General features: G+C 37.3%; 12 non-coding genes and 2 pseudogenes across 12 annotated transcripts; all 14 read left to right on the top strand.

Moving 5' to 3' along the window:
* Window positions 1-4,698: 4,698 nt before the first annotated feature.
* LOC121467451 lies at window positions 4,699-4,877 on the top strand. Its single transcript, XR_005977509.1, has one exon. It is a non-coding gene; the product is annotated as a 5.8S ribosomal RNA (ribosomal RNA).
* Window positions 4,878-5,232: 355 nt separating this feature from the next.
* Window positions 5,233-9,206, top strand: LOC121467466. The gene has a single exon (XR_005977524.1). It is a non-coding gene; the product is annotated as a large subunit ribosomal RNA (ribosomal RNA).
* Window positions 9,207-12,977: 3,771 nt separating this feature from the next.
* On the top strand, window positions 12,978-14,970 carry LOC121467462. The gene has a single exon (XR_005977520.1). It is a non-coding gene; the product is annotated as a small subunit ribosomal RNA (ribosomal RNA).
* Window positions 14,971-15,707: 737 nt separating this feature from the next.
* LOC121467473 lies at window positions 15,708-15,886 on the top strand. Its single transcript, XR_005977528.1, has one exon. It is a non-coding gene; the product is annotated as a 5.8S ribosomal RNA (ribosomal RNA).
* A 355-nt stretch (window positions 15,887-16,241) lies between these two features.
* LOC121467465 lies at window positions 16,242-20,215 on the top strand. Its single transcript, XR_005977523.1, has one exon. It is a non-coding gene; the product is annotated as a large subunit ribosomal RNA (ribosomal RNA).
* Window positions 20,216-23,716: 3,501 nt separating this feature from the next.
* LOC121467455 lies at window positions 23,717-25,711 on the top strand. Its single transcript, XR_005977513.1, has one exon. It is a non-coding gene; the product is annotated as a small subunit ribosomal RNA (ribosomal RNA).
* Window positions 25,712-26,449: 738 nt separating this feature from the next.
* Window positions 26,450-26,628, top strand: LOC121467472. The gene has a single exon (XR_005977527.1). It is a non-coding gene; the product is annotated as a 5.8S ribosomal RNA (ribosomal RNA).
* Window positions 26,629-26,983: 355 nt separating this feature from the next.
* Window positions 26,984-30,957, top strand: LOC121467464. Its single transcript, XR_005977522.1, has one exon. It is a non-coding gene; the product is annotated as a large subunit ribosomal RNA (ribosomal RNA).
* Window positions 30,958-34,180: 3,223 nt separating this feature from the next.
* LOC121467460 lies at window positions 34,181-36,173 on the top strand. The gene has a single exon (XR_005977518.1). It is a non-coding gene; the product is annotated as a small subunit ribosomal RNA (ribosomal RNA).
* Window positions 36,174-36,911: 738 nt separating this feature from the next.
* LOC121467470 lies at window positions 36,912-37,090 on the top strand. Its single transcript, XR_005977526.1, has one exon. It is a non-coding gene; the product is annotated as a 5.8S ribosomal RNA (ribosomal RNA).
* Window positions 37,091-37,445: 355 nt separating this feature from the next.
* Window positions 37,446-44,977, top strand: LOC121467468 (annotated as a pseudogene).
* A 3,496-nt stretch (window positions 44,978-48,473) lies between these two features.
* LOC121467459 lies at window positions 48,474-50,467 on the top strand. Its single transcript, XR_005977517.1, has one exon. It is a non-coding gene; the product is annotated as a small subunit ribosomal RNA (ribosomal RNA).
* A 738-nt stretch (window positions 50,468-51,205) lies between these two features.
* On the top strand, window positions 51,206-51,384 carry LOC121467461. Its single transcript, XR_005977519.1, has one exon. It is a non-coding gene; the product is annotated as a 5.8S ribosomal RNA (ribosomal RNA).
* Window positions 51,385-51,739: 355 nt separating this feature from the next.
* LOC121467471 lies at window positions 51,740-59,770 on the top strand (annotated as a pseudogene).
* Window positions 59,771-62,845: the final 3,075 nt, after the last annotated feature.

Genomic DNA, 62,845 nt, shown 5'->3' with positions numbered 1-62,845 from the left:
CTCGCCAATGAGGTCTCTCCAGCGTTTAAGCTTAGCGTTATGGTTATTTACGCTATTCGAAAAACTCAAGGGTTGGTGATCCGTGTATATTACCACTTTTGAATACCCGTAAAGATAATGTCTTAAACTTTGGAGCGCCCAAACGATCGCGAGCATCTCTCTTTCGTTAGTTGCGTAGTTCTCTTCAGTCTTTGACAGGGTGCGTGAAATGAACGTTATTGGCCTATGATTTTGTTCCAATACTGCGCCTATTGCGTAACTTGAAGCGTCAGTAGTCAATTGAAATTCTTTTCCGAAATCTGGATAGGCAAGGGTAACCTCCCTGGAGACGAGAGTATTTTTAAGTTTCTCGAATGCTGTAATCGCATCTTTGCTCAAGTTGATAGCAGTTCTGCTTGACTTGGTCTTAGATATCCGGCCTTCTTCGCCTCTTAGAAGAATGGTTAGTGGTTTTGCTATTTTGGCGTAATCTTTTATGAACCGCCTATAATAACCTGTCATGCCCAAAAAGGAACGGAGATCTTTTAATGTTTTTGGGACTGGAAATTTTGTAATCGCTTTTATTTTATCTATGTTGGTTTTTACTCCATTTTCTGATATTGTGTACCCCAAGAAGTCTACTTCGTTTTTAAAAAAATGGCATTTCTCTATTTGAACCCTCATATTTGCGTTTTGTAGCGTTGAAAATACTCTTTCCAAGTTTTTGCCGTGCTCCACTTCGTTTTTGCTAAAGACTATAATATCATCAACGTATACATAGCAAATTTTCCCTATGTATTCTCTCAATATGTCGTCTAACGCTCTTTGAAAAATGGAAGGGGAATTTTTCAAACCGAATGGGAGTCTCGTAAATTCATATTTTCCGCCATTTACCGCGAATGCTGTTTTTTCTATGTCTGTATCTTTCAGTGGTATTTGATGAAAACCGCTCTTGAGATCTAATACCGAAAAATATTTGTTGTCCCCGAGCTGCGCAATAATTTCTCCAATTTCGGGTATGGGATACCGATCTGAGATAGTAACTTCATTAAGTTTCCTATAATCAATTACTAATCTGTACTTTTTTTCTTCGGACTGGCCGGACTTTTTCGGCACTACCCAGACTGGTGCATTATATGGTGATCTTGAAGGTCTTATAATACCATCTCTTAGCATCTCAGTTATTTGTTTTTCTACCTCTTGTTTGAGTGATATTGGGTATGGGTAATGTTTTCCGTAAACTGGAGAATCTGATGAAGTTCTGATCTCACCTACTACTTTAGTTGTGTATGCTAACTTTGAATCGGGATCTGCGAAGAGGATTTTGTGGCTTTGTACGAGGAGTTTTATTATTGATTTTTGTGACTCGGTCATATGGCTGACTTGCGGTCCAATTGTATTTACTGCTTGTGTCGCTAGTTGATGGATTTTAATTTTGCGTTTATTTCCGAGAATTAATATATCATTTTTTACATCTATTATTGCTCCTAGTCTTTTCATTGTGTCATTGCCCAAGATACCATGAAAGGTTTTCAGGGTGTCTAGTAAAAAGAATTTCATGGGGGTATCCGAAATATTAGCGAGCTTAAGTATTGCGTGTTGTGTTATTTTATTGTTACCACCGACTGAACTAACTGAAAAAGTGTTCTCATTTGGCTTTGGATTTGGTACTAATTGATTTTGAATATAATTTTGATTAGAGCCCGTGTCGATTAAGAATTTTAGAATTTTTCCGTTCCCCGTGGTTACTTTAAAGTAAGGTAGTGAGGAACGATTTATTCTAAAAAATAAAGTTCTGACATATCTATGTATTCTTGTTGTTCGTTATCGCTTTGCCATACATATTCCTCCTGAAGTTCGTTAACGTTATTTTCTTCTGCCAACTGATAATACTCTTGTTCTGAACTTGATGAAGCTTCATCTGAATTTTGCTGCGCGTTACTTCCTGTCTCTGGTTGAATATGGAACTGTCTTGGCATCTTATTATTATTTGGGGCATTGGCGGTGCTGAGAGGTCTTTTCCCTGCATAATCATTATTTGCTGGTTTGTTCATATAATTTATATGACGTGATCGAACTGACTGATCTACATCCATAGGTACCGGTTTCGGTTGTGGTCGTGGCGGAGGTTTTGGTATGTTATAGGACGCTACTACACCGGATTGGTTTGTATAAGGTTGACTATAAGATTTGAATTGGTTAGTTTGAGTAATTAGGGGTTTTCCGGATTGGTTTGGGTTATGGTAGAGATGCGGATGGAAATTTTGTTTGACGGCTACCATCCGATATGGTTGTTGAGGTTTAGGTGGTAGCATGGGTGCCCTCCCTAAATACGGAGTTTTTGGTGTCTGGTTATTCCTAGCATTTTGATTCTCTAGCAGACTGCATAAATGTAGAGCGTGTCCTAAGTCATGTGGTTCTTTAATGGCCAGCAATTGTGCCAGGTTTCCATTAAGTCCTCTGACAAAAGTGTCTAAGGCTTTTTCCCTATACATGGCTGTCAGAGATTGTATAGTTTCTTGTGAGGCATCTAAGCTGCCAATTTGGTTCAGAATTAGTGATAATTGTTGATAAACTGCCTGATAATATTCATCTATAGTATTGTTACCTTGGTTAAGAGCATATAGTTGATATTCTAAGGTCTTTAAGTCGCGCTTGTCGGCGAAATGCGCTGTTAGGCATTTTGAAATAGCTGTCCAATCTAAGGGGGTATTATATGATTCTAATACTGCGTCCGCTTGACCAGTAATTTTGTTACGGATTGCTAAAAGAATTCCATAATATTTTGGTGAACCTATTCTGTTTTCATAGATTTTTAACACCCTCTCGACACTTTTCCTCCATGATGAATATTCACTTTTGTTTCCTGAAAAGTCTCTAAGTGTCCGAACAATGTCTGGTAATTTATCTAACTCACTAAGATTGTGCGTTAATTCTCTTTTAATTGTTTGGTCTGTATATTTGGAAAAATCTTTATTTGGATTAAGTATTTCCTTTACTAGTCTACTGAGATTTGTCTCTAAGATTGTTTTTATTTTTTCCTCAATGTCCCTCTCGGTCATGATTCGTGTGTTTATTTGTGTGGAACTGGCTGATGAGGGTCCGGTAAGATTCGCGAGTCTGTCTGCCAAATCTTGTTCGGTCATTTTGGGTATGGATATATGAGCAGCGAAAAGTTTAATTTAATTTTTTTAATTTTAGTTATTCAGAATTCGGAAGCTGTCTTCTAAGAATTAGGGTGTGCGATTTTTTATTACCTTTGTAATTATTGTGTGGAAATTTTTATTTTCCCTATATTTTGGATTTTTTTCTTTTTAACTCACTAAAATATGTCTTCTACACTTTATATTTGGGTAAAACTTTTTCTTCTTTGAATATTTTTCGATTAAATATTTTTTATGTTTTTGTTAATAAATTGCTTAAAACTATTCTTACAGTAGTAACATATCTCGGCGTGCTCTCGTGATGACAGGCTCGGCAGATTCCGTTTTATCTCACTCTGCAACGATCTCTCCTGAGTGTGGGTTTACTAAGGGGCCTTCTCTGTACCTTAATTCACGTTCCCTTCGAACGGATACTAAAGGGATCACGGCGATAAAATTTGGCCTGATTATTCCACCGGGTACAAGTCCTGTTTTTTTTCAGGAGTGACAATTTGCGGCGTTTTTTAAACGGCACTTTTGCACTTCCGAATCTCGGTATTTTTGGTTTTTTACTTCTCACTGATTAGGCGGAAGTTTGAAACGAAACGTCAGAATTTTTACTTTCTGAACTTCGCGAGACGCGGAACTTGTTATCCTTTCGCGGTTTTAATCAGGTCCCTGTTCGGGCGCCAGTTAAAAGATTGGTTATGATTTTTATATAAAAAAATCAAACTTTCCTTTATTGAGTTGGATTAAGAACTAACTTACTTAGATTAAACAATTGTTTTTATAGCTACGCGTCGCTCCATCGCTGCCGCCGTCTCTGCCGCTGTTGATGTTTCTGCTGACGTTCTTTCATATTATTGGTTGCTGCTCTTGGTCGCCGTCGCCGTTGGCCAAACTTAATTGTAATTGGCCAGTGCATTTTAATTATAGTTTTTGTTGTATGCACTAAGTTGAGTTCGATCAACTTTGGAAATTGGCTATTCTGCATTCCCACGATCGCTGACCAAAAGGTGCAAGCTAAGTTCGTTAGAACTTTATTGAGAGCATTGCTTTGCTGTTAGTTGTGCAATTAATGCTTTCTTCTTCGGTTTGGGAAACTCTATTATTGAGGGCATTGCTTTGCTGTTTGTTGTGCAATCAATGCTTACTCATTTCCTCTGTCTGAGAAATTGTATTATTTTGGGTGTTAACTTATATAATAGAATATAATATAATTACTTTGTGTGTATATGGACCATAATATACACGCGTTGCGCATATGTATTGTTCATCTAAGTTATGGGCATACTTTGGTTAATGCAACAACCTAAAATATATAATGTTGTACCCGGTTAATAATCAGGTTAATGTTTTATATAAAATGCAATATATATCAAACTTAAATAGAAATAAAATGAAAAATGAAAATTGGTATTATATTGTTTATATGAAACTAAGACATTTCGCAACATTTATTTTAGGTATAAAAATACATTTATTGAAGGAATTGATATATGCCAGTAAAATGGTGTATTTTTAATTTCTTTCAATAAAAACACAATTGACAAAATTAAAAAAACAAATATTATAAAACTCTAAGCGGTGGATCACTCGGCTCATGGGTCGATGAAGAACGCAGCAAACTGTGCGTCATCGTGTGAACTGCAGGACACATGAACATCGACATTTTGAACGCATATCGCAGTCCATGCTGTTATGTACTTTAATTAATTTTATAGTGCTGCTTGGACTACATATGGTTGAGGGTTGTAAGACTATGCTAATTAAGTTGTTTATAAAATTTTTAAATAAAATTTATAAGCACATGGTATATTATTGGATAATTATTTATTATTCATAATATTAAAAAATATATGAAAAACATTAACTCACAATGGATGTGATAAACGAAGAAAAATATTTTCGTTTTCAATCAAATGATACTGAGAAATGTCTAGCATAAAAAATGTTGAAATATTTTTCATCTAGAATTGTCTCTTATTAATGATTAGAAATTCGAAAGCTATTGGAAATGTTATTGCTCTTCGTTGGTTCTTTATAATTATCGAATTTATAAAATGTTTTCTCATTATATTTAAAGAATTAATTAATAAAAAGTTATATACAACCTCAACTCATATGGGACTACCCCCTGAATTTAAGCATATTAATTAGGGGAGGAAAAGAAACTAACAAGGATTTTCTTAGTAGCGGCGAGCGAAAAGAAATCAGTTCAGCACTAAGTCACTTTGTCTATATGGCAAATGTGAGATGCAGTGTATGGAGCGTCAATATTCTAGTATGAGAAATTAACGATTTAAGTCCTTCTTAAATGAGGCCATTTACCCATAGAGGGTGCCAGGCCCGTATAACGTTAATGATTACTAGATGATGTTTCCAAAGAGTCGTGTTGCTTGATAGTGCAGCACTAAGTGGGTGGTAAACTCCATCTAAAACTAAATATAACCATGAGACCGATAGTAAACAAGTACCGTGAGGGAAAGTTGAAAAGAACTCTGAATAGAGAGTTAAACAGTACGTGAAACTGCTTAGAGGTTAAGCCCGATGAACCTGAATATCCATTATGGAAAATTCATCATTAAAATTGTAATATTTAAACAATATTATGATAATAGTGTGCATTTTTTCCATATAAGGACATTGTAATCTATTAACATACAAAATTTATCATAAAATATGGCTTATAGTTTAATCCAATTAAAATGCTTGCGTTTTAACACAGATTAAATGTCATTAATTTGATAAAGTGTTGATAGATTTATATGAATACAGTGCGTTAATTTTTCGGAATTATATAATGGCATAATTATCATTGATTTTTGTGTTTATTATAAGCACTTGTATGATTAACAATGCGAAAGATTCAGGATACCTTCGGGACCCGTCTTGAAACACGGACCAAGGAGTCTAACATATGTGCAAGTTATTGGGATATAAACCTAATAGCGTAATTAACTTGACTAATAATGGGATTAGTTTTTTAACTATTTATAGCTAATTAACACAATCCCGGGGCGTTCTATATAGTTATGTATAATGATATTTATATTATTTATGCCTCTAACTGGAACGTACCTTGAGCATATATGCTGTGACCCGAAAGATGGTGAACTATACTTGATCAGGTTGAAGTCAGGGGAAACCCTGATGGAAGACCGAAACAGTTCTGACGTGCAAATCGATTGTCAGAATTGAGTATAGGGGCGAAAGACCAATCGAACCATCTAGTAGCTGGTTCCTTCCGAAGTTTCCCTCAGGATAGCTGGTGCATTTTAATGTTATATAAAATAATCTTATCTGGTAAAGCGAATGATTAGAGGCCTTAGGGTCGAAACGATCTTAACCTATTCTCAAACTTTAAATGGGTAAGAACCTTAACTTTCTTGATATGAAGTTTAAGGTTATGATATAATGTGCCCAGTGGGCCACTTTTGGTAAGCAGAACTGGCGCTGTGGGATGAACCAAACGTAATGTTACGGTGCCCAAATTAACAACTCATGCAGATACCATGAAAGGCGTTGGTTGCTTAAAACAGCAGGACGGTGATCATGGAAGTCGAAATCCGCTAAGGAGTGTGTAACAACTCACCTGCCGAAGCAACTAGCCCTTAAAATGGATGGCGCTTAAGTTGTATACCTATACATTACCGCTAAAGTAGATGATTTATATTACTTGTAATATAAATTTTGAAACTTTAGTGAGTAGGAAGGTACAATGGTATGCGTAGAAGTGTTTGGCGTAAGCCTGCATGGAGCTGCCATTGGTACAGATCTTGGTGGTAGTAGCAAATAATCGAATGAGACCTTGGAGGACTGAAGTGGAGAAGGGTTTCGTGTGAACAGTGGTTGATCACGAGTTAGTCGGTCCTAAGTTCAAGGCGAAAGCCGAAAATTTTCAAGTAAAACAAAAAGCAAACTATTAAGAAACACAAATAATAATAAAAGGCAAAAATAATATACTTGAATAATTTTGAACGAAAGGGAATACGGTTCCAATTCCGTAACCTGTTGAGTATCCGTTTGTTATTAAATATGGGCCTCGTGCTCATCCTGGCAACAGGAACGACCATAAAGAAGCCGTCGAGAGATATCGGAAGAGTTTTCTTTTCTGTTTTATAGCCGTACTACCATGGAAGTCTTTCGCAGAGAGATATGGTAGATGGGCTAGAAGAGCATGACATATACTGTTGTGTCGATATTTTCTCCTCGGACCTTGAAAATTTATGGTGGGGACACGCAAACTTCTCAACAGGCCGTACCAATATCCGCAGCTGGTCTCCAAGGTGAAGAGTCTCTAGTCGATAGAATAATGTAGGTAAGGGAAGTCGGCAAATTAGATCCGTAACTTCGGGATAAGGATTGGCTCTGAAGATTGAGATAGTCGGGCTTGATTGGGAAACAATAACATGGTTTATGTGCTCGTTCTGGGTAAATAGAGTTTCTTTCATTTATGGAAGTTACTTGTTCCCCGGATAGTTTAGTTACGTAGCCAATTGTGGAACTTTCTTGCTAAAATTTTTAAGAATACTAATTGGGTCAAACCAATTAGTTCTTATTAATTATAACGATTATCAATTAACAATCAATTCAGAACTGGCACGGACTTGGGGAATCCGACTGTCTAATTAAAACAAAGCATTGTGATGGCCCTAGCGGGTGTTGACACAATGTGATTTCTGCCCAGTGCTCTGAATGTCAAAGTGAAGAAATTCAAGTAAGCGCGGGTCAACGGCGGGAGTAACTATGACTCTCTTAAGGTAGCCAAATGCCTCGTCATCTAATTAGTGACGCGCATGAATGGATTAACGAGATTCCTACTGTCCCTATCTACTATCTAGCGAAACCACAGCCAAGGGAACGGGCTTGGAATAATTAGCGGGGAAAGAAGACCCTTTTGAGCTTGACTCTAATCTGGCAGTGTAAGGAGACATAAGAGGTGTAGAATAAGTGGGAGATATTAGACCTCGGTTTGGTATCGCCAATGAAATACCACTACTCTTATTGTTTCCTTACTTACTTGATTAAATGGAACGTGTATCATTTCCTAGCCATTATACGGATATATTTATTATATCTTATGGTATTGGGTTTTGATGCAAGCTTCTTGATCAAAGTATCACGAGTTTGTTATATAATCGCAAACAAATTCTTTAATAAAAGGAGTGCATTTATGTATTTTTGATTTGAAAATTTGGTATAACTCCAATTACTCAGGTATGATCCAATTCAAGGACATTGCCAGGTAGGGAGTTTGACTGGGGCGGTACATCTCTCAAATAATAACGGAGGTGTCCCAAGGCCAGCTCAGTGCGGACAGAAACCACACATAGAGCAAAAGGGCAAATGCTGACTTGATCTCGGTGTTCAGTACACACAGGGACAGCAAAAGCTCGGCCTATCGATCCTTTTGGTTTAAAGAGTTTTTAACAAGAGGTGTCAGAAAAGTTACCATAGGGATAACTGGCTTGTGGCGGCCAAGCGTTCATAGCGACGTCGCTTTTTGATCCTTCGATGTCGGCTCTTCCTATCATTGTGAAGCAAAATTCACCAAGCGTTGGATTGTTCACCCATGCAAGGGAACGTGAGCTGGGTTTAGACCGTCGTGAGACAGGTTAGTTTTACCCTACTAATGACAAAACGTTGTTGCGACAGCATTCCTGCGTAGTACGAGAGGAACCGCAGGTACGGACCAATGGCACAATACTTGTTCGAGCGAACAGTGGTATGACGCTACGTCCGTTGGATTATGCCTGAACGCCTCTAAGGTCGTATCCGTGCTGGACTGCAATGATAAATAAGGGGCAATTTGCATTGTATGGCTTTCTAAACCATTTAAAGTTTATAATTTATTTTATGAACGACAATGGATGTGATGCCAATGTAATTTGTAACATAGTAAATTGGGAGGATCTTCGATCACCTGATGCCGCGCTAGTTACATATAAAAACATTATTTAATACAATGACAAAGCCTAGAATCAATTGTAAACGACTTTTGTAACAGGCAAGGTGTTGTAAGTGGTTGAGCAGCTGCCATACTGCGATCCACTGAAGCTTATCCTTTGCTTGATGATTCGATAATAAATATATATATATATAATATATAACATAATCAATTTAAATTATCATCATATATGTTTGATAGTTTTTGTTGTTATATATTATTTATATATTTTATTAGGAGGAGGAGGTTAAATATGATATGGATTAGATATAACCTAATTAAACAGGTAGCCAAATGCATCGTCATCTTAATAGTGACGCGAATGTGTGATATTATATATCTTAAGAGTATAAGTCACATACAGTAGCCTAATGTTCTATCGTCATCTATTTAGTGACGCAGATATAAATTGTCAAAATATAATAAGTCTTGCTTGATAGCAAAACTTATGTCTCTTATTAAAGGCAAATGAAATGATATCTATGCATATTAAAGAAGAAAGAATTATAAAGCCATATAAATAAACATATTTTAATATGAAAAATATGAATCTAAAAACTACACAAGTCTTTTTTGGTAGCCAAATGAATCGTCATCTACTTAGTGACGCATATAATAAAATGTCAAATTAAAAGAGTCTTACTACAAGTCTTTTTTGGTAGCCAAATGAATCGTCATTTACTTAGTGACGCATATAATAAAATGTCAAATTAAAAGAGTCTTACTACAAGTCCCTTTATTAAAGGCGGCAAATTAAACGGTATATATATTTATTTTAAATATATATATACAATTTGAAAAAAAACTAAAACGAAAAATTGCATACATATTAAAAAGACTTTTAATATGAAAAATACGAGCCTAAAAACTACAAGTCACTTATGGTAGCCAAATGCATCGTCATCTTAATAGTGACGCGAATGTGAAAACAAATGCCGAGTGCTGAAGTTCCAGGTAAGAGCTTAGATATTATATATCTTAGGACTATAAGTCACATACAGTAGCCAAATGAATCGTCATCTATTTAGTGACGCAGATATAAATTGTCAAAATATAATAAGTCTTGCTTGATAGCAAAACTAATGTCTCTTATTAAAGGCAAATGAAATGATATCTATGCATATTAAATAAGAAGAAAGAATTATTAATACAAGTCATTTTTGGTAGCCAAATGAATCGTCATCTTACTTAGTGACGCATATAAACAAATCTCAAATTAAAAGAGTCTTATTTATATTATAAATATATACAAATATACAAAAAAAAATGTTCCATATGAAAAATTTGAGTCTAAAAACTACAAGTCCCTTATGGTTGCCAAATGGAATCGTCATCTACTTAGTGACGCTGATAAAAAATTGTCAAAGTAACAAGATTTACTAAAAGTTTCGAATTAATAAATGAAATGAATATGAAATGAAATGAAATGGAATGGAATGGAATGGAATGAAATGAAATGAAATGAAATTTAATATATTTAATATTAAAAAAATATATCTATATTCATTTGGGTAAATTGAGAATATCCATACAATGGATTGCTTATAGTAAAGCAACAAAATATATGGGTATTTCTCAGAACATATAATATTAATATGATTTTGTGAATTCCTATAATAAATAACATTCATATATATGAAAATGTTATCATATATCAATATTATTGATATATTATATATGGAATGTATGGAAAATATAAAATATTCCTTCAATTTCCTCAAGCATATGGAGGAAATTCATATGAAGGCAGACAGACTTTTAGTACTGTAAACACGCAGTTTAAAGACGGGGTGTCCAAAAACATATATAGGGTAGTGCCTGTTGGCTGGCAACCAAATATATGGGTATTTCTCAGAACATATAAAATTAAAATTATATTGTGAATACCTATAATAAATAACATTCATATATATGAAAATGTTGTGATATATCAATATTATTGATATATTATAAATGAAATGTATGGAAAATATAAAATATTCCTTCAATTTCCTCAAGTATATGGAGGAAATTCATATGAAGGCAGACTTTTAGTACTGTAAACATGCAGTTTAAAGACGGCGTGTCCAAAAACATATATAGGGTAGTGCCTGTTGGCTGGCAACCAAATATATGGGTATTTCTCAGAACATATAAAATTAATATTATATTGTGAATACCTATAATAAATAACATTCATATATATGAAAATGTTGTAATATATCAATATTATTGATATATTATATATGAAATGTATGGAAAATATAAAATATTCCTTCAATTTCCTCAAGTATATGGAGGAAATTCATATGAAGGGAGACTTTTAGTACTGTAAACATGCAGTTTAAAGACGGCGTGTCCAAAAACATATATAGGGTAGTGCCTGTTGGCTGGCAACCAAATATATGGGTATTTCTCAGAACATATAAAATTAATATTATATTGTGAATACCTATAATAAATAACATTCATATATATGAAAATGTTGTAATATATCAATATTATTGATATATTATATATGAAATGTATGGAAAATATAAAATATTCCTTCAATTTCCTCAAGTATATGGAGGAAATTCATATGAAGGAGACTTTTAGTACTGTAAACATGCAGTTTAAAGACGGCGTGTCCAAAAACATATATAGGGTAGTGCCTGTTGGCTGGCAACCAAATATATGGGTATTTCTCAGAACATATAAAATTAATATTATATTGTGAATACCTATAATAAATAACATTCATATATATGAAAATGTTGTAATATATCAATATTATTGATATATTATATATGAAATGTATGGAAAATATAAAATATTCCTTCAATTTCCTCAAGTATATGGAGGAAATTCATATGAAGGGAGACTTTTAGTACTGTAAACATGCAGTTTAAAGACGGCGTGTCCAAAAACATATATAGGGTAGTGCCTGTTGGCTGGCAACCAAATATATGGGTATTTCTCAGAACATATATAATTAATATTATATTGTGAATACCTATAATAAATAACATTCATATATATGAAAATGTTGTAATAAATCAATATTATTGATATAATATATATGAAATGTATGGAAAATGTGAAACATATCGATATTGATCAATATTAGTTGAGATATCCCATATGTTGGGTGGCAAATAGAATTGAAAATACCCGATTTCAAGACAACGTGTCGAAAAACACATATAGGATGGTCAGTGGTTGTCCATCTATAGTTGAACAAAATTTATGATATCCATATAATTTTGTCAATTTAATAGCAAAATTAAATATTTTCCGTATGTTTTGTATCTTGATTCTTGCGAATACGAGACTTGGCTTGATACGGTTAATATTAAGTGTCATCACTTTTTAGATAATAATGTTGAAAACGAAAGCCAAGGTTGTATATATTATTATATGGCAACAATTGTTTTCCGACCTTTATCGTTAATCTAATTCAGGCTAATGTTATTATTAGTGCTGTTGTTATATATATTATATATATATTATAAATGTTTCATATGCGCTCGGTTTTATGTGATATATTACCAGAGAGTTATATGGAAATGATAGATTTTAAATTTATCATAAAAATACAAATGATTTAACTCAATATTTATATTGGTTAATCAAAAATAATTGGTACATGTGTGAAATATATATGTATGGCGAAATAAAATGATATTTTAAAATGAAATATGTAAATATGAATTATATTATAGAATTATATATGAAAAAATTCTAGTTACTGTGGGCAAACGTGGCGTGTAACAAATATAAAGAATTTTAAAACGATTATGAAGCTAAACAAAGATAGCCATATTCGTATCAAGATTATTTTCCTCCCTCCTAAATGCAATTTAAAGAAAAATACTCTATAATAAATTTTGTATTACTAATTTCTATTTTAAAAAAATATGAAAGTAATATGAATTAAAAACATTATTCTGGTTGATCCTGCCAGTAGTTATATGCTTGTCTCAAAGATTAAGCCATGCATGTCTAAGTACACACGAATTAAAAGTGAAACCGCAAAAGGCTCATTATATCAGTTATGGTTCCTTAGATCGTTAACAGTTACTTGGATAACTGTGGTAATTCTAGAGCTAATACATGCAATTAAAACATGAACCTTATGGGACATGTGCTTTTATTAGGCTAAAACCAAGCGATCGCAAGATCGTTATACTGGTTGAACTCTAGATAACATGCAGATCGTATGGTCTTGTACCGACGACAGATCTTTCAAATGTCTGCCCTATCAACTTTTGATGGTAGTATCTAGGACTACCATGGTTGCAACGGGTAACGGGGAATCAGGGTTCGATTCCGGAGAGGGAGCCTGAGAAACGGCTACCACATCTAAGGAAGGCAGCAGGCGCGTAAATTACCCACTCCCAGCTCGGGGAGGTAGTGACGAAAAATAACAATACAGGACTCATATCCGAGGCCCTGTAATTGGAATGAGTACACTTTAAATCCTTTAACAAGGACCAATTGGAGGGCAAGTCTGGTGCCAGCAGCCGCGGTAATTCCAGCTCCAATAGCGTATATTAAAGTTGTTGCGGTTAAAACGTTCGTAGTTGAACTTGTGCTTCATACGGGTAGTACAACTTACAATTGTGGTTAGTACTATACCTTTATGTATGTAAGCGTATTACCGGTGGAGTTCTTATATATGTTTAAATACTTGTATTTTTTCATATGTTCCTCCTATTTAAAAACCTGCATTAGTGCTCTTAAACGAGTGTTATTGTGGGCCGGTACAATTACTTTGAACAAATTAGAGTGCTTAAAGCAGGCTTCAAATGCCTGAATATTCTGTGCATGGGATAATGAAATAAGACCTCTGTTCTGCTTTCATTGGTTTTCAGATCAAGAGGTAATGATTAATAGAAGCAGTTTGGGGGCATTAGTATTACGACGCGAGAGGTGAAATTCTTGGACCGTCGTAAGACTAACTTAAGCGAAAGCATTTGCCAAAGATGTTTTCATTAATCAAGAACGAAAGTTAGAGGTTCGAAGGCGATCAGATACCGCCCTAGTTCTAACCATAAACGATGCCAGCTAGCAATTGGGTGTAGCTACTTTTATGGCTCTCTCAGTCGCTTCCCGGGAAACCAAAGCTTTTGGGCTCCGGGGGAAGTATGGTTGCAAAGCTGAAACTTAAAGGAATTGACGGAAGGGCACCACCAGGAGTGGAGCCTGCGGCTTAATTTGACTCAACACGGGAAAACTTACCAGGTCCGAACATAAGTGTGTAAGACAGATTGATAGCTCTTTCTCGAATCTATGGGTGGTGGTGCATGGCCGTTCTTAGTTCGTGGAGTGATTTGTCTGGTTAATTCCGATAACGAACGAGACTCAAATATATTAAATAGATATCTTCAGGATTATGGTGTTGAAGCTTATATAGCCTTCATTCATGGTGGCAGTAAAATGTTTATTGTGTTTGAATGTGTTTATATAAGTGGAGCCGTACCTGTTGGTTTGTCCCATTATAAGGACACTAGCTTCTTAAATGGACAAATTGCGTCTAGCAATAATGAGATTGAGCAATAACAGGTCTGTGATGCCCTTAGATGTCCTGGGCTGCACGCGCTACAATGAAAGTATCAACGTGTATTTCCTAGACCGAGAGGTCCGGGTAAACCGCTGAACCACTTTCATGCTTGGGATTGTGAACTGAAACTGTTCACATGAACTTGGAATTCCCAGTAAGTGTGAGTCATTAACTCGCATTGATTACGTCCCTGCCCTTTGTACACACCGCCCGTCGCTACTACCGATTGAATTATTTAGTGAGGTCTCCGGACGTGATCACTGTGACGCCTTGCGTGTTACGGTTGTTTCGCAAAAGTTGACCGAACTTGATTATTTAGAGGAAGTAAAAGTCGTAACAAGGTTTCCGTAGGTGAACCTGCGGAAGGATCATTATTGTATAATATCTTTACCGTTAACACAAAATTTTGTATTATTTAATAATACAAAAAAAAATAAATTTGCCAAAAAATATATTATATTATATAATCTATATATATATATATATATAAATATGTCAAAAAATATATCAAAAATATCTTATCTAATTTAAAGCGTTTTAATGAAAGAAAAGTATAGTCCTATGGACTTAAATAGCTCGAGCAAATGGTGTCCAATGCCGAGTAATTATTATGAGATATCAATTACGAGTCGTGGGCGGAGGCTCTGATGTCCATAAAATAAAAATCGACCTGGCCAATCGATTAGAGATACAGATAGATAGAAGATATATATACGATATGTTAAATATATAATATATAATAGAATATAATATAATTACTTTGTGTGTATATGGACCATAATATACACGCGTTGCGCATATGTATTGTTCATCTAAGTTATGGGCATACATTGGTTAATGCAACAACCTAAAATATATAATGTTGTACCCGGTTAATAATCAGGTTAATGTTTTATATAAAATGCAATATATATCAAACTTAAATAGAAATAAAATGAAAAATGAAAATTGGTATTATATTGTTTATATGAAACTAAGACATTTCGCAACATTTATTTTAGGTATAAAAATACATTTATTGAAGGAATTGATATATGCCAGTAAAATGGTGTATTTTTAATTTCTTTCAATAAAAACACAATTGACGAAATTAAAAAAACAAATATTATAAAACTCTAAGCGGTGGATCACTCGGCTCATGGGTCGATGAAGAACGCAGCAAACTGTGCGTCATCGTGTGAACTGCAGGACACATGAACATCGACATTTTGAACGCATATCGCAGTCCATGCTGTTATGTACTTTAATTAATTTTATAGTGCTGCTTGGACTACATATGGTTGAGGGTTGTAAGACTATGCTAATTAAGTTGTTTATAAAATTTTTAAATAAAATTTATAAGCACATGGTATATTATTGGATAATTATTTATTATTCATAATATTAAAAAATATATGAAAAACATTAACTCACAATGGATGTGATAAACGAAGAAAAATATTTTCGTTTTCAATCAAATGATACTGAGAAATGTCTAGCATAAAAAATGTTGAAATATTTTTCATCTAGAATTGTCTCTTATTAATGATTAGAAATTCGAAAGCTATTGGAAATGTTATTGCTCTTCGTTGGTTCTTTATAATTATCGAATTTATAAAATGTTTTCTCATTATATTTAAAGAATTAATTAATAAAAAGTTATATACAACCTCAACTCATATGGGACTACCCCCTGAATTTAAGCATATTAATTAGGGGAGGAAAAGAAACTAACAAGGATTTTCTTAGTAGCGGCGAGCGAAAAGAAATCAGTTCAGCACTAAGTCACTTTGTCTATATGGCAAATGTGAGATGCAGTGTATGGAGCGTCAATATTCTAGTATGAGAAATTAACGATTTAAGTCCTTCTTAAATGAGGCCATTTACCCATAGAGGGTGCCAGGCCCGTATAACGTTAATGATTACTAGATGATGTTTCCAAAGAGTCGTGTTGCTTGATAGTGCAGCACTAAGTGGGTGGTAAACTCCATCTAAAACTAAATATAACCATGAGACCGATAGTAAACAAGTACCGTGAGGGAAAGTTGAAAAGAACTCTGAATAGAGAGTTAAACAGTACGTGAAACTGCTTAGAGGTTAAGCCCGATGAACCTGAATATCCATTATGGAAAATTCATCATTAAAATTGTAATATTTAAACAATATTATGATAATAGTGTGCATTTTTTCCATATAAGGACATTGTAATCTATTAACATACAAAATTTATCATAAAATATGGCTTATAGTTTAATCCAATTAAAATGCTTGCGTTTTAACACAGATTAAATGTCATTAATTTGATAAAGTGTTGATAGATTTATATGAATACAGTGCGTTAATTTTTCGGAATTATATAATGGCATAATTATCATTGATTTTTGTGTTTATTATAAGCACTTGTATGATTAACAATGCGAAAGATTCAGGATACCTTCGGGACCCGTCTTGAAACACGGACCAAGGAGTCTAACATATGTGCAAGTTATTGGGATATAAACCTAATAGCGTAATTAACTTGACTAATAATGGGATTAGTTTTTTAACTATTTATAGCTAATTAACACAATCCCGGGGCGTTCTATATAGTTATGTATAATGATATTTATATTATTTATGCCTCTAACTGGAACGTACCTTGAGCATATATGCTGTGACCCGAAAGATGGTGAACTATACTTGATCAGGTTGAAGTCAGGGGAAACCCTGATGGAAGACCGAAACAGTTCTGACGTGCAAATCGATTGTCAGAATTGAGTATAGGGGCGAAAGACCAATCGAACCATCTAGTAGCTGGTTCCTTCCGAAGTTTCCCTCAGGATAGCTGGTGCATTTTAATGTTATATAAAATAATCTTATCTGGTAAAGCGAATGATTAGAGGCCTTAGGGTCGAAACGATCTTAACCTATTCTCAAACTTTAAATGGGTAAGAACCTTAACTTTCTTGATATGAAGTTTAAGGTTATGATATAATGTGCCCAGTGGGCCACTTTTGGTAAGCAGAACTGGCGCTGTGGGATGAACCAAACGTAATGTTACGGTGCCCAAATTAACAACTCATGCAGATACCATGAAAGGCGTTGGTTGCTTAAAACAGCAGGACGGTGATCATGGAAGTCGAAATCCGCTAAGGAGTGTGTAACAACTCACCTGCCGAAGCAACTAGCCCTTAAAATGGATGGCGCTTAAGTTGTATACCTATACATTACCGCTAAAGTAGATGATTTATATTACTTGTAATATAAATTTTGAAACTTTAGTGAGTAGGAAGGTACAATGGTATGCGTAGAAGTGTTTGGCGTAAGCCTGCATGGAGCTGCCATTGGTACAGATCTTGGTGGTAGTAGCAAATAATCGAATGAGACCTTGGAGGACTGAAGTGGAGAAGGGTTTCGTGTGAACAGTGGTTGATCACGAGTTAGTCGGTCCTAAGTTCAAGGCGAAAGCCGAAAATTTTCAAGTAAAACAAAAAGCAAACTATTAAGAAACACAAATAATAATAAAAGGCAAAAATAATATACTTGAATAATTTTGAACGAAAGGGAATACGGTTCCAATTCCGTAACCTGTTGAGTATCCGTTTGTTATTAAATATGGGCCTCGTGCTCATCCTGGCAACAGGAACGACCATAAAGAAGCCGTCGAGAGATATCGGAAGAGTTTTCTTTTCTGTTTTATAGCCGTACTACCATGGAAGTCTTTCGCAGAGAGATATGGTAGATGGGCTAGAAGAGCATGACATATACTGTTGTGTCGATATTTTCTCCTCGGACCTTGAAAATTTATGGTGGGGACACGCAAACTTCTCAACAGGCCGTACCAATATCCGCAGCTGGTCTCCAAGGTGAAGAGTCTCTAGTCGATAGAATAATGTAGGTAAGGGAAGTCGGCAAATTAGATCCGTAACTTCGGGATAAGGATTGGCTCTGAAGATTGAGATAGTCGGGCTTGATTGGGAAACAATAACATGGTTTATGTGCTCGTTCTGGGTAAATAGAGTTTCTTTCATTTATGGAAGTTACTTGTTCCCCGGATAGTTTAGTTACGTAGCCAATTGTGGAACTTTCTTGCTAAAATTTTTAAGAATACTAATTGGGTCAAACCAATTAGTTCTTATTAATTATAACGATTATCAATTAACAATCAATTCAGAACTGGCACGGACTTGGGGAATCCGACTGTCTAATTAAAACAAAGCATTGTGATGGCCCTAGCGGGTGTTGACACAATGTGATTTCTGCCCAGTGCTCTGAATGTCAAAGTGAAGAAATTCAAGTAAGCGCGGGTCAACGGCGGGAGTAACTATGACTCTCTTAAGGTAGCCAAATGCCTCGTCATCTAATTAGTGACGCGCATGAATGGATTAACGAGATTCCTACTGTCCCTATCTACTATCTAGCGAAACCACAGCCAAGGGAACGGGCTTGGAATAATTAGCGGGGAAAGAAGACCCTTTTGAGCTTGACTCTAATCTGGCAGTGTAAGGAGACATAAGAGGTGTAGAATAAGTGGGAGATATTAGACCTCGGTTTGGTATCGCCAATGAAATACCACTACTCTTATTGTTTCCTTACTTACTTGATTAAATGGAACGTGTATCATTTCCTAGCCATTATACGGATATATTTATTATATCTTATGGTATTGGGTTTTGATGCAAGCTTCTTGATCAAAGTATCACGAGTTTGTTATATAATCGCAAACAAATTCTTTAATAAAAGGAGTGCATTTATGTATTTTTGATTTGAAAATTTGGTATAACTCCAATTACTCAGGTATGATCCAATTCAAGGACATTGCCAGGTAGGGAGTTTGACTGGGGCGGTACATCTCTCAAATAATAACGGAGGTGTCCCAAGGCCAGCTCAGTGCGGACAGAAACCACACATAGAGCAAAAGGGCAAATGCTGACTTGATCTCGGTGTTCAGTACACACAGGGACAGCAAAAGCTCGGCCTATCGATCCTTTTGGTTTAAAGAGTTTTTAACAAGAGGTGTCAGAAAAGTTACCATAGGGATAACTGGCTTGTGGCGGCCAAGCGTTCATAGCGACGTCGCTTTTTGATCCTTCGATGTCGGCTCTTCCTATCATTGTGAAGCAAAATTCACCAAGCGTTGGATTGTTCACCCATGCAAGGGAACGTGAGCTGGGTTTAGACCGTCGTGAGACAGGTTAGTTTTACCCTACTAATGACAAAACGTTGTTGCGACAGCATTCCTGCGTAGTACGAGAGGAACCGCAGGTACGGACCAATGGCACAATACTTGTTCGAGCGAACAGTGGTATGACGCTACGTCCGTTGGATTATGCCTGAACGCCTCTAAGGTCGTATCCGTGCTGGACTGCAATGATAAATAAGGGGCAATTTGCATTGTATGGCTTTCTAAACCATTTAAAGTTTATAATTTATTTTATGAACGACAATGGATGTGATGCCAATGTAATTTGTAACATAGTAAATTGGGAGGATCTTCGATCACCTGATGCCGCGCTAGTTACATATAAAAACATTATTTAATACAATGACAAAGCCTAGAATCAATTGTAAACGACTTTTGTAACAGGCAAGGTGTTGTAAGTGGTTGAGCAGCTGCCATACTGCGATCCACTGAAGCTTATCCTTTGCTTGATGATTCGATAATAAATATATATATATATAATATATAACATAATCAATTTAAATTATCATCATATATGTTTGATAGTTTTTGTTGTTATATATTATTTATATATTTTATTAGGAGGAGGAGGTTAAATATGATATGGATTAGATATAACCTAATTAAACAGGTAGCCAAATGCATCGTCATCTTAATAGTGACGCGAATGTGTGATATTATATATCTTAAGAGTATAAGTCACATACAGTAGCCTAATGTTCTATCGTCATCTATTTAGTGACGCAGATATAAATTGTCAAAATATAATAAGTCTTGCTTGATAGCAAAACTTATGTCTCTTATTAAAGGCAAATGAAATGATATCTATGCATATTAAAGAAGAAAGAATTATAAAGCCATATAAATAAACATATTTTAATATGAAAAATATGAATCTAAAAACTACACAAGTCTTTTTTGGTAGCCAAATGAATCGTCATCTACTTAGTGACGCATATAATAAAATGTCAAATTAAAAGAGTCTTACTACAAGTCTTTTTTGGTAGCCAAATGAATCGTCATTTACTTAGTGACGCATATAATAAAATGTCAAATTAAAAGAGTCTTACTACAAGTCCCTTTATTAAAGGCGGCAAATTAAACGGTATATATATTTATTTTAAATATATATATACAATTTGAAAAAAAACTAAAACGAAAAATTGCATACATATTAAAAAGACTTTTAATATGAAAAATACGAGCCTAAAAACTACAAGTCACTTATGGTAGCCAAATGCATCGTCATCTTAATAGTGACGCGAATGTGAAAACAAATGCCGAGTGCTGAAGTTCCAGGTAAGAGCTTAGATATTATATATCTTAGGACTATAAGTCACATACAGTAGCCAAATGAATCGTCATCTATTTAGTGACGCAGATATAAATTGTCAAAATATAATAAGTCTTGCTTGATAGCAAAACTAATGTCTCTTATTAAAGGCAAATGAAATGATATCTATGCATATTAAATAAGAAGAAAGAATTATTAATACAAGTCATTTTTGGTAGCCAAATGAATCGTCATCTTACTTAGTGACGCATATAAACAAATCTCAAATTAAAAGAGTCTTATTTATATTATAAATATATACAAATATACAAAAAAAAATGTTCCATATGAAAAATTTGAGTCTAAAAACTACAAGTCCCTTATGGTTGCCAAATGGAATCGTCATCTACTTAGTGACGCTGATAAAAAATTGTCAAAGTAACAAGATTTACTAAAAGTTTCGAATTAATAAATGAAATGAATATGAAATGAAATGAAATGAAATGGAATGGAATGGAATGGAATGAAATGAAATGAAATGAAATTTAATATATTTAATATTAAAAAAATATATCTATATTCATTTGGGTAAATTGAGAATATCCATACAATGGATTGCTTATAGTAAAGCAACAAAATATATGGGTATTTCTCAGAACATATAATATTAATATGATTTTGTGAATTCCTATAATAAATAACATTCATATATATGAAAATGTTATCATATATCAATATTATTGATATATTATATATGGAATGTATGGAAAATATAAAATATTCCTTCAATTTCCTCAAGCATATGGAGGAAATTCATATGAAGGCAGACTTTTAGTACTGTAAACACGCAGTTTAAAGACGGGGTGTCCAAAAACATATATAGGGTAGTGCCTGTTGGCTGGCAACCAAATATATGGGTATTTCTCAGAACATATAAAATTAAAATTATATTGTGAATACCTATAATAAATAACATTCATATATATGAAAATGTTGTGATATATCAATATTATTGATATATTATAAATGAAATGTATGGAAAATATAAAATATTCCTTCAATTTCCTCAAGTATATGGAGGAAATTCATATGAAGGCAGACTTTTAGTACTGTAAACATGCAGTTTAAAGACGGCGTGTCCAAAAACATATATAGGGTAGTGCCTGTTGGCTGGCAACCAAATATATGGGTATTTCTCAGAACATATAAAATTAATATTATATTGTGAATACCTATAATAAATAACATTCATATATATGAAAATGTTGTAATATATCAATATTATTGATATATTATATATGAAATGTATGGAAAATATAAAATATTCCTTCAATTTCCTCAAGTATATGGAGGAAATTCATATGAAGGGAGACTTTTAGTACTGTAAACATGCAGTTTAAAGACGGCGTGTCCAAAAACATATATAGGGTAGTGCCTGTTGGCTGGCAACCAAATATATGGGTATTTCTCAGAACATATAAAATTAATATTATATTGTGAATACCTATAATAAATAACATTCATATATATGAAAATGTTGTAATATATCAATATTATTGATATATTATATATGAAATGTATGGAAAATATAAAATATTCCTTCAATTTCCTCAAGTATATGGAGGAAATTCATATGAAGGGAGACTTTTAGTACTGTAAACATGCAGTTTAAAGACGGCGTGTCCAAAAACATATATAGGGTAGTGCCTGTTGGCTGGCAACCAAATATATGGGTATTTCTCAGAACATATATAATTAATATTATATTGTGAATACCTATAATAAATAACATTCATATATATGAAAATGTTGTAATAAATCAATATTATTGATATAATATATATGAAATGTATGGAAAATGTGAAACATATCGATATTGATCAATATTAGTTGAGATATCCCATATGTTGGGTGGCAAATAGAATTGAAAATACCCGATTTCAAGACAACGTGTCGAAAAACACATATAGGATGGTCAGTGGTTGTCCATCTATAGTTGAACAAAATTTATGATATCCATATAATTTTGTCAATTTAATAGCAAAATTAAATATTTTCCGTATGTTTTGTATCTTGATTCTTGCGAATACGAGACTTGGCTTGATACGGTTAATATTAAGTGTCATCACTTTTTAGATAATAATGTTGAAAACGAAAGCCAAGGTTGTATATATTATTATATGGCAACAATTGTTTTCCGACCTTTATCGTTAATCTAATTCAGGCTAATGTTATTATTAGTGCTGTTGTTATATATATTATATATATATTATAAATGTTTCATATGCGCTCGGTTTTATGTGATATATTACCAGAGAGTTATATGGAAATGATAGATTTTAAATTTATCATAAAAATACAAATGATTTAACTCAATATTTATATTGGTTAATCAAAAATAATTGGTACATGTGTGAAATATATATGTATGGCGAAATAAAATGATATTTTAAAATGAAATATGTAAATATGAATTATATTATAGAATTATATATGAAAAAATTCTAGTTACTGTGGGCAAACGTGGCGTGTAACAAATATAAAGAATTTTAAAACGATTATGAAGCTAAACAAAGATAGCCATATTCGTATCAAGATTATTTTCCTCCCTCCTAAATGCAATTTAAAGAAAAATACTCTATAATAAATTTTGTATTACTAATTTCTATTTTAAAAAAATATGAAAGTAATATGAATTAAAAACATTATTCTGGTTGATCCTGCCAGTAGTTATATGCTTGTCTCAAAGATTAAGCCATGCATGTCTAAGTACACACGAATTAAAAGTGAAACCGCAAAAGGCTCATTATATCAGTTATGGTTCCTTAGATCGTTAACAGTTACTTGGATAACTGTGGTAATTCTAGAGCTAATACATGCAATTAAAACATGAACCTTATGGGACATGTGCTTTTATTAGGCTAAAACCAAGCGATCGCAAGATCGTTATACTGGTTGAACTCTAGATAACATGCAGATCGTATGGTCTTGTACCGACGACAGATCTTTCAAATGTCTGCCCTATCAACTTTTGATGGTAGTATCTAGGACTACCATGGTTGCAACGGGTAACGGGGAATCAGGGTTCGATTCCGGAGAGGGAGCCTGAGAAACGGCTACCACATCTAAGGAAGGCAGCAGGCGCGTAAATTACCCACTCCCAGCTCGGGGAGGTAGTGACGAAAAATAACAATACAGGACTCATATCCGAGGCCCTGTAATTGGAATGAGTACACTTTAAATCCTTTAACAAGGACCAATTGGAGGGCAAGTCTGGTGCCAGCAGCCGCGGTAATTCCAGCTCCAATAGCGTATATTAAAGTTGTTGCGGTTAAAACGTTCGTAGTTGAACTTGTGCTTCATACGGGTAGTACAACTTACAATTGTGGTTAGTACTATACCTTTATGTATGTAAGCGTATTACCGGTGGAGTTCTTATATATGTTTAAATACTTGTATTTTTTCATATGTTCCTCCTATTTAAAAACCTGCATTAGTGCTCTTAAACGAGTGTTATTGTGGGCCGGTACAATTACTTTGAACAAATTAGAGTGCTTAAAGCAGGCTTCAAATGCCTGAATATTCTGTGCATGGGATAATGAAATAAGACCTCTGTTCTGCTTTCATTGGTTTTCAGATCAAGAGGTAATGATTAATAGAAGCAGTTTGGGGGCATTAGTATTACGACGCGAGAGGTGAAATTCTTGGACCGTCGTAAGACTAACTTAAGCGAAAGCATTTGCCAAAGATGTTTTCATTAATCAAGAACGAAAGTTAGAGGTTCGAAGGCGATCAGATACCGCCCTAGTTCTAACCATAAACGATGCCAGCTAGCAATTGGGTGTAGCTACTTTTATGGCTCTCTCAGTCGCTTCCCGGGAAACCAAAGCTTTTGGGCTCCGGGGGAAGTATGGTTGCAAAGCTGAAACTTAAAGGAATTGACGGAAGGGCACCACCAGGAGTGGAGCCTGCGGCTTAATTTGACTCAACACGGGAAAACTTACCAGGTCCGAACATAAGTGTGTAAGACAGATTGATAGCTCTTTCTCGAATCTATGGGTGGTGGTGCATGGCCGTTCTTAGTTCGTGGAGTGATTTGTCTGGTTAATTCCGATAACGAACGAGACTCAAATATATTAAATAGATATCTTCAGGATTATGGTGTTGAAGCTTATATAGCCTTCATTCATGGTGGCAGTAAAATGTTTATTGTGTTTGAATGTGTTTATATAAGTGGAGCCGTACCTGTTGGTTTGTCCCATTATAAGGACACTAGCTTCTTAAATGGACAAATTGCGTCTAGCAATAATGAGATTGAGCAATAACAGGTCTGTGATGCCCTTAGATGTCCTGGGCTGCACGCGCGCTACAATGAAAGTATCAACGTGTATTTCCTAGACCGAGAGGTCCGGGTAAACCGCTGAACCACTTTCATGCTTGGGATTGTGAACTGAAACTGTTCACATGAACTTGGAATTCCCAGTAAGTGTGAGTCATTAACTCGCATTGATTACGTCCCTGCCCTTTGTACACACCGCCCGTCGCTACTACCGATTGAATTATTTAGTGAGGTCTCCGGACGTGATCACTGTGACGCCTTGCGTGTTACGGTTGTTTCGCAAAAGTTGACCGAACTTGATTATTTAGAGGAAGTAAAAGTCGTAACAAGGTTTCCGTAGGTGAACCTGCGGAAGGATCATTATTGTATAATATCTTTACCGTTAACACAAAATTTTGTATTATTTAATAATACAAAAAAAAATAAATTTGCCAAAAAATATATTATATTATATAATCTATATATATATATATATATAAATATGTCAAAAAATATATCAAAAATATCTTATCTAATTTAAAGCGTTTTAATGAAAGAAAAAGTATAGTCCTATGGACTTAAATAGCTCGAGCAAATGGTGTCCAATGCCGAGTAATTATTATGAGATATCAATTACGAGTCGTGGGCGGAGGCTCTGATGTCCATAAAATAAAAATCGACCTGGCCAATCGATTAGAGATACAGATAGATAGAAGATATATATACGATATGTTAAATATATAATATATAATAGAATATAATATAATTACTTTGTGTGTATATGGACCATAATATACACGCGTTGCGCATATGTATTGTTCATCTAAGTTATGGGCATACATTGGTTAATGCAACAACCTAAAATATATAATGTTGTACCCGGTTAATAATCAGGTTAATGTTTTATATAAAATGCAATATATATCAAACTTAAATAGAAATAAAATGAAAAATGAAAATTGGTATTATATTGTTTATATGAAACTAAGACATTTCGCAACATTTATTTTAGGTATAAAAATACATTTATTGAAGGAATTGATATATGCCAGTAAAATGGTGTATTTTTAATTTCTTTCAATAAAAACACAATTGACGAAATTAAAAAAACAAATATTATAAAACTCTAAGCGGTGGATCACTCGGCTCATGGGTCGATGAAGAACGCAGCAAACTGTGCGTCATCGTGTGAACTGCAGGACACATGAACATCGACATTTTGAACGCATATCGCAGTCCATGCTGTTATGTACTTTAATTAATTTTATAGTGCTGCTTGGACTACATATGGTTGAGGGTTGTAAGACTATGCTAATTAAGTTGTTTATAAAATTTTTAAATAAAATTTATAAGCACATGGTATATTATTGGATAATTATTTATTATTCATAATATTAAAAAATATATGAAAAACATTAACTCACAATGGATGTGATAAACGAAGAAAAATATTTTCGTTTTCAATCAAATGATACTGAGAAATGTCTAGCATAAAAAATGTTGAAATATTTTTCATCTAGAATTGTCTCTTATTAATGATTAGAAATTCGAAAGCTATTGGAAATGTTATTGCTCTTCGTTGGTTCTTTATAATTATCGAATTTATAAAATGTTTTCTCATTATATTTAAAGAATTAATTAATAAAAAGTTATATACAACCTCAACTCATATGGGACTACCCCCTGAATTTAAGCATATTAATTAGGGGAGGAAAAGAAACTAACAAGGATTTTCTTAGTAGCGGCGAGCGAAAAGAAATCAGTTCAGCACTAAGTCACTTTGTCTATATGGCAAATGTGAGATGCAGTGTATGGAGCGTCAATATTCTAGTATGAGAAATTAACGATTTAAGTCCTTCTTAAATGAGGCCATTTACCCATAGAGGGTGCCAGGCCCGTATAACGTTAATGATTACTAGATGATGTTTCCAAAGAGTCGTGTTGCTTGATAGTGCAGCACTAAGTGGGTGGTAAACTCCATCTAAAACTAAATATAACCATGAGACCGATAGTAAACAAGTACCGTGAGGGAAAGTTGAAAAGAACTCTGAATAGAGAGTTAAACAGTACGTGAAACTGCTTAGAGGTTAAGCCCGATGAACCTGAATATCCATTATGGAAAATTCATCATTAAAATTGTAATATTTAAACAATATTATGATAATAGTGTGCATTTTTTCCATATAAGGACATTGTAATCTATTAACATACAAAATTTATCATAAAATATGGCTTATAGTTTAATCCAATTAAAATGCTTGCGTTTTAACACAGATTAAATGTCATTAATTTGATAAAGTGTTGATAGATTTATATGAATACAGTGCGTTAATTTTTCGGAATTATATAATGGCATAATTATCATTGATTTTTGTGTTTATTATAAGCACTTGTATGATTAACAATGCGAAAGATTCAGGATACCTTCGGGACCCGTCTTGAAACACGGACCAAGGAGTCTAACATATGTGCAAGTTATTGGGATATAAACCTAATAGCGTAATTAACTTGACTAATAATGGGATTAGTTTTTTAACTATTTATAGCTAATTAACACAATCCCGGGGCGTTCTATATAGTTATGTATAATGATATTTATATTATTTATGCCTCTAACTGGAACGTACCTTGAGCATATATGCTGTGACCCGAAAGATGGTGAACTATACTTGATCAGGTTGAAGTCAGGGGAAACCCTGATGGAAGACCGAAACAGTTCTGACGTGCAAATCGATTGTCAGAATTGAGTATAGGGGCGAAAGACCAATCGAACCATCTAGTAGCTGGTTCCTTCCGAAGTTTCCCTCAGGATAGCTGGTGCATTTTAATGTTATATAAAATAATCTTATCTGGTAAAGCGAATGATTAGAGGCCTTAGGGTCGAAACGATCTTAACCTATTCTCAAACTTTAAATGGGTAAGAACCTTAACTTTCTTGATATGAAGTTTAAGGTTATGATATAATGTGCCCAGTGGGCCACTTTTGGTAAGCAGAACTGGCGCTGTGGGATGAACCAAACGTAATGTTACGGTGCCCAAATTAACAACTCATGCAGATACCATGAAAGGCGTTGGTTGCTTAAAACAGCAGGACGGTGATCATGGAAGTCGAAATCCGCTAAGGAGTGTGTAACAACTCACCTGCCGAAGCAACTAGCCCTTAAAATGGATGGCGCTTAAGTTGTATACCTATACATTACCGCTAAAGTAGATGATTTATATTACTTGTAATATAAATTTTGAAACTTTAGTGAGTAGGAAGGTACAATGGTATGCGTAGAAGTGTTTGGCGTAAGCCTGCATGGAGCTGCCATTGGTACAGATCTTGGTGGTAGTAGCAAATAATCGAATGAGACCTTGGAGGACTGAAGTGGAGAAGGGTTTCGTGTGAACAGTGGTTGATCACGAGTTAGTCGGTCCTAAGTTCAAGGCGAAAGCCGAAAATTTTCAAGTAAAACAAAAAGCAAACTATTAAGAAACACAAATAATAATAAAAGGCAAAAATAATATACTTGAATAATTTTGAACGAAAGGGAATACGGTTCCAATTCCGTAACCTGTTGAGTATCCGTTTGTTATTAAATATGGGCCTCGTGCTCATCCTGGCAACAGGAACGACCATAAAGAAGCCGTCGAGAGATATCGGAAGAGTTTTCTTTTCTGTTTTATAGCCGTACTACCATGGAAGTCTTTCGCAGAGAGATATGGTAGATGGGCTAGAAGAGCATGACATATACTGTTGTGTCGATATTTTCTCCTCGGACCTTGAAAATTTATGGTGGGGACACGCAAACTTCTCAACAGGCCGTACCAATATCCGCAGCTGGTCTCCAAGGTGAAGAGTCTCTAGTCGATAGAATAATGTAGGTAAGGGAAGTCGGCAAATTAGATCCGTAACTTCGGGATAAGGATTGGCTCTGAAGATTGAGATAGTCGGGCTTGATTGGGAAACAATAACATGGTTTATGTGCTCGTTCTGGGTAAATAGAGTTTCTTTCATTTATGGAAGTTACTTGTTCCCCGGATAGTTTAGTTACGTAGCCAATTGTGGAACTTTCTTGCTAAAATTTTTAAGAATACTAATTGGGTCAAACCAATTAGTTCTTATTAATTATAACGATTATCAATTAACAATCAATTCAGAACTGGCACGGACTTGGGGAATCCGACTGTCTAATTAAAACAAAGCATTGTGATGGCCCTAGCGGGTGTTGACACAATGTGATTTCTGCCCAGTGCTCTGAATGTCAAAGTGAAGAAATTCAAGTAAGCGCGGGTCAACGGCGGGAGTAACTATGACTCTCTTAAGGTAGCCAAATGCCTCGTCATCTAATTAGTGACGCGCATGAATGGATTAACGAGATTCCTACTGTCCCTATCTACTATCTAGCGAAACCACAGCCAAGGGAACGGGCTTGGAATAATTAGCGGGGAAAGAAGACCCTTTTGAGCTTGACTCTAATCTGGCAGTGTAAGGAGACATAAGAGGTGTAGAATAAGTGGGAGATATTAGACCTCGGTTTGGTATCGCCAATGAAATACCACTACTCTTATTGTTTCCTTACTTACTTGATTAAATGGAACGTGTATCATTTCCTAGCCATTATACGGATATATTTATTATATCTTATGGTATTGGGTTTTGATGCAAGCTTCTTGATCAAAGTATCACGAGTTTGTTATATAATCGCAAACAAATTCTTTAATAAAAGGAGTGCATTTATGTATTTTTGATTTGAAAATTTGGTATAACTCCAATTACTCAGGTATGATCCAATTCAAGGACATTGCCAGGTAGGGAGTTTGACTGGGGCGGTACATCTCTCAAATAATAACGGAGGTGTCCCAAGGCCAGCTCAGTGCGGACAGAAACCACACATAGAGCAAAAGGGCAAATGCTGACTTGATCTCGGTGTTCAGTACACACAGGGACAGCAAAAGCTCGGCCTATCGATCCTTTTGGTTTAAAGAGTTTTTAACAAGAGGTGTCAGAAAAGTTACCATAGGGATAACTGGCTTGTGGCGGCCAAGCGTTCATAGCGACGTCGCTTTTTGATCCTTCGATGTCGGCTCTTCCTATCATTGTGAAGCAAAATTCACCAAGCGTTGGATTGTTCACCCATGCAAGGGAACGTGAGCTGGGTTTAGACCGTCGTGAGACAGGTTAGTTTTACCCTACTAATGACAAAACGTTGTTGCGACAGCATTCCTGCGTAGTACGAGAGGAACCGCAGGTACGGACCAATGGCACAATACTTGTTCGAGCGAACAGTGGTATGACGCTACGTCCGTTGGATTATGCCTGAACGCCTCTAAGGTCGTATCCGTGCTGGACTGCAATGATAAATAAGGGGCAATTTGCATTGTATGGCTTTCTAAACCATTTAAAGTTTATAATTTATTTTATGAACGACAATGGATGTGATGCCAATGTAATTTGTAACATAGTAAATTGGGAGGATCTTCGATCACCTGATGCCGCGCTAGTTACATATAAAAACATTATTTAATACAATGACAAAGCCTAGAATCAATTGTAAACGACTTTTGTAACAGGCAAGGTGTTGTAAGTGGTTGAGCAGCTGCCATACTGCGATCCACTGAAGCTTATCCTTTGCTTGATGATTCGATAATAAATATATATATATATAATATATAACATAATCAATTTAAATTATCATCATATATGTTTGATAGTTTTTGTTGTTATATATTATTTATATATTTTATTAGGAGGAGGAGGTTAAATATGATATGGATTAGATATAACCTAATTAAACAGGTAGCCAAATGCATCGTCATCTTAATAGTGACGCGAATGTGTGATATTATATATCTTAAGAGTATAAGTCACATACAGTAGCCTAATGTTCTATCGTCATCTATTTAGTGACGCAGATATAAATTGTCAAAATATAATAAGTCTTGCTTGATAGCAAAACTTATGTCTCTTATTAAAGGCAAATGAAATGATATCTATGCATATTAAAGAAGAAAGAATTATAAAGCCATATAAATAAACATATTTTAATATGAAAAATATGAATCTAAAAACTACACAAGTCTTTTTTGGTAGCCAAATGAATCGTCATCTACTTAGTGACGCATATAATAAAATGTCAAATTAAAAGAGTCTTACTACAAGTCTTTTTTGGTAGCCAAATGAATCGTCATTTACTTAGTGACGCATATAATAAAATGTCAAATTAAAAGAGTCTTACTACAAGTCCCTTTATTAAAGGCGGCAAATTAAACGGTATATATATTTATTTTAAATATATATATACAATTTGAAAAAAAACTAAAACGAAAAATTGCATACATATTAAAAAGACTTTTAATATGAAAAATACGAGCCTAAAAACTACAAGTCACTTATGGTAGCCAAATGCATCGTCATCTTAATAGTGACGCGAATGTGAAAACAAATGCCGAGTGCTGAAGTTCCAGGTAAGAGCTTAGATATTATATATCTTAGGACTATAAGTCACATACAGTAGCCAAATGAATCGTCATCTATTTAGTGACGCAGATATAAATTGTCAAAATATAATAAGTCTTGCTTGATAGCAAAACTAATGTCTCTTATTAAAGGCAAATGAAATGATATCTATGCATATTAAATAAGAAGAAAGAATTATTAATACAAGTCATTTTTGGTAGCCAAATGAATCGTCATCTTACTTAGTGACGCATATAAACAAATCTCAAATTAAAAGAGTCTTATTTATATTATAAATATATACAAATATACAAAAAAAAATGTTCCATATGAAAAATTTGAGTCTAAAAACTACAAGTCCCTTATGGTTGCCAAATGGAATCGTCATCTACTTAGTGACGCTGATAAAAAATTGTCAAAGTAACAAGATTTACTAAAAGTTTCGAATTAATAAATGAAATGAATATGAAATGAAATGAAATGAAATGGAATGGAATGGAATGAAATGAAATGAAATGAAATTTAATATATTTAATATTAAAAAAATATATCTATATTCATTTGGGTAAATTGAGAATATCCATACAATGGATTGCTTATAGTAAAGCAACAAAATATATGGGTATTTCTCAGAACATATAATATTAATATGATTTTGTGAATTCCTATAATAAATAACATTCATATATATGAAAATGTTATCATATATCAATATTATTGATATATTATATATGGAATGTATGGAAAATATAAAATATTCCTTCAATTTCCTCAAGCATATGGAGGAAATTCATATGAAGGCAGACTTTTAGTACTGTAAACACGCAGTTTAAAGACGGCGTGTCCAAAAACATATATAGGGTAGTGCCTGTTGGCTGGCAACCAAATATATGGGTATTTCTCAGAACATATAAAATTAATATTATATTGTGAATACCTATAATAAATAACATTCATATATATGAAAATGTTATCATATATCAATATTATTGATATATTATATATGGAATGTATGGAAAATATAAAATATTCCTTCAATTTCCTCAAGCATATGGAGGAAATTCATATGAAGGCAGACTTTTAGTACTGTAAACACGCAGTTTAAAGACGGCGTGTCCAAAAACATATATAGGGTAGTGCCTGTTGGCTGGCAACCAAATATATGGGTATTTCTCAGAACATATAAAATTAATATTATATTGTGAATACCTATAATAAATAACATTCATATATATGAAAATGTTGTAATATATCAATATTATTGATATATTATATATGAAATGTATGGAAAATATAAAATATTCCTTCAATTTCCTCAAGTATATGGAGGAAATTCATATGAAGGAGACTTTTAGTACTGTAAACATGCAGTTTAAAGACGGCGTGTCCAAAAACATATATAGGGTAGTGCCTGTTGGCTGGCAACCAAATATATGGGTATTTCTCAGAACATATATAATTAATATTATATTGTGAATACCTATAATAAATAACATTCATATATATGAAAATGTTGTAATAAATCAATATTATTGATATAATATATATGAAATGTATGGAAAATGTGAAACATATCGATATTGATCAATATTAGTTGAGATATCCCATATGTTGGGTGGCAAATAGAATTGAAAATACCCGATTTCAAGACAACGTGTCGAAAAACACATATAGGATGGTCAGTGGTTGTCCATCTATAGTTGAACAAAATTTATGATATCCATATAATTTTGTCAATTTAATAGCAAAATTAAATATTTTCCGTATGTTTTGTATCTTGATTCTTGCGAATACGAGACTTGGCTTGATACGGTTAATATTAAGTGTCATCACTTTTTAGATAATAATGTTGAAAACGAAAGCCAAGGTTGTATATATTATTATATGGCAACAATTGTTTTCCGACCTTTATCGTTAATCTAATTCAGGCTAATGTTATTATTAGTGCTGTTGTTATATATATTATATATATATTATAAATGTTTCATATGCGCTCGGTTTTATGTGATATATTACCAGAGAGTTATATGGAAATGATAGATTTTAAATTTATCATAAAAATACAAATGATTTAACTCAATATTTATATTGGTTAATCAAAAATAATTGGTACATGTGTGAAATATATATGTATGGCGAAATAAAATGATATTTTAAAATGAAATATGTAAATATGAATTATATTATAGAATTATATATGAAAAAATTCTAGTTACTGTGGGCAAACGTGGCGTGTAACAAATATAAAGAATTTTAAAACGATTATGAAGCTAAACAAAGATAGCCATATTCGTATCAAGATTATTTTCCTCCCTCCTAAATGCAATTTAAAGAAAAATACTCTATAATAAATTTTGTATTACTAATTTCTATTTTAAAAAAATATGAAAGTAATATGAATTAAAAACATTATTCTGGTTGATCCTGCCAGTAGTTATATGCTTGTCTCAAAGATTAAGCCATGCATGTCTAAGTACACACGAATTAAAAGTGAAACCGCAAAAGGCTCATTATATCAGTTATGGTTCCTTAGATCGTTAACAGTTACTTGGATAACTGTGGTAATTCTAGAGCTAATACATGCAATTAAAACATGAACCTTATGGGACATGTGCTTTTATTAGGCTAAAACCAAGCGATCGCAAGATCGTTATACTGGTTGAACTCTAGATAACATGCAGATCGTATGGTCTTGTACCGACGACAGATCTTTCAAATGTCTGCCCTATCAACTTTTGATGGTAGTATCTAGGACTACCATGGTTGCAACGGGTAACGGGGAATCAGGGTTCGATTCCGGAGAGGGAGCCTGAGAAACGGCTACCACATCTAAGGAAGGCAGCAGGCGCGTAAATTACCCACTCCCAGCTCGGGGAGGTAGTGACGAAAAATAACAATACAGGACTCATATCCGAGGCCCTGTAATTGGAATGAGTACACTTTAAATCCTTTAACAAGGACCAATTGGAGGGCAAGTCTGGTGCCAGCAGCCGCGGTAATTCCAGCTCCAATAGCGTATATTAAAGTTGTTGCGGTTAAAACGTTCGTAGTTGAACTTGTGCTTCATACGGGTAGTACAACTTACAATTGTGGTTAGTACTATACCTTTATGTATGTAAGCGTATTACCGGTGGAGTTCTTATATATGTTTAAATACTTGTATTTTTTCATATGTTCCTCCTATTTAAAAACCTGCATTAGTGCTCTTAAACGAGTGTTATTGTGGGCCGGTACAATTACTTTGAACAAATTAGAGTGCTTAAAGCAGGCTTCAAATGCCTGAATATTCTGTGCATGGGATAATGAAATAAGACCTCTGTTCTGCTTTCATTGGTTTTCAGATCAAGAGGTAATGATTAATAGAAGCAGTTTGGGGGCATTAGTATTACGACGCGAGAGGTGAAATTCTTGGACCGTCGTAAGACTAACTTAAGCGAAAGCATTTGCCAAAGATGTTTTCATTAATCAAGAACGAAAGTTAGAGGTTCGAAGGCGATCAGATACCGCCCTAGTTCTAACCATAAACGATGCCAGCTAGCAATTGGGTGTAGCTACTTTTATGGCTCTCTCAGTCGCTTCCCGGGAAACCAAAGCTTTTGGGCTCCGGGGGAAGTATGGTTGCAAAGCTGAAACTTAAAGGAATTGACGGAAGGGCACCACCAGGAGTGGAGCCTGCGGCTTAATTTGACTCAACACGGGAAAACTTACCAGGTCCGAACATAAGTGTGTAAGACAGATTGATAGCTCTTTCTCGAATCTATGGGTGGTGGTGCATGGCCGTTCTTAGTTCGTGGAGTGATTTGTCTGGTTAATTCCGATAACGAACGAGACTCAAATATATTAAATAGATATCTTCAGGATTATGGTGTTGAAGCTTATATAGCCTTCATTCATGGTGGCAGTAAAATGTTTATTGTGTTTGAATGTGTTTATATAAGTGGAGCCGTACCTGTTGGTTTGTCCCATTATAAGGACACTAGCTTCTTAAATGGACAAATTGCGTCTAGCAATAATGAGATTGAGCAATAACAGGTCTGTGATGCCCTTAGATGTCCTGGGCTGCACGCGCTACAATGAAAGTATCAACGTGTATTTCCTAGACCGAGAGGTCCGGGTAAACCGCTGAACCACTTTCATGCTTGGGATTGTGAACTGAAACTGTTCACATGAACTTGGAATTCCCAGTAAGTGTGAGTCATTAACTCGCATTGATTACGTCCCTGCCCTTTGTACACACCGCCCGTCGCTACTACCGATTGAATTATTTAGTGAGGTCTCCGGACGTGATCACTGTGACGCCTTGCGTGTTACGGTTGTTTCGCAAAAGTTGACCGAACTTGATTATTTAGAGGAAGTAAAAGTCGTAACAAGGTTTCCGTAGGTGAACCTGCGGAAGGATCATTATTGTATAATATCTTTACCGTTAACACAAAATTTTGTATTATTTAATAATACAAAAAAAAATAAATTTGCCAAAAAATATATTATATTATATAATCTATATATATATATATATATAAATATGTCAAAAAATATATCAAAAATATCTTATCTAATTTAAAGCGTTTTAATGAAAGAAAAAGTATAGTCCTATGGACTTAAATAGCTCGAGCAAATGGTGTCCAATGCCGAGTAATTATTATGAGATATCAATTACGAGTCGTGGGCGGAGGCTCTGATGTCCATAAAATAAAAATCGACCTGGCCAATCGATTAGAGATACAGATAGATAGAAGATATATATACGATATGTTAAATATATAATATATAATAGAATATAATATAATTACTTTGTGTGTATATGGACCATAATATACACGCGTTGCGCATATGTATTGTTCATCTAAGTTATGGGCATACATTGGTTAATGCAACAACCTAAAATATATAATGTTGTACCCGGTTAATAATCAGGTTAATGTTTTATATAAAATGCAATATATATCAAACTTAAATAGAAATAAAATGAAAAATGAAAATTGGTATTATATTGTTTATATGAAACTAAGACATTTCGCAACATTTATTTTAGGTATAAAAATACATTTATTGAAGGAATTGATATATGCCAGTAAAATGGTGTATTTTTAATTTCTTTCAATAAAAACACAATTGACGAAATTAAAAAAACAAATATTATAAAACTCTAAGCGGTGGATCACTCGGCTCATGGGTCGATGAAGAACGCAGCAAACTGTGCGTCATCGTGTGAACTGCAGGACACATGAACATCGACATTTTGAACGCATATCGCAGTCCATGCTGTTATGTACTTTAATTAATTTTATAGTGCTGCTTGGACTACATATGGTTGAGGGTTGTAAGACTATGCTAATTAAGTTGTTTATAAAATTTTTAAATAAAATTTATAAGCACATGGTATATTATTGGATAATTATTTATTATTCATAATATTAAAAAATATATGAAAAACATTAACTCACAATGGATGTGATAAACGAAGAAAAATATTTTCGTTTTCAATCAAATGATACTGAGAAATGTCTAGCATAAAAAATGTTGAAATATTTTTCATCTAGAATTGTCTCTTATTAATGATTAGAAATTCGAAAGCTATTGGAAATGTTATTGCTCTTCGTTGGTTCTTTATAATTATCGAATTTATAAAATGTTTTCTCATTATATTTAAAGAATTAATTAATAAAAAGTTATATACAACCTCAACTCATATGGGACTACCCCCTGAATTTAAGCATATTAATTAGGGGAGGAAAAGAAACTAACAAGGATTTTCTTAGTAGCGGCGAGCGAAAAGAAATCAGTTCAGCACTAAGTCACTTTGTCTATATGGCAAATGTGAGATGCAGTGTATGGAGCGTCAATATTCTAGTATGAGAAATTAACGATTTAAGTCCTTCTTAAATGAGGCCATTTACCCATAGAGGGTGCCAGGCCCGTATAACGTTAATGATTACTAGATGATGTTTCCAAAGAGTCGTGTTGCTTGATAGTGCAGCACTAAGTGGGTGGTAAACTCCATCTAAAACTAAATATAACCATGAGACCGATAGTAAACAAGTACCGTGAGGGAAAGTTGAAAAGAACTCTGAATAGAGAGTTAAACAGTACGTGAAACTGCTTAGAGGTTAAGCCCGATGAACCTGAATATCCATTATGGAAAATTCATCATTAAAATTGTAATATTTAAACAATATTATGATAATAGTGTGCATTTTTTCCATATAAGGACATTGTAATCTATTAACATACAAAATTTATCATAAAATATGGCTTATAGTTTAATCCAATTAAAATGCTTGCGTTTTAACACAGATTAAATGTCATTAATTTGATAAAGTGTTGATAGATTTATATGAATACAGTGCGTTAATTTTTCGGAATTATATAATGGCATAATTATCATTGATTTTTGTGTTTATTATAAGCACTTGTATGATTAACAATGCGAAAGATTCAGGATACCTTCGGGACCCGTCTTGAAACACGGACCAAGGAGTCTAACATATGTGCAAGTTATTGGGATATAAACCTAATAGCGTAATTAACTTGACTAATAATGGGATTAGTTTTTTAACTATTTATAGCTAATTAACACAATCCCGGGGCGTTCTATATAGTTATGTATAATGATATTTATATTATTTATGCCTCTAACTGGAACGTACCTTGAGCATATATGCTGTGACCCGAAAGATGGTGAACTATACTTGATCAGGTTGAAGTCAGGGGAAACCCTGATGGAAGACCGAAACAGTTCTGACGTGCAAATCGATTGTCAGAATTGAGTATAGGGGCGAAAGACCAATCGAACCATCTAGTAGCTGGTTCCTTCCGAAGTTTCCCTCAGGATAGCTGGTGCATTTTAATGTTATATAAAATAATCTTATCTGGTAAAGCGAATGATTAGAGGCCTTAGGGTCGAAACGATCTTAACCTATTCTCAAACTTTAAATGGGTAAGAACCTTAACTTTCTTGATATGAAGTTTAAGGTTATGATATAATGTGCCCAGTGGGCCACTTTTGGTAAGCAGAACTGGCGCTGTGGGATGAACCAAACGTAATGTTACGGTGCCCAAATTAACAACTCATGCAGATACCATGAAAGGCGTTGGTTGCTTAAAACAGCAGGACGGTGATCATGGAAGTCGAAATCCGCTAAGGAGTGTGTAACAACTCACCTGCCGAAGCAACTAGCCCTTAAAATGGATGGCGCTTAAGTTGTATACCTATACATTACCGCTAAAGTAGATGATTTATATTACTTGTAATATAAATTTTGAAACTTTAGTGAGTAGGAAGGTACAATGGTATGCGTAGAAGTGTTTGGCGTAAGCCTGCATGGAGCTGCCATTGGTACAGATCTTGGTGGTAGTAGCAAATAATCGAATGAGACCTTGGAGGACTGAAGTGGAGAAGGGTTTCGTGTGAACAGTGGTTGATCACGAGTTAGTCGGTCCTAAGTTCAAGGCGAAAGCCGAAAATTTTCAAGTAAAACAAAAAGCAAACTATTAAGAAACACAAATAATAATAAAAGGCAAAAATAATATACTTGAATAATTTTGAACGAAAGGGAATACGGTTCCAATTCCGTAACCTGTTGAGTATCCGTTTGTTATTAAATATGGGCCTCGTGCTCATCCTGGCAACAGGAACGACCATAAAGAAGCCGTCGAGAGATATCGGAAGAGTTTTCTTTTCTGTTTTATAGCCGTACTACCATGGAAGTCTTTCGCAGAGAGATATGGTAGATGGGCTAGAAGAGCATGACATATACTGTTGTGTCGATATTTTCTCCTCGGACCTTGAAAATTTATGGTGGGGACACGCAAACTTCTCAACAGGCCGTACCAATATCCGCAGCTGGTCTCCAAGGTGAAGAGTCTCTAGTCGATAGAATAATGTAGGTAAGGGAAGTCGGCAAATTAGATCCGTAACTTCGGGATAAGGATTGGCTCTGAAGATTGAGATAGTCGGGCTTGATTGGGAAACAATAACATGGTTTATGTGCTCGTTCTGGGTAAATAGAGTTTCTTTCATTTATGGAAGTTACTTGTTCCCCGGATAGTTTAGTTACGTAGCCAATTGTGGAACTTTCTTGCTAAAATTTTTAAGAATACTAATTGGGTCAAACCAATTAGTTCTTATTAATTATAACGATTATCAATTAACAATCAATTCAGAACTGGCACGGACTTGGGGAATCCGACTGTCTAATTAAAACAAAGCATTGTGATGGCCCTAGCGGGTGTTGACACAATGTGATTTCTGCCCAGTGCTCTGAATGTCAAAGTGAAGAAATTCAAGTAAGCGCGGGTCAACGGCGGGAGTAACTATGACTCTCTTAACATGGACATGGGTTTAAGATTGTGCAGAAGGGGTGTAATTCCGAAATTCGTAAGTCATGCAATCTTAAATCAAGCCGACTCAAAACCCCTCGTGGTGTCTACTGGAAATGTCAATTAGTTTACTAATTGGCAGCCAATTTGAGCGACGAAACGCTCCAAAGGGTTACCAGCCCTTTGGTAGCAAATAAATGTTGGTACAAATGAAAATAATGAGCCTCGGATAATGAATGATCTGTTGACGACCCGACCCTCCATGGTTGGTTACCTGGAGGACCAACATGAACCAAACGTAGCAGCTACACCATCACACGGTGTGCTCTGCGGAATATGTGGCCGGTCCTTTAAGAATCTTAGAGGACTGGGCGTGCATAAATCATATCAGCACAAAGACGAACTTGATGAAGAACGTCGGCGTGTTGATATAAAACTAAGATGGAGTGAGGAAGAGAAGTGGATGATGGCGAGAAAGGAGGTTGAGCTTGCAGCAAATGGTTTGACGAAACACATAAATAAGCAACTAGCGGAATCTTTCACACACCGCAGCGTCGAAGCCATTAAAAAGCTAAGACAGAGGGGTGATTATAAGGAGAAAATCGAGCAGATAAGAGGGCAATCTGCTCTCACCCCAGAAGTTGCCGAATTAACCATACAGCGCCGCCCTAGTAATAGCGAGCAAGACCACCCAGTATCAACATCAACCACGGACCACCTCACCCATCTCGAACAGTCGAACAGGGAAATTATGCGGACACTACAAGGCTATCGCCAAATTGTAGGATGTAATTCCAAATGGAGAGCCCAACAATTACAACACATTATCGATGTGGCGCAATTCGAGGGAAAGGAAACCACTCTCCAAAGTTTATCCGGTTATCTCCAGGATATTTTTCCGATTCAGAATGAACGTCACATTCTGTCGAGACCTCCTCGGAGGCCTCGAAATAGGAGAGAAACCAGAAGGCAGCAGTTCGCTCAAACACAGCGTAACTGGGATAAACATAAAGGAAGATGCATCAAGTCCCTGCTTAATGGAACTGACGAGTCTGTAATGCCAAACCGAGAATATATGGAACCCTATTGGAGAGAAGTTATGACACGGCCTAGCCCATGCTCATGCGCGGATGAAGTGATCCAAGACGGTCACTTGCATGAGAGGGTATGGTCCGCAGTTACAGTGCGCGACCTAAGGGCCAATAAAGTGTCACTTTCTTCAGCTCCGGGGCCTGATGGAATATCTCCGAAATCTGTCAAGGAGGTGCCATCTTGCATTATGCTACGCATATTGAACCTAATTCTATGGTGCGGAAAATTACCCGACTTCATCCGACCGGCCAGAACCATCTTCATTCCGAAGACGGCGACGGCAAATCGTCCGCAAGACTTTCGTCCCATTACGGTACCCTCAGTGTTGGTTAGGCAACTAAATGCCATTTTGGCAACCCGATTGACTTCATCAATCAATTGGGACCCGCGACAGCGGGGGTTCCTTCCAACCGATGGGTGTGCCGACAATGCGACGATAGTTGACTTAATCTTGAGGAACAGCCATAGAAAATATAAATCATGCTACATCGCCACATTAGATGTAAGCAAAGCATTTGACGCGGTGTCTCATGCTGCAGTCACCAACACCATGACTGCCTATGGCCTACCAAAAGACTTTGTCGACTACGTACAGAAGACGTACGAGGGCGGCGGCACCACTCTCAACGGAGAAGGATGGATGTCAGAGGAATTCGTCCCTGCTAGAGGTGTTAAGCAGGGTGACCCTCTGTCTCCTATACTATTTAATCTGATCATTGATCGGTTACTTAGATCCCTCCCCAACGAGATTGGTGCCAAACTTGGAAACACTATGACAAACGCGGCCGCGTTTGCAGACGATTTGGTCCTATTTGCGGAAACTCGAATGGGGCTTCAAACATTGTTGGATCATACAGTAGGCTTTTTGGCCTCTGTTGGACTCAACCTTAATGCTGATAAGTGTTTTACTATCAGCATTAAGGGTCAACCAAAACAGAAATGTACGGTCGTAGATCGACACGTATTTCGTATTGGTTTGAACGAGTGTCCAGCATTGAAGCGTACAGACGAGTGGAAGTATTTAGGTATCATATTTAATGCAAATGGGAGAGTTCGATACAATCCAGCCGAGGACCTAGGTCCAAAGCTGATGAGATTGACACGAGCTCCCCTAAAACCACAACAGAAGTTATTTGCACTTAGAACGATCCTTATCCCACAGCTCTATCACAAGTTGACCCTTGGGAGTGTGACGATAGGCGTTTTAAGGAAGTTTGACAAACTTGTACGATTCTATGTGAGAAGATGGCTAAGTCTTCCACTGGATGTGCCGGTAGCATTCATTCACGCCCCCCATGTATGTGGAGGACTCGGGATTCCATCAATAAGATGGATGGCACCGATGCTTCGTTTAAGAAGATTGAGCAGTATAAAATGGCCTCATCTCGAACAATCCGAGATAGCTAGCTCTTTCATCGAAGACGAAAAGCGGAGGGCCCGGGTTAGATTACTAGCGGAACATACAGAATTGCTATCGCGTCCAGCAATAGAAAAGTACTTCGCAAATAGATTGTACATGTCTGTTGATGGTAGCGGTCTCCGTGAAGCAGAGCATTATGCCCCGCAACACGGATGGGTAAGTCAACCCACGCGTTTGCTAACAGGAAAGGAATATTTGAACGGAATTCGAATACGGATAAATGCCCTACCTTCAAAGTCTCGTACTACGAGGGGAAGGCACGAATTGGATCGACAGTGTCGTGCAGGATGTGATGCTTCCGAAACAACAAACCACATCATGCAGAAATGCTACCGAACGCATGGGAGGCGGGTAGCTAGACACAACTGCGTAGTAAATTCAATCAAGGTGGGACTTGAGAGAAGAGGCTGCGTGGTCATTGTTGAACCAAGTCTGCATTGCGAATCCGGCTTGAATAAACCAGACCTGGTAGTAATCCGAGATAATCGCATTCATGTGATTGACGCTCAGGTTGTGACAGACGGACAATCGATTGATGAAGCGCACCAACGCAAAATCAAGAGATATGACAGACCGGACATACGAACGGAATTGCGGCGACGATTCGGAGCGATTTGTGAAATAGAGTTTCACTCGGCAACTCTAAACTGGAGGGGAATCTGGAGTGGTCAATCGGTAAAACGATTGATAGCGACGGACCTCCTCTCCAGGCACGAATCACATATGATAAGTATCCGAGTGATACGAGGAAGTCATAACTGCTTCACACAGTTTATGTGCCTCAGCGGATACATACGTGGTGGACGTAGCTGATATGTCTGGTTCATATCATTGCCTGCTACCTTGGCATTAAAAATTCTGGAAACAAAAAGGTATAAACACAGCCTTCGTGGTATGAGGTGGTTTTTAGTACGTAGGCGTTGCAGAGCTAATTCTCTCTTTTGGTTCTGAGATCTGCAACGAATCGTGCATGCGAGTTAGCGATATGTGTCGGAAACAATCGAACTCGTATCTATGAAGATTTCCCATCCTCGCGTCAAAAAAAAAAAAAAAAAAATAGCCAAATGCCTCGTCATCTAATTAGTGACGCGCATGAATGGATTAACGAGATTCCTACTGTCCCTATCTACTATCTAGCGAAACCACAGCCAAGGGAACGGGCTTGGAATAATTAGCGGGGAAAGAAGACCCTTTTGAGCTTGACTCTAATCTGGCAGTGTAAGGAGACATAAGAGGTGTAGAATAAGTGGGAGATATTAGACCTCGGTTTGGTATCGCCAATGAAATACCACTACTCTTATTGTTTCCTTACTTACTTGATTAAATGGAACGTGTATCATTTCCTAGCCATTATACGGATATATTTATTATATCTTATGGTATTGGGTTTTGATGCAAGCTTCTTGATCAAAGTATCACGAGTTTGTTATATAATCGCAAACAAATTCTTTAATAAAAGGAGTGCATTTATGTATTTTTGATTTGAAAATTTGGTATAACTCCAATTACTCAGGTATGATCCAATTCAAGGACATTGCCAGGTAGGGAGTTTGACTGGGGCGGTACATCTCTCAAATAATAACGGAGGTGTCCCAAGGCCAGCTCAGTGCGGACAGAAACCACACATAGAGCAAAAGGGCAAATGCTGACTTGATCTCGGTGTTCAGTACACACAGGGACAGCAAAAGCTCGGCCTATCGATCCTTTTGGTTTAAAGAGTTTTTAACAAGAGGTGTCAGAAAAGTTACCATAGGGATAACTGGCTTGTGGCGGCCAAGCGTTCATAGCGACGTCGCTTTTTGATCCTTCGATGTCGGCTCTTCCTATCATTGTGAAGCAAAATTCACCAAGCGTTGGATTGTTCACCCATGCAAGGGAACGTGAGCTGGGTTTAGACCGTCGTGAGACAGGTTAGTTTTACCCTACTAATGACAAAACGTTGTTGCGACAGCATTCCTGCGTAGTACGAGAGGAACCGCAGGTACGGACCAATGGCACAATACTTGTTCGAGCGAACAGTGGTATGACGCTACGTCCGTTGGATTATGCCTGAACGCCTCTAAGGTCGTATCCGTGCTGGACTGCAATGATAAATAAGGGGCAATTTGCATTGTATGGCTTTCTAAACCATTTAAAGTTTATAATTTATTTTATGAACGACAATGGATGTGATGCCAATGTAATTTGTAACATAGTAAATTGGGAGGATCTTCGATCACCTGATGCCGCGCTAGTTACATATAAAAACATTATTTAATACAATGACAAAGCCTAGAATCAATTGTAAACGACTTTTGTAACAGGCAAGGTGTTGTAAGTGGTTGAGCAGCTGCCATACTGCGATCCACTGAAGCTTATCCTTTGCTTGATGATTCGATAATAAATATATATATATATAATATATAACATAATCAATTTAAATTATCATCATATATGTTTGATAGTTTTTGTTGTTATATATTATTTATATATTTTATTAGGAGGAGGAGGTTAAATATGATATGGATTAGATATAACCTAATTAAACAGGTAGCCAAATGCATCGTCATCTTAATAGTGACGCGAATGTGTGATATTATATATCTTAAGAGTATAAGTCACATACAGTAGCCTAATGTTCTATCGTCATCTATTTAGTGACGCAGATATAAATTGTCAAAATATAATAAGTCTTGCTTGATAGCAAAACTTATGTCTCTTATTAAAGGCAAATGAAATGATATCTATGCATATTAAAGAAGAAAGAATTATAAAGCCATATAAATAAACATATTTTAATATGAAAAATATGAATCTAAAAACTACACAAGTCTTTTTTGGTAGCCAAATGAATCGTCATCTACTTAGTGACGCATATAATAAAATGTCAAATTAAAAGAGTCTTACTACAAGTCTTTTTGGTAGCCAAATGAATCGTCATTTACTTAGTGACGCATATAATAAAATGTCAAATTAAAAGAGTCTTACTACAAGTCCCTTTATTAAAGGCGGCAAATTAAACGGTATATATATTTATTTTAAATATATATATACAATTTGAAAAAAAACTAAAACGAAAAATTGCATACATATTAAAAAGACTTTTAATATGAAAAATACGAGCCTAAAAACTACAAGTCACTTATGGTAGCCAAATGCATCGTCATCTTAATAGTGACGCGAATGTGAAAACAAATGCCGAGTGCTGAAGTTCCAGGTAAGAGCTTAGATATTATATATCTTAGGACTATAAGTCACATACAGTAGCCAAATGAATCGTCATCTATTTAGTGACGCAGATATAAATTGTCAAAATATAATAAGTCTTGCTTGATAGCAAAACTAATGTCTCTTATTAAAGGCAAATGAAATGATATCTATGCATATTAAATAAGAAGAAAGAATTATTAATACAAGTCATTTTTGGTAGCCAAATGAATCGTCATCTTACTTAGTGACGCATATAAACAAATCTCAAATTAAAAGAGTCTTATTTATATTATAAATATATACAAATATACAAAAAAAATGTTCCATATGAAAAATTTGAGTCTAAAAACTACAAGTCCCTTATGGTTGCCAAATGGAATCGTCATCTACTTAGTGACGCTGATAAAAAATTGTCAAAGTAACAAGATTTACTAAAAGTTTCGAATTAATAAATGAAATGAATATGAAATGAAATGAAATGAAATGGAATGGAATGGAATGAAATGAAATGAAATGAAATTTAATATATTTAATATTAAAAAAATATATCTATATTCATTTGGGTAAATTGAGAATATCCATACAATGGATTGCTTATAGTAAAGCAACAAAATATATGGGTATTTCTCAGAACATATAATATTAATATGATTTTGTGAATTCCTATAATAAATAACATTCATATATATGAAAATGTTATCATATATCAATATTATTGATATATTATATATGGAATGTATGGAAAATATAAAATATTCCTTCAATTTCCTCAAGCATATGGAGGAAATTCATATGAAGGCAGACTTTTAGTACTGTAAACACGCAGTTTAAAGACGGGGTGTCCAAAAACATATATAGGGTAGTGCCTGTTGGCTGGCAACCAAATATATGGGTATTTCTCAGAACATATAAAATTAAAATTATTAATTGTGAATACCTATAATAAATAACATTCATATATATGAAAATGTTGTGATATATCAATATTATTGATATATTATAAATGAAATGTATGGAAAATATAAAATATTCCTTCAATTTCCTCAAGTATATGGAGGAAATTCATATGAAGGCAGACTTTTAGTACTGTAAACATGCAGTTTAAAGACGGCGTGTCCAAAAACATATATAGGGTAGTGCCTGTTGGCTGGCAACCAAATATATGGGTATTTCTCAGAACATATAAAATTAATATTATATTGTGAATACCTATAATAAATAACATTCATATATATGAAAATGTTGTAATATATCAATATTATTGATATATTATATATGAAATGTATGGAAAATATAAAATATTCCTTCAATTTCCTCAAGTATATGGAGGAAATTCATATGAAGGGAGACTTTTAGTACTGTAAACATGCAGTTTAAAGACGGCGTGTCCAAAAACATATATAGGGTAGTGCCTGTTGGCTGGCAACCAAATATATGGGTATTTCTCAGAACATATAAAATTAATATTATATTGTGAATACCTATAATAAATAACATTCATATATATGAAAATGTTGTAATATATCAATATTATTGATATATTATATATGAAATGTATGGAAAATATAAAATATTCCTTCAATTTCCTCAAGTATATGGAGGAAATTCATATGAAGGGAGACTTTTAGTACTGTAAACATGCAGTTTAAAGACGGCGTGTCCAAAAACATATATAGGGTAGTGCCTGTTGGCTGGCAACCAAATATATGGGTATTTCTCAGAACATATATAATTAATATTATATTGTGAATACCTATAATAAATAACATTCATATATATGAAAATGTTGTAATAAATCAATATTATTGATATAATATATATGAAATGTATGGAAAATGTGAAACATATCGATATTGATCAATATTAGTTGAGATATCCCATATGTTGGGTGGCAAATAGAATTGAAAATACCCGATTTCAAGACAACGTGTCGAAAAACACATATAGGATGGTCAGTGGTTGTCCATCTATAGTTGAACAAAATTTATGATATCCATATAATTTTGTCAATTTAATAGCAAAATTAAATATTTTCCGTATGTTTTGTATCTTGATTCTTGCGAATACGAGACTTGGCTTGATACGGTTAATATTAAGTGTCATCACTTTTTAGATAATAATGTTGAAAACGAAAGCCAAGGTTGTATATATTATTATATGGCAACAATTGTTTTCCGACCTTTATCGTTAATCTAATTCAGGCTAATGTTATTATTAGTGCTGTTGTTATATATATTATATATATATTATAAATGTTTCATATGCGCTCGGTTTTATGTGATATATTACCAGAGAGTTATATGGAAATGATAGATTTTAAATTTATCATAAAAATACAAATGATTTAACTCAATATTTATATTGGTTAATCAAAAATAATTGGTACATGTGTGAAATATATATGTATGGCGAAATAAAATGATATTTTAAAATGAAATATGTAAATATGAATTATATTATAGAATTATATATGAAAAAATTCTAGTTACTGTGGGCAAACGTGGCGTGTAACAAATATAAAGAATTTTAAAACGATTATGAAGCTAAACAAAGATAGCCATATTCGTATCAAGATTATTTTCCTCCCTCCTAAATGCAATTTAAAGAAAAATACTCTATAATAAATTTTGTATTACTAATTTCTATTTTAAAAAAATATGAAAGTAATATGAATTAAAAACATTATTCTGGTTGATCCTGCCAGTAGTTATATGCTTGTCTCAAAGATTAAGCCATGCATGTCTAAGTACACACGAATTAAAAGTGAAACCGCAAAAGGCTCATTATATCAGTTATGGTTCCTTAGATCGTTAACAGTTACTTGGATAACTGTGGTAATTCTAGAGCTAATACATGCAATTAAAACATGAACCTTATGGGACATGTGCTTTTATTAGGCTAAAACCAAGCGATCGCAAGATCGTTATACTGGTTGAACTCTAGATAACATGCAGATCGTATGGTCTTGTACCGACGACAGATCTTTCAAATGTCTGCCCTATCAACTTTTGATGGTAGTATCTAGGACTACCATGGTTGCAACGGGTAACGGGGAATCAGGGTTCGATTCCGGAGAGGGAGCCTGAGAAACGGCTACCACATCTAAGGAAGGCAGCAGGCGCGTAAATTACCCACTCCCAGCTCGGGGAGGTAGTGACGAAAAATAACAATACAGGACTCATATCCGAGGCCCTGTAATTGGAATGAGTACACTTTAAATCCTTTAACAAGGACCAATTGGAGGGCAAGTCTGGTGCCAGCAGCCGCGGTAATTCCAGCTCCAATAGCGTATATTAAAGTTGTTGCGGTTAAAACGTTCGTAGTTGAACTTGTGCTTCATACGGGTAGTACAACTTACAATTGTGGTTAGTACTATACCTTTATGTATGTAAGCGTATTACCGGTGGAGTTCTTATATATGTTTAAATACTTGTATTTTTTCATATGTTCCTCCTATTTAAAAACCTGCATTAGTGCTCTTAAACGAGTGTTATTGTGGGCCGGTACAATTACTTTGAACAAATTAGAGTGCTTAAAGCAGGCTTCAAATGCCTGAATATTCTGTGCATGGGATAATGAAATAAGACCTCTGTTCTGCTTTCATTGGTTTTCAGATCAAGAGGTAATGATTAATAGAAGCAGTTTGGGGGCATTAGTATTACGACGCGAGAGGTGAAATTCTTGGACCGTCGTAAGACTAACTTAAGCGAAAGCATTTGCCAAAGATGTTTTCATTAATCAAGAACGAAAGTTAGAGGTTCGAAGGCGATCAGATACCGCCCTAGTTCTAACCATAAACGATGCCAGCTAGCAATTGGGTGTAGCTACTTTTATGGCTCTCTCAGTCGCTTCCCGGGAAACCAAAGCTTTTGGGCTCCGGGGGAAGTATGGTTGCAAAGCTGAAACTTAAAGGAATTGACGGAAGGGCACCACCAGGAGTGGAGCCTGCGGCTTAATTTGACTCAACACGGGAAAACTTACCAGGTCCGAACATAAGTGTGTAAGACAGATTGATAGCTCTTTCTCGAATCTATGGGTGGTGGTGCATGGCCGTTCTTAGTTCGTGGAGTGATTTGTCTGGTTAATTCCGATAACGAACGAGACTCAAATATATTAAATAGATATCTTCAGGATTATGGTGTTGAAGCTTATATAGCCTTCATTCATGGTGGCAGTAAAATGTTTATTGTGTTTGAATGTGTTTATATAAGTGGAGCCGTACCTGTTGGTTTGTCCCATTATAAGGACACTAGCTTCTTAAATGGACAAATTGCGTCTAGCAATAATGAGATTGAGCAATAACAGGTCTGTGATGCCCTTAGATGTCCTGGGCTGCACGCGCGTACAATGAAAGTATCAACGTGTATTTCCTAGACCGAGAGGTCCGGGTAAACCGCTGAACCACTTTCATGCTTGGGATTGTGAACTGAAACTGTTCACATGAACTTGGAATTCCCAGTAAGTGTGAGTCATTAACTCGCATTGATTACGTCCCTGCCCTTTGTACACACCGCCCGTCGCTACTACCGATTGAATTATTTAGTGAGGTCTCCGGACGTGATCACTGTGACGCCTTGCGTGTTACGGTTGTTTCGCAAAAGTTGACCGAACTTGATTATTTAGAGGAAGTAAAAGTCGTAACAAGGTTTCCGTAGGTGAACCTGCGGAAGGATCATTATTGTATAATATCTTTACCGTTAACACAAAATTTTGTATTATTTAATAATACAAAAAAAAATAAATTTGCCAAAAAATATATTATATTATATAATCTATATATATATATATATATAAATATGTCAAAAAATATATCAAAAATATCTTATCTAATTTAAAGCGTTTTAATGAAAGAAAAAGTATAGTCCTATGGACTTAAATAGCTCGAGCAAATGGTGTCCAATGCCGAGTAATTATTATGAGATATCAATTACGAGTCGTGGGCGGAGGCTCTGATGTCCATAAAATAAAAATCGACCTGGCCAATCGATTAGAGATACAGATAGATAGAAGATATATATACGATATGTTAAATATATAATATATAATAGAATATAATATAATTACTTTGTGTGTATATGGACCATAATATACACGCGTTGCGCATATGTATTGTTCATCTAAGTTATGGGCATACATTGGTTAATGCAACAACCTAAAATATATAATGTTGTACCCGGTTAATAATCAGGTTAATGTTTTATATAAAATGCAATATATATCAAACTTAAATAGAAATAAAATGAAAAATGAAAATTGGTATTATATTGTTTATATGAAACTAAGACATTTCGCAACATTTATTTTAGGTATAAAAATACATTTATTGAAGGAATTGATATATGCCAGTAAAATGGTGTATTTTTAATTTCTTTCAATAAAAACACAATTGACGAAATTAAAAAAACAAATATTATAAAACTCTAAGCGGTGGATCACTCGGCTCATGGGTCGATGAAGAACGCAGCAAACTGTGCGTCATCGTGTGAACTGCAGGACACATGAACATCGACATTTTGAACGCATATCGCAGTCCATGCTGTTATGTACTTTAATTAATTTTATAGTGCTGCTTGGACTACATATGGTTGAGGGTTGTAAGACTATGCTAATTAAGTTGTTTATAAAATTTTTAAATAAAATTTATAAGCACATGGTATATTATTGGATAATTATTTATTATTCATAATATTAAAAAATATATGAAAAACATTAACTCACAATGGATGTGATAAACGAAGAAAAATATTTTCGTTTTCAATCAAATGATACTGAGAAATGTCTAGCATAAAAAATGTTGAAATATTTTTCATCTAGAATTGTCTCTTATTAATGATTAGAAATTCGAAAGCTATTGGAAATGTTATTGCTCTTCGTTGGTTCTTTATAATTATCGAATTTATAAAATGTTTTCTCATTATATTTAAAGAATTAATTAATAAAAAGTTATATACAACCTCAACTCATATGGGACTACCCCCTGAATTTAAGCATATTAATTAGGGGAGGAAAAGAAACTAACAAGGATTTTCTTAGTAGCGGCGAGCGAAAAGAAATCAGTTCAGCACTAAGTCACTTTGTCTATATGGCAAATGTGAGATGCAGTGTATGGAGCGTCAATATTCTAGTATGAGAAATTAACGATTTAAGTCCTTCTTAAATGAGGCCATTTACCCATAGAGGGTGCCAGGCCCGTATAACGTTAATGATTACTAGATGATGTTTCCAAAGAGTCGTGTTGCTTGATAGTGCAGCACTAAGTGGGTGGTAAACTCCATCTAAAACTAAATATAACCATGAGACCGATAGTAAACAAGTACCGTGAGGGAAAGTTGAAAAGAACTCTGAATAGAGAGTTAAACAGTACGTGAAACTGCTTAGAGGTTAAGCCCGATGAACCTGAATATCCATTATGGAAAATTCATCATTAAAATTGTAATATTTAAACAATATTATGATAATAGTGTGCATTTTTTCCATATAAGGACATTGTAATCTATTAACATACAAAATTTATCATAAAATATGGCTTATAGTTTAATCCAATTAAAATGCTTGCGTTTTAACACAGATTAAATGTCATTAATTTGATAAAGTGTTGATAGATTTATATGAATACAGTGCGTTAATTTTTCGGAATTATATAATGGCATAATTATCATTGATTTTTGTGTTTATTATAAGCACTTGTATGATTAACAATGCGAAAGATTCAGGATACCTTCGGGACCCGTCTTGAAACACGGACCAAGGAGTCTAACATATGTGCAAGTTATTGGGATATAAACCTAATAGCGTAATTAACTTGACTAATAATGGGATTAGTTTTTTAACTATTTATAGCTAATTAACACAATCCCGGGGCGTTCTATATAGTTATGTATAATGATATTTATATTATTTATGCCTCTAACTGGAACGTACCTTGAGCATATATGCTGTGACCCGAAAGATGGTGAACTATACTTGATCAGGTTGAAGTCAGGGGAAACCCTGATGGAAGACCGAAACAGTTCTGACGTGCAAATCGATTGTCAGAATTGAGTATAGGGGCGAAAGACCAATCGAACCATCTAGTAGCTGGTTCCTTCCGAAGTTTCCCTCAGGATAGCTGGTGCATTTTAATGTTATATAAAATAATCTTATCTGGTAAAGCGAATGATTAGAGGCCTTAGGGTCGAAACGATCTTAACCTATTCTCAAACTTTAAATGGGTAAGAACCTTAACTTTCTTGATATGAAGTTTAAGGTTATGATATAATGTGCCCAGTGGGCCACTTTTGGTAAGCAGAACTGGCGCTGTGGGATGAACCAAACGTAATGTTACGGTGCCCAAATTAACAACTCATGCAGATACCATGAAAGGCGTTGGTTGCTTAAAACAGCAGGACGGTGATCATGGAAGTCGAAATCCGCTAAGGAGTGTGTAACAACTCACCTGCCGAAGCAACTAGCCCTTAAAATGGATGGCGCTTAAGTTGTATACCTATACATTACCGCTAAAGTAGATGATTTATATTACTTGTAATATAAATTTTGAAACTTTAGTGAGTAGGAAGGTACAATGGTATGCGTAGAAGTGTTTGGCGTAAGCCTGCATGGAGCTGCCATTGGTACAGATCTTGGTGGTAGTAGCAAATAATCGAATGAGACCTTGGAGGACTGAAGTGGAGAAGGGTTTCGTGTGAACAGTGGTTGATCACGAGTTAGTCGGTCCTAAGTTCAAGGCGAAAGCCGAAAATTTTCAAGTAAAACAAAAAGCAAACTATTAAGAAACACAAATAATAATAAAAGGCAAAAATAATATACTTGAATAATTTTGAACGAAAGGGAATACGGTTCCAATTCCGTAACCTGTTGAGTATCCGTTTGTTATTAAATATGGGCCTCGTGCTCATCCTGGCAACAGGAACGACCATAAAGAAGCCGTCGAGAGATATCGGAAGAGTTTTCTTTTCTGTTTTATAGCCGTACTACCATGGAAGTCTTTCGCAGAGAGATATGGTAGATGGGCTAGAAGAGCATGACATATACTGTTGTGTCGATATTTTCTCCTCGGACCTTGAAAATTTATGGTGGGGACACGCAAACTTCTCAACAGGCCGTACCAATATCCGCAGCTGGTCTCCAAGGTGAAGAGTCTCTAGTCGATAGAATAATGTAGGTAAGGGAAGTCGGCAAATTAGATCCGTAACTTCGGGATAAGGATTGGCTCTGAAGATTGAGATAGTCGGGCTTGATTGGGAAACAATAACATGGTTTATGTGCTCGTTCTGGGTAAATAGAGTTTCTTTCATTTATGGAAGTTACTTGTTCCCCGGATAGTTTAGTTACGTAGCCAATTGTGGAACTTTCTTGCTAAAATTTTTAAGAATACTAATTGGGTCAAACCAATTAGTTCTTATTAATTATAACGATTATCAATTAACAATCAATTCAGAACTGGCACGGACTTGGGGAATCCGACTGTCTAATTAAAACAAAGCATTGTGATGGCCCTAGCGGGTGTTGACACAATGTGATTTCTGCCCAGTGCTCTGAATGTCAAAGTGAAGAAATTCAAGTAAGCGCGGGTCAACGGCGGGAGTAACTATGACTCTCTTAAGGTAGCCAAATGCCTCGTCATCTAATTAGTGACGCGCATGAATGGATTAACGAGATTCCTACTGTCCCTATCTACTCACAGTCGGTCTTGGAAAGTTTCGGTGAGCGGACGTGTTTTTCGTGCGCTCCTGCGTGTTTTTTGATATCGGCTTAAATACGCGGAATTTAATTCCAAAAACTATTCAGTTCTCAAGTGCTTTCAAAAGTAAGAATACGGTGCGTTTTTCGCGTTTGTGCGTTCTGTATTTGCGCGGAAAATCGCAGTTTTCTGCTGGAAATTTTCCATTGCGCCACGTGCGTTTTGGAAAAAGTGAGCGCGTCGCTCTCTGAGAGAGAGCAGTGCTGTGCCAAATCAGCTGTTAAACAGCTGTTTAGCGGGTGTGTGTCCCGGCTAACTGCGGAGTTGCCACCTCGTTGACGGGAGTGTGTAACGACTTTGGTGAGTAGTATATACAAAAACCGAAAGCGTTAAATAGCTCCGCCAGATGGCGTCGGCTATCCCGAAAGGGGTCGCCAGCATGAGCGCTTCAGAAAGCGAGATGTCGGCGTCTAGCCGATCAAGCAGCGCAACGAGGGATGCAGGCAGAGGTCGCCGTAAAGGCAAGCGCGGCAAGGGTACGCCGCGTGATGCCTCGCAGGCTAAAGTTGCTGCTGTGCATGGAGCAACTGGCTGCCCGGAGCCGATGCTTGAGGAGACGCTCTCCTCATTGGAGGGGCAAGGGATGCCGCTTGCAGCCATGGAGGCTGCTGAGATTGCTGCCGCGAAGCCTGCCACGAAGCCTGCCGCGTCAACCGCCGCAAAGACTGCTAAGGATGTTGCAGCTGGGATTGCCGCGAGGAGCGCCGCCATTCTGGCTGAGGCCAGCTTGGCGTCTGCTGCCTTGTCACGAGCTAGGGAAGCCCGCGTCGTTTCGGTAACGACGGCCGCCCATGCGACCGAAGTGCCGAAATCGAGCGCCACGAGTGTAGTCGCTGCCGGACACGCTGCCGTGCTACATGAGCTTTCCACAGCTCAGAAGATGGCTAGGCGTGGCATGCTCTTGATGAGCCAAGAGCAAGCTAGCTGGATGTCTGAGGCCTTAAGTCGCTACGACGAACTAGTCGTGGCACTTATGTTGCGCTGCGGAGCACTGGAGTCCCGCCTGGCTATGCCGCCACCGGCTGCCCCCACGGTTGCCACATATGCAGCCACCGCTGCTTTGGGCACGCACCTTGTTGCCCCTCGTGCGGTCCCAGTCGCCCCCGTTGCTGCCCCACGACCAGCGAAAATTCGCGAAACGTGGTCGGCAGTAGTGGCCTGCGACGACCCGGCGCTGTCAGGTAGACAGATTGCGGATAAAGTCCGTAAGGAAGTTGCTCCAGCCCTTGGAGTAAGGGTGCACGAGGTGCGCGAGCTGAAGCGAGGAGGTGCGATAATTCGCACGCCATCGCAGGTGGAGCTAACCAAAGTGGTTGCCTCCACTAAGTTCGCCGAGGTGGGCCTTAAAGTGGCCAAGAACCCCGCGGAGAAGGCGAGGGTGACGGTGTTCGATGTGGACACGTCCGTAGGACCTGAGGAGTTCATGATGGAGTTGAAGGAGAAGAACTTCGAGGATTTGCCCTTGAAGGACTTTCAAAAGGCGGTGCACCTGGCGACAAAGCCCTGGTCTGCAGCTGACGGTGCCACAGTCAACGTGGCACTGGAAGTAAACGACGAGGCGCTGGCTGTACTTGATGTAGGCAGGGTCTACATCAAGTGGTTCTCATACCGTTGCCGATCGCTGGTCCGCACCTATGCTTGCCATAGGTGTGTTGGATTTGACCACAAGGTGCAGAACTGCCGGTTCAAGGAGAACGTCTGCCGTCAGTGCGGAGAGAGCGGCCACACCGCAGCAAAGTGCACCAAACCGGTGGACTGCCGGAACTGCCGCCATAAAGGGCTGCCCTCAGGGCATTACATGCTCTCGGGTGCATGCCCGATATACGGCGCGGTGCTAGCGAGGGTGCAGGCTAGACACTAATATGTTTAGCCTCATCCAAGCGAATTGTGGTCGAAGCCGTGAGGCGGTCCCCGATCTTTCAGTTCGGATGAGAGAATCGGGGCATCTCTTTGCGCTGATCCAGGAGCCCTACGTGGACTACAGAGGAGAAATCGTCGGATTTCCTGCCGACATGCGTGTCTTTAAGGACACCAACAGCAAGGCTGCCATCGCTGTTGACGACCCAGATGCCATCTGCATGCCCATTGCACAACTCACGACGTCGCTCGGAGTATGCGTGAGAGTCACGGGAAGATATGGCACAATCTTCTTGTGCTCCGTATACTGCCGTTTCGGAGCGGACATCAATCCCTACATCGGATACCTGGATGAGGTTCTGCTGCTGGCCAGCAGAAACCCAACGATCCTCGGCCTGGATGCGAACGCAGTATCTCCTATGTGGTTCAGCAAAATCCCAGATAACACTGGGACTAGCGAGAATCGCAGAAGGGGTCAACTGCTAGCAGAGTGGGTACTTGGAAACCGAGCCGGAGTGCTCAACGTTGCCAGCCAGGAGTACACGTTTGATAATTACACTGAGCCCAGGCGCCAGAGTGATATCGACGTGACCTTCGTCAATGAAGCAGCCTGTACATGGGCTACGTACGACTGGAGAGTGATCCCGTGGGAATCGAGTGATCACAACATTATCAATGTTGAGATTACACCCGACCCAAGCAGTGCAATTGAGAACTTAGTTCTTGTACCGCAGTGGAAACTCTCCAGGGCGAATTGGCGAAGATTCGGAATAGGAATCAGGAGTGCAATGGAGGGAATAGAGGACTTGGAATCGCCGTTGGACGACCGGATTTCTGCCCTACGCACTATTGTACAGGAAGTGTGCGATGGAGTGTTAGGACGCAGGAGACCGCGAGCTAGGGGAAAGGTAATATGGTGGACACCTGAACTGAATACCAAACGCCAAGAGGTCAGGAGACTGAGGCGCAGGCTACAGGAAGCGCGCCGGGGTGGCACCGGTGACGCTGGGCAACTTGCTGCTGAACTGAGGCTTGCCTCAGGACAGTACAAGAAGCTCATCCTGGCGGTCAAGGAGAAAAACTGGCGAGACTTCGTGGGACAGAACAGAGATGACCCATGGGGGCACGTCTACCGTATCTGCCGAGGTCGCAAGAAGACAACCGAAATTGGGTGCCTTCGTTCGGGTGGTGAGCTTGTCGTAACATGGCACGACAGTGCAAGTGTGCTTCTTCGTAACTTTTTTCCAGTTGCGGAGATGACAGCACCAATCGCCATCCCGGACGTTGCCCCACCGGCCCTCGAAGCATTCGAGGTTGATGCATGCGTCGCCAGGCTGAAGAGCAGACGCTCTCCTGGCATGGACGGCATCACGGGCGGGATTGTCAAAGAGGTATGGCGTGCCATCCCTCAGCATCTAACAGAGCTGTACTCTCGCTGCCTTTCGGAAGGACACTTTCCTACCGAGTGGAAGCATCCGAGAGTGATACCTCTGGTGAAGGCGCCTGATAAGGACAGGAGTGATCCTGCCTCTTATCGAGGCATTTGCCTTTTGCCAGTGTTTGGAAAGGTACTTGAGGGAATCATGGTGAATCGGGTAAAGGACTTATTACCGGATAGATGCAGATGGCAATTTGGGTTTACCCCTGGACGCTGCGTGGAGGACGCCTGGAAGCACGTAACGAGTTCAGTTGCTGCCAGTACGGCGAAACATGTTCTCGGAATTTTCGTGGACTTTAAAGGTGCCTTTGACCATGTTGAATGGAGCGCAGTGCTCGATCGACTCATTGGCGTTGGCTGTCGAGAAATCCGCTTGTGGAACAGCTTTTTCTCCGGTCGACGCGCAAGCATCGTTAGCAGATATGAAGTAGCCACAGTCCCTGTCACACGGGGCTGCCCGCAAGGGTCTATTAGTGGTCCATTCATATGGAACCTACTGATGGATGTGCTGCTTCAGCGCTTGGAGACACATTGTGGCTTAAGTGCATATGCAGACGACTTACTTCTCCTTGTTGAAGGGAGGAGTCGTGATGACATCGAGCGGAAAGGGACGGAGATGATGGAAATCGTCGGAGCCTGGGGAGCTGAAGTTGGAGTGAGTGTGTCGACCAGCAAGACGGCAATCATGTTGCTCAAAGGCAAATTAGACCCGAGGAGACCCCCTACGGTACGGCTGGCTGGAGCCAGCCTGCCGTACGTACAGGAATACCGGTACCTTGGTATCACAATTGGCGAGCGGTTGAGTTTCCTACCTCACATAGAGGTTTTGCGAGACCGACTGGCGGGTGTCACGGCAGCACTGGCACGTGTACTGCGGGTGGACTGGGGACTCAGCCCCCGCGCGAAGCGTGTTATCTACGCCGGTCTAATGACACCTTGCGTGCTATTTGGTGCCTCGGTTTGGTACAACAAGGTGAGTCGAGGCAAAGGCCGAGACCGTCTTTTATCGTGCCAAAGGTTAATCCTTTTAGGATGCCTACCGGTTTGCCGCACAGTGTCCACAGTGGCACTGCAGGTGCTTGCTGGTGCTCCTCCAATGGATTTGGATGCACACCGAAGTGCAATTAAATTCAAGCTCAGGAAAGGAGTGTCTCTAAGTGACAGCGACTGGCTTTCCGGACAGGACCTTTCGGAATTGGACTGGAACAGCAAAAAAGGCGTTGTTAGACGAACGTCTGCTAAATGAGTGGCAGCTCAGATGGGATGGTGCGATACACGGTCGTGTGACGCATAAATTCTTCCCAGAGGCAGCGTTTGTTTACAATAGGAAAGACTTTGGTTTTACCCTAAGAGCCGGATTTTTGCTGACAGGACATGGGTCGCTGAACGCATTTCTGATGGGGAGAAGTCTCAGCAACACACCAGCATTGTTCACCCATGCAAGGGAACGTGAGCTGGGTATAGACCGTCGTGAGACAGGTTAGTTTTACCCTACTAATGACAAAACGTTTTTGCGACAGCATTCCTGCGTAGTACGAGAGGAACCGCAGGTACGGACCAATGGCACAATACTTGTTCGAGCGAACAGTGGTATGACGCTACGTCCGTTGGATTATGCCTGAACGCCTCTAAGGTCGTATCCGTGCTGGACTGCAATGATAAATAAGGGGCAATTTGCATTGTATGGTTTTCTAAACCATTTAAAGTTTATAATTTATTTTATGAACGACAATGGATGTGATGCCAATGTAATTTGTAACATAGTAAATTGGGAGAATCTTCGTTCACCTGATGCCGCGCTAGTTACATATAAAAACATTATTTAATACAATGACAAAGCCTTGAATCAATTGTAAACGACTTTTGTAACAGGCAAGGTGTTGTAAGTGGTTGAGCAGCTGCCATACTGCGATCCACTGAAGCTTATCCTTTGCTTGATGATTCGATAATAAATATATATATAATAAAATCAATTTAAATTATCATCATATATGTTTGATAGTTTTTGTTGTTATATATTATTAATATATTTTATTAGGAGGAGGAGGTTAAATATGATATGGATTAGATATAACCTAATTAAACAGGTAGCCAAATGCATCGTCATCTTAATAGTCAGTCGCGATCGAACTTTTTGCGTGCTGGTGCATAAGCACCGGTACACATACACACACTCACACGCAAGCGCCTGTGCGTGTTATCTTTTCGTGCTACTGTTTAACCAACAACAACAACACAGCCAAGCACAAACAGTTTAAGCTTGCCTTACAGGCAGCTTACTCGCTCCCCCTCCCCCTCCCCCGCTCTCCTCACCCTTGCCATGGATTGGCAAGCTGCACCTAGTGACAGGCTGTCAAGCAAGACAGGCAACAATAACAACAAGAAGAAGAAGAAGAACTCTTCAGCAGACGACTCGGACTCCTCTGGATCACTCGAATCTGGGGAAATTAAGCGCAAACCTGTACGGAAAACTACTCAACTCGCAGCATCGGTCTTGCCTGAGGGACCAAGCACCAGCAAAGCAGCAAGGGCGGCCCTGTACAGTAACAGGTTTGCAGCACTTTCTTCTGATGACGATGATGAAGAGGTAGAGGACAACGAGGAATATACGCCCACAGACGAGGAGCTGAAGATGGAACTGGACAAGGTAATGAAATCCACAATCAAAAAGCGAGTCGATGAGCCCAAGGTAATCAGACCACCCCCGATATTTATACCTGATGGGACCAACTTCAAAGCCCTGACCAAATCAATTGCTACCGTCCTCGGCAATAACGGTGAGGTCACATAAAAGGCGACCAGGAATAACAATGTCAGAGTCATGACTCAGGATAAGGCAAGTTACTCCGCCCTGAAGGAATTCCTCAATGAGAACAACAAGCGATACCACACGTTCCAGCCCCGTGATGAACGCGCCTACCGCATTGTCATTAAAGGCCTCCACTACTCCACCGAGCTAGATGACATCAAAGCAGGACTTCAAAGCCAAGGGCACAAGGTGAGAGATCTGTACAACCTCACCCAAAAAGTCACCAAGAAGCCACTTAACATTTTCTTTGTGAATCTCGAGCCGGCTAATAACAACAAAGAGGCCTACCAGGTTAAGCGTCTCTGCAGCTCAGTGGTGACCATACAGCCCCCAATAAAATTTAATGATGTGCCCCAGTGCTATCGCTGTCAGGGGTTCGGGCACACCCAGAGTTACTGCCATCTAGAGGAGAGATGTGTTAAATGCGGAGCCGGTCACTCCTCGACGGACTGCACTAAGAGCGCTAGCGAACCAACGTACTGCCTGCACTGCCAAGGCCCACATCCTGCCTCCTACAAAGGCTGCCCTGCATATAAGAAGGCCAAAAGTCTGCAAGCTCCTAGGCAGTCAGCCCCTAGGGCCCAACAACCCGCCAAATCTCGCATGGTTGACCCCTCCATCAGCTTTGCCAACGTGGCAAGGAATTGTGTAGCCCCTGAGAAGCCCCAGCAGCAAGCTCCACCCGAAGCCACCCAAGACTACATGATGGCAGCTATGATGTCACGAATGGAAGGTCTGTTGGAAAAGATGATGGACAGGATATTCAAGCAAATGACGGAGATGTTCACCTCCATCCTTGCCAAGGTCTGCAAATAGGCCTGCGAATAGTTCTTTGGAACGCGAACGGCCTGATAAGTAGCAGGCCAGAGATGGAACATTTTGTCCACACCAATAATATAGACATACTCCTCATATCCGAAACCCATTTTACCAGCAGATCCTACTTCAGGCTTCACGGCTACGACCTTGTTCACGCTGACCATCCCAACGGCAGTGCACGCGGCGGAGCGGCTATATTAATAAAATCAGGGATAAAATTTAACGAGCTGGCTACCCTGCAAGAAGACTGGGTTCAGTGCGCCAAAATAAACCTCCCCAGCCCTCTTGGAGATCTAACCATTGCTGCAGCGTACCTCCCTCCCAGACACAGGGTGTCCGAAGAACAATTCGAACTACTGCTGAGTAGTTTGGGAAACATATTTTTAATTGGAGGTGACTTTAACGCAAAACACCAATGGTGGGGATCTCGGATTAATAACCCTAAAGGTCGTGGTCTGCTTCGATGCATGCAACGAAACGGCATAAATTGCCACAGCACTGGTGAGCCCACTTATTGGCCAACTGACACATCGAAGCTTCCAGACATTTTGGATATTGCCCTCTCCAAAGGCTTTGATCGCTCCAAAGTCTCGTGCTCTGCAAACGCGGACCTCTTTTCTGATCACAACGCAGTCGAACTGCGACTAAATCTTCCGGCAATCAGGAAAGGTTCGCGGACCAGAATGATCAGAAAGAGTACGTGTCCGGCTGCCTATAAAGCATGGATGACGGAGAACATCGACCCTCTTCAAGAGCTCATTACCACCGAGCATATTGATGCTGCCATCATCGAACTGACGCAGCAGATGTGCAACGCGGCTACACATGCATCGCCGAGAATCTCCACCACACCTAAACCACCCACTAAGGATCTGCATCTCTGGTCTCCTGACGTTGCTGCACTGGTTGCAGAAAAGAGGCGGCTACGAAGAGTCTGGTTTCTGTCCAGAAACCCGAGGGATAAGAGCGCCTTTAATAGAGCCGCTAAGCAGCTAAAGGAAGAACTACTCAGGCTTAGGCAGAGCGCGTTTGAGGAATTCCTGGCCAACGTTGAACCTGGCGATCCGCAGCATAATCTCTGGCGAGTCACTCGACACATAAAGCGGCCAACACGACGGGCTGCTCCTGTCAAACGTGCCAATGGAGACTGGTGTCGCACCGAACTGGATCAAGCCGAGGCGTTTGCTGAGCACCTGCGTTCGACTTTCACGCCAAATATAAGGTGCAGTGAGCTTGACATTGCTGAAACTGATCGTGTCCTTGGCAGCAGCATCAATGATGACAGCAGTAGAACCACGTTGGACCATGTAACTGCTGAAGAGATTGAACTGGAGGTGAAAGGCCTAAACACAAACAAATCGCCTGGCGCTGATGGCATTGAAGCGCTTGCTAT

Source organism: Drosophila elegans, unplaced genomic scaffold, assembly GCF_018152505.1.
Source record: "Drosophila elegans isolate 14027-0461.03 unplaced genomic scaffold, ASM1815250v1 contig_408, whole genome shotgun sequence".
Classification (NCBI taxonomy): Eukaryota; Metazoa; Arthropoda; class Insecta; order Diptera; family Drosophilidae; genus Drosophila; species Drosophila elegans.
This window is presented reverse-complemented; position numbering and strand designations above follow the sequence as displayed.